Source organism: Macrobrachium nipponense, chromosome 39, assembly GCF_015104395.2.
Source record: "Macrobrachium nipponense isolate FS-2020 chromosome 39, ASM1510439v2, whole genome shotgun sequence".
In the NCBI taxonomy this organism is placed as follows: Eukaryota; Metazoa; Arthropoda; class Malacostraca; order Decapoda; family Palaemonidae; genus Macrobrachium; species Macrobrachium nipponense.
The window spans coordinates 234,023-306,111 of NC_061099.1; the positions used below are offsets into that span (position 1 = coordinate 234,023).

General features: G+C 37.7%; 3 protein-coding genes across 3 annotated transcripts in view; 2 read left to right on the forward strand and 1 right to left on the reverse strand.

The window, feature by feature from the left end:
• Window positions 1–3,306: 3,306 nt before the first annotated feature.
• LOC135209930 (uncharacterized) lies at window positions 3,307–25,322 on the reverse strand. Its single transcript, XM_064242664.1, has 24 exons — window positions 25,229–25,322; window positions 24,225–24,345; window positions 21,035–21,088; window positions 20,490–20,587; window positions 20,015–20,165; window positions 19,568–19,774; window positions 18,897–19,001; window positions 18,167–18,346; window positions 17,067–17,245; window positions 16,525–16,697; window positions 15,888–16,039; window positions 15,689–15,776; window positions 13,418–13,769; window positions 12,733–12,972; window positions 9,358–9,493; window positions 7,140–7,249; window positions 6,827–6,977; window positions 6,457–6,663; window positions 6,129–6,227; window positions 5,621–5,800; window positions 5,148–5,326; window positions 4,769–4,941; window positions 4,129–4,280; window positions 3,307–3,835 (listed from the first exon to the last, which is right to left on the reverse strand). The coding sequence occupies exons 2-24, from the start codon at window positions 24,252–24,254 to the stop codon at window positions 3,695–3,697; spliced, it is 3,537 nt and encodes a 1,178-aa protein (XP_064098734.1). The 5' UTR covers window positions 24,255–24,345; window positions 25,229–25,322; the 3' UTR covers window positions 3,307–3,694.
• Window positions 25,323–30,674: 5,352 nt separating this feature from the next.
• On the forward strand, window positions 30,675–37,880 carry LOC135210484 (uncharacterized). The gene is made up of 2 exons (XM_064243373.1): window positions 30,675–30,750; window positions 36,019–37,880. The coding sequence occupies exon 2, from the start codon at window positions 36,028–36,030 to the stop codon at window positions 37,369–37,371; it is 1,344 nt and encodes a 447-aa protein (XP_064099443.1). The 5' UTR covers window positions 30,675–30,750; window positions 36,019–36,027; the 3' UTR covers window positions 37,372–37,880.
• Window positions 37,881–65,276: 27,396 nt separating this feature from the next.
• LOC135209931 (uncharacterized) overlaps window positions 65,277–72,089 on the forward strand; it is a 48,048-nt gene continuing 41,235 nt past the window's right edge. Inside the window, exon 1 of the mRNA XM_064242665.1 lies at window positions 65,277–65,653. Coding sequence (XP_064098735.1) covers window positions 65,575–65,653 — 79 coding nt within the window. The 5' untranslated portion in view covers window positions 65,277–65,574. The remainder of the gene's footprint in view (window positions 65,654–72,089) is intronic.

A 72,089-nucleotide genomic window follows, 5' to 3' on the forward strand; every position in this document is an offset into this window, starting at 1 on the left:
GACAACGGACCTAAAACTAAATAAGTAAATAATTAAAGAATTGATACATATATGAATTATTTAACTTAATAATTATTATTTTTATAAAAAGTACAACATTTCCTCCAGAAACAGTACTTTTTCTATCTTAAATGAAAATGTGAGATAGAAAAATGTCGATAGAGCGAATGACCTTCGTCGAACGGACTTCTCACTCGGCTACCTGGAAATGTGAGTCACTAAAAATCCCATTACAAATGTGACGAAATATTTCATGAAATTTGGAAAAAATTGTATATACATCATTATCATTTTAAATAGTATTGGTCCAAAGGCACAGGTAATGAAGGGAAGATAACTATAAACACATAAAATAACTTATTGTTCCGTACAAATCACATAAATGTCACGTGAAATGACATGACGTCATAAACAATCTTGTCCTTTCTGGGTAGTCTAAGAACAATAACGCATTAGGAACTAAACAAAGTTCACAGAAGAAAAATTAAAATGTAGGGTACTTCAGAAGATATATGAACTAAGGGAAATGGATAATGAACTGTAATATACGGGCTTTTCAAAATTCAATCCTTGGTTGAAACATATGAAACAAACAAGAGAGCTCTCGGCTCCTTTTCAAAAGAAACTGAACCAGTGTATGTACGATATCGATAGAATTTTGATATTTGGAAGAAAGGGCACTTGAATCAAAATAAATGGTAAAGATGAAACCCTTGTGAAGAAAACTTCCACGGTGTCAGCAACTCCTTATACCAACAAAGGCGAATATATAATTACGGCAATAGTCTGTCATCTGTTAGTTAGAGATTAAAGTGTCCCTGAATAATTGGATCATGTGTCGTAACTTTTTAAAAAGCATATCCTTTCATCTCCTTTGTAAATACGGTTAGGTTGAACAACCTGTTTAAATCCCTGCAACAACTAATTGATAGATGCCACATGTGCGAGAGAGAGAGAGAGAGAGAGAGAGAGAGAGAGAGAGAGAGAGAGAGAGAGAGAGAGAGAGAGAGAGAGAGAGAGAGACCAGGGGGGATGGGTCAATGCCATCTTGAACTGTTCAAGAGGGCATTGGATGGGTTGCTAGAGGGGGAAGGGTTAACGGTTGAACCGTGGTTATGACCGCGAGTTCTCTATTAGACGATCTGGATTGATTACTGGAACCAAGGTATATATACCTTGACTGGAACAGTTTAAACACTTATTCTAAGATTTTTCTGAACCTCATTTTGCCTCTAGTGGCCCCAAGCTATGAATTATGTGCTAGCAGTTGATTGCACAAATGGCGGGAAAAGACTTTGGTCTAGCAACCCAATATAAAGATAAATTCTGAAAACCTGAATTGAAACCACTCCTGGAGCCCTGGGGTGTGAATGGGTGGGGTGGGGGGGGGTTGTGAATCTTTAGTCCTATAAATTCATCCCTGCCACGTATACACTGGCCGACTTCCTCAGGAACAGATAATTATTCCGGAGGTGGGTGAAGATTGTCTCCGTTATATTGTCGAGTAATAATAGGTGGATAATTCCGCAACACTTGGGAATTAGACTCAGAAGTGGTATATCACGATCGTAAGAAAGGTTAACTTAGAGATAAGAGAATGCAAGGCATCAGGACGCCTTGAAGCTTGCTTCGGGCAGGCGGGGTTTCACCTAAACCGTAATTACTATCACTAAACTTTTACATAATATATAAACTTAATACCTAACTGAAAACCATTAAAAGAAGCGAGGGCTCATGAAAGGGAATAAATATTTGTTCTAGTTAACTTATTACTAAATTACTTCGGGCAAAAGTTTTGATTAACTAAAACCAAAACCGGACCCAATGTGGGTCAGAGTTCAGGTGAAAGGAACAATGCGCACATGCAAGAGGAGACCCCGAGAAAACTAGACGGTGGGGTGCAGAGATAAGGCTTATAATAACTTTTGATTTATTAGTTGTACTTATTGCCCTTGAACAAGAGCCCGTGCCACCACGTAGTAGTACTATTACGCAAGTGCTGCTGGAGGTTAACTGTTAAGATGGCTGGGGAGGGTGTTTGTGCGTGCGTGTGTGTCCCCGTCTAGTGCTTCTGCCAGTCACGGTACTTATGATAAGATAGATATTAGGAGATTTATTCGTGGGAGAGACTTCTGGCCAAAGAAATAAGAAATATTACTAATTACTACTATACATGTTCCAGTAGAAATGATTGAAGCAGCATGCAGACTTCGAAAACAAAAGTGTCTGAAAAGATACAGCAACAGAGATCCATCAGACAATATATCCTGTCACTTCCCGAATTAGATAAAAGAATATAGGCGATATGTAACAAACTTTGTAACTAGAGGAAAACACTGGCTACTTCAAATTGGTTTTTAATGACCTCTTATCAGCGACGGAGATAAGTTTGAACATATCTCGGCACTTCAGTTTAAAAACACTTTTTATTGTGATATTTATTCCTCGAGGTCATAGTTTTTTTATTTTCAATACACCCAAAAACAATTCGCAAATCAACTTAGGTAAGCAGACATCTCCGCAAGGCTCGGCACATGCCTCATACTACCCTTAAACAAAGCATGCTTTATTATAGTAAAGTAGGTAATCTCTGTAGTCTCACAGAAAAGACTGAATATTTTTGTAATAAATTTTATTTTAGGAGAGAAACAGTACTTTGGCACGAACAAAGACTGCACTTGCAGTAATTTTAATTTTTTCATCTACATGACCGTAGTTTTAATTTTTTCCTCGTGTTTATATCGCTTTATTTCAATACTGCTTATCTTATCAACCGAGGGTAGACTTACTACATTATGGCAGTTGCCGTTTTTCCCAAAGCAGTTTTACCTCTTGAACAAGAATTTAGAGTAATATTTATTCAGTAACTAAACTGTTATTTACCTTTGAACTCTTATGTCTGTACATCGCACCCTTTGGTACCGGCGCTATTGAGTGTTTACAAAATTGCAGTTTCAGATTTATATACATTTTTAACAGTAAATTTCACATCGCAAGATAAACAGTTTCGTGCGTGCTCTAAGGCCGTTTTCTTTTAATCTCTTAGAGTCTTCACAGAAAACTAAAATAAAATCATAAGCTTCAGGAATAATTTTAGGAAAAACATGAGTTTGGAGTATAATTGTACTACAACATTAATATGAAGTAATTAAAAAAGGTTAACAGCGAGCTTCCTTCCAGTCAACTCTGCTCGGTTTGACGAAAGCACAACACTGCCAGGACATTAGAAGGTTGCGTGCATGCATTTGCAATGCGTATAATTAAGACCCTTTTTAAAACAAAAATAACTTCAGAGAAACAAGTGAGGACACCAAAACATTTTATTTTAATTAATCCATTATACGGCCAATAATTTACTGGATTCTTACTCTCATCGAACCATATTTACACACCAGAGGAAAAACGATCGACATTTTAATGCAGATCTTGCAAAATATCATAAAACCATAAAACATAAAAAATTACTAAAACCACTAAAATATAATTCGCAATTACATATTCTAAAGACATGACTAAGAGCTGAGAGTTTGGACTAAGATTCTAAAAAAATTTTTAAAAAGACCTTCTCTCAATTGGTCTAGGAAGCGTTCTACCGAATACAAAATCTAATAAAACCCACAACACCACACTCTTTCGAAGACTAAAAAGCTAAAAAGCAAATGGTTCGGCAAGACTTGTTCGACTCAAACTTTCGTCACCACGTTTTGTGCCAATTCCCGCTCATGAATTGGCGAACTTCTTCATCTCCGCCGGAGAAGAAAATGATGATTCCTTTGATACTAGTAGCTGTTCCCGCCAAGAATCCGAGCAGTCCAAAGAGGCAGATTAGGACGCACTGTGGAGTACATGAAAAAGATTTTAGAACTGTTTTAACACTAAGACGCACATATTGACAGTGGATTTAACGGTAAATTTTTTAAAACAAAGATTTAGAACTCTACACGAGTGAAGCATAAATTTCGTGAATTAAAATGTCAATGGAAGTGTAAATAAGTTCCATATTCGTAAACACAAACTAAATTTACATAATCAAAAACATTTCACCAAAACGATCAAGCACTTTTCCAATTTCATAAAAAACTATTTTCATCATCAACCTTATTTTCATTTTATCACTCATCCATTTACCTTGATTATCCTCCAATAATAGCGTCCCTTATCTTCCCAGAAGGTGAGTATCTCGATAATGGGAGGGAAGATGAGAGAGAGCGTGGAACTGCTCAACGCACCAACCAACGAAATGAATAGGCCTATGTTCGGAATGGCTGCTGCTAGGCCGACTGGAAAATGTGAATGTTTGTCTAAAAGTCTTTACGTAGTAACAATATTTCAAAATAAGAGTACCTGATTCCCATTCCAGTCACAGCAGCATTTGTAAATGCTTATTTATACAGGTTAGTACATTACAAAAAGGAATGCAGAAGGCGCTAAAAAATATCAAAACATGACTTTAGAGCAAATACAATACGATTCAACTCCCAAACTAAGTATACACAATACTGGAAGATATTTTGACAAATTTCCACCCCAAGTGGTTGCCGGCACGATCACCGATTGATATTTAAACCACCCTAGGCATATATATACTATAATCCATTCGGTTTGAATAACTAACAGGAAATTTGACTGTCTTACTACTAAACAGAAGAGAGTACTCTGTAAATAGGCGATTAAACACTTTGGTCAGGCAAAAGGTGTTAGCAAGTATTAAAAGATAACTTGCTCTAATGGGAGTAACCATTCCGAAACTTTGATAAAGTTTACTTACATGTAATCAAAATGATGACACTCCTAGCGCAATAGTCCACGATAATTTTGGAGGCGTAAGAAGAAAATCTATCGTCAATAATTGGCTGAAACATTTCAAAGACCACGTAGATCTGCAGTGGGTATGTCAGATAGACGGCGATGGCCATAGTTATCTTGACCGCTTGAGCCAGCCTGACGAAGAAGTTAGATTTTTACTATATTTCTCTGGTTCTCCTTCAGTCAATTAAAACTTCAGGATATACACTCAATTCTATTATCAGACGAGGAAAATCCTCCTATCACACAACACACAAACCAGATTAAAAAGATACAAAACTAAATTACTCGGGTATTACTTAAACATATTGCAAACAGGCGTGTCCATTAAACCCACATACCCTTCATCTTGAGGAAGATTCAAAGAAATCGATCCTAGGACACTGTTGCCGTAATACAGGTATCCATAAAACCCAATGGAAGCGTAGAGACAAATGACGATCAGCGTAGCCGTAGACAGAACTCCGCAGTATCCCAGCAGATGACTCGGGTTCTTCATCTTGTTCTCCAGTGGCAAGACCTGGAAAAGATTTTATTCTGTGTGAACACTCAAAGAGGCGTGGAAACATATGCACTATGTCTAGGATGCAAAATCTGGCTAACCTGATTATAGTTTTCTCTAGGGAAACTGTAGCACTGGGTATCGTATACAAACACCTTCCAACTAAAGTTTTGTTCTTAGAAATATTCGTGTAAGAATGGCCTCGGGAAAACTCAAAATTTATGCAATAATGCTAAAATACTCATTATTCTTATACACTAGTCACACTTTACTTCTGTCCTAGTTTGGAGCTTCAGTAATTTTTATACTTACTAGACCTATGCCTTCGAAAGCATAGATCGCCGATCCAAAATAGAGCGGCAATGTTTCCCAGCTGTTGAACCAAGGAACTTGCTCTGTGACTTCTGGCAAATATCTCACGGAATAATAGAGGATGATCACCAACCCAGCAGCCTGAACTATGCCCGCTATCAGGGAAAAGGGCGCCAAGTACTGAAAAATAAGAGATCAGGATACTGCAAAATATGAAGGTTCTAGATGATCTTACATTGCAAGGGCACTTGTGAGGGAATAATGGTACCTACGCATTAGATCATATGCCATCAAATTTCAGGGCAAAGACAATTAAATATTAATTATCATCTCAAGTAATGAATGCCACATTCAGGAACCTTGTAAAATAATGCTATTCAGTTATTAAACTTACAAAATATACGCTAGAATGGTCTTTTTTCCAATTATCTAAGCACCAACCAACTTAGCAGGCTTCTTTAAAATTGCAAATTAAATCACAGAACACTTTTCACAAACCACACTATACCTTGAGATTTGGGACAAAGCAAACTAGGAGGACTGGTATGATCGACGCTCCCATGAATCCCAACTCGCTGACGCCCGTGGTTATCATGCTATCAACTGCCTGAGAACAGATTATTTCTTTACTGTTGCACCATAAATTTAGACTTCGACAGTAAACAGCAACATTAACAATTTAAGATTAGTAAATATAAGCGATATTACTGAAATTCCACAAGCTAGATGCCATTTGTTAAGTTTGTCCACAAATTTAACAGCTGGTGGGCTAGACTTTTCAGTCAGTTCAAAAGTAATCTCTTAAGCGATGCATAAACAATAATAAGTTTACTTACCTGCTTCAAATTCTGGGCGATGAAGACGAAATAAACACAACAGAAACCTAGCTGAGTTAGGCATAGGAATGATCTGATGAGATAATACATAACATTGGCAAATTTCTTGGCTCCCTCTGGCCCGAACTCACAGGCGGCTCTGCCAGTCTCCTCGAAACTTAACGTAGGTACTCCCTTCCTCCTGCAGAGCTCCCTTGAACAATGTACCTGGTAGAAAGAAATCAGGAATTTTAACAGAACTAAATTCACGCTGGAGAGGAGGAATTGTACAGTACAGATTCTAGGTAAAAGACCTTAAGTTACAGAAAAATAGATTTTAAACAGAAAACTTAACATTTTAATGAAACTTTTTAGCTAAATTAGGTCTTACCAGTCTGAACATACAATGCACGCATATTGCACCCATTATGGGAATCCCCGCAAAGCCTACCCACAGGCCAGAATTCATGAAGGCCTCGGGCATGGCTAGGATACCAGTGCCAACGTTGCATTTCAGGAAGTGGATCAGCGTCTCGTTGTCCCTGACGAAAAAGTTAAAAAAAAAAAAAATTAAACTTGAAACAAAGTTGGAGTTAACTATCTTTACTACCGCAAAATTTTAACCAGAGGCTTACTGGTACTTGGTACAATAGCTATCTATCTCGGGCAAATCAGAACAACGAATAAACTGGGGGAATACTCACGTGGTTGGGTGTACAGTTTCCCTGACGATTACCTCCCAGTTTTCTGGGCCTTCCGGCAACTGTTCTGTGCTGCTGGTATCATCGCTTATCTCTGTAATCCCCCTTCTGGCCTGTGTTAGTATATACAGAGCAGTCAGAAGGTTATCCATCACTGAACAATGGGCATGTGAAAGTCATCACAATGTCAATGAGCTGAATAGCAATGACATGAGCATTTATTCATTCAGTGGGTCTTGTTAACACGTGAAAGTAGAAAATGTACTGATAAAATGTACAGGTTTTCTTGAACTCTCCTAATAACTGAAGGTACGATCTAAAGCTTCTGGTTGTCTTTGAAACCAAAGTAATACCTAAAAATTCAGTTCCTCTAGGGTAGGTGTTTTTGTCTAGGCCTATCTAAAAGGGCAGACGAGAGGGTGGAATTAGTGATGTCTGGAGTCAACGCCAAACCTTCATAGAGAGCACAGTGTGTTTGCCTCCAGCAAACTTCAGATTTACCCAACAATGAGGCTTCAATACAGTCCTGAGTGGAAACTTAGTTATTTTTGCAGGCTTCAACTATGTGGCCAAAAAGCTATTGACGATTGACTACTAAATTTTCAACTCTGTACCTGTCAGTATTTGTCAAGTAAACATCCATTCTTACTATGGCTTCAAAAGTTAAATTAAATGCTAATTCTAACGAAACTTCAGTTACGAACGAAAACTTAAAACTGATTTCACCCACAAACCACTCAATGGTTATAGTAGAGTCTTTTATCAACAAAAAAATAGGCCTAAGTACAAAAGTAACTTTGGCTACTTAAAACACAGCAGCTCATCATTCCAGAATACCACTGTCGTAAACATAGATGATAGGTAGTAGTACGAATTCACACATTTCGCTAAAAATCAGTGCTTAAAAATCATTAACTAGCGGACAAGCACAAAGAAGCACAAGTTTTCAAATCAAATTTCTGCAACATTAACCATAGAGGAAGAATAAATCATAAATTTTCAAAATAAAAGATAGCTATAAATGCTAAATATTAAAACTCTTTTCTTACCTTGTTTTCACTCTTCTTGGTAGTCATTTCACTAATTTATTTCAATCGGCTTAATTAATTTTATTTAGCCTCATAGCCGAAATCAAAGTCTTTATCGAAATAAATGTAAAATATAAGACACCAACAAATGCACCTATTAAGTTAATTTCACAAGCGCGTTTCTCGACAATTTCTATTTTTTCTTGTTATGCTCAATAAAATATTTAGTTTCTTTTTTTTAATTAGGTTCTAAACCTTATTGCTTAGTGAGCTAGTAACACTGAATTTTGCACTATAATCCTCTGGATCACGTTAGATTGACAAAAATTAATTCCATGCAACCAATTATATGAACACCTCATTTGAAAGTAAGAGTTCCAGATGAATTGTGAGCCTATTAGGGCTGTTCCAAGTTTCCGTCAGTATTGAAACCACTAACTTTGAATATAACTTCCAAATAATGTATCAAGACATTCTAATGAGCAGAAACTTGAGCACAGTAAAAGAAGATCCAGGTAGTACCCCGATGGCATCCAGCAATCTAAGCTTTCTGCAACACCTGGCACTAGTGGACGCAGTGAAGATTTAAACCACCGAGCCTGATATAATCGTGATGAATCTATAGATAATAGAAGCCCGAGATAATCTCGTATAACTAATACGATCGGCATTTGGAAAGACATATCATCGCCTGGCCCATTGACCTATGACCAACATAACAGGGATGACGTATGAGCTCGGTGGCTCAAACTCGAACTGGATTAGAAATTGCCGGCCGTTCAAATTAAACTCCATTCGTACCTTTGCTGCTTAATTGTATAGTAATATTTAGATGCTGTGATATTCCTCGGGCTGTACAGAAAGTAAATTCCATCGTTAAAAAAAAAAGCCATAAAAATGAAATGTAAGTTTACAAGACCACGTCAAATGAACAAAGTTTTGATAAGATACTTTCATACGTAGGCCTACGCATGAAATATTGCCAGTAAACCTGTGCAATTATAGGTCCAAAACGTTTACGGGATGGAAGTTTGGACCTATTTTCAAGGAGACAAATGTGCCCGCAAACATGTTTAGAAAAGCGTGCAAGCATTGGATAACAACAAATCTGTGCTAGATAAAGTATACGTCTCGCTAACATTAATATTCCATACAGACTGGTCTTATAGACAGAAACACACGAGATATACAACCTGACACACACGGCAAGTCCCGTCGTCGCAGCAAAACGCAGGTGATATTAAAGGTCTTCTCTCCTCATCCAAGTGGCTCGGACCAGGAAGAGGAAGAGCCTCCGCCATATCTACTGGCGGTATAAAGGACACCCAAATTCACAGTTAAAACTCTCGAGCTAAAAACATTAAAATAAAACTCCAACTAATAATCCTCTGGTAGCCTCATGTCCTTATCTTCTGGGCAGAGTTGGATAATGTAAGACTAAAGGTATTTTTCCCTTTACGTTAAATCTTCCGCATTGTACAGTGGTTGACATTTTCGCCAAACGAGTGAACCGGCAGTTTCAGTATTATTGATTGTCTCTGATTCTCTCTCTCTTGTTTCCTCAAAGCGGAAGAAAAGCTTTCACACAACAGAATGAGTGGGAGAAAGTGGAAAACAGAATGAAATGTAAATAGAGAAAAATAAAAATACTTATAAAGAGATGTTTATGACTGAAAAGCTGGCAGGGCAGTTTAAAGTATCGTTAGAACACAGCCCTTTCTTGCGTATACATCAGAAGCAACAATATTGTAGGCTGAACTGGCCTTATACCATCACGGGCTCTGACTCCTGGTGTAAACCGGAACGGCCTTCAACCAGCAAGTCTGTTCTCCAGTCTCACTGTGATGGAAACGAGTACTAGTATGAAATTATGCAGTTCATAGATCTATGTTGAGTGACCATTTTGTCCCTAGTGCTCTCTGGACATGGATAGTGTTAGCCTCAGTCCGCCTTTTGTAGTTTTCATTGTTTATCTCGAGCAATTTATTTAATATGACATAAGCTTTGTTCTCTTAGTATCTTTCGTGATACTGAACTCAGGGCCTAGAGCTCATCGTAACCGATGGACAAGTTATGTGTTCGAACCATAAGATTCAAGACATTGGTATGTTTTCAGCCTTCTGCGTCTAGCCTCCAAGTATGCCCTAATGTTCTTGCATGAAGAACAAATTCGCTCAGAAGTGACTTATGATACCCTGTACCAGGAGAGGAATGTCCAATGAGTCATTTAGTCATAGTAGATGTCATGGTCTGTATTAGACCTTGGTAGGTGTAGCCTGCTGGGTTGGGAGAGGGAGAATTTTCTTATCTTGTAGTTTTAACTCTGTAATATGGATAACATGATTTTGCTCGACGAATATATTTGTGTAAAAAATTAATTTCCTCCTGCCGACTTGCAGCTACATTTTGGTGATTTCCTAGAACTATCACATCTCCGTACATAGCAAAACTGTTCATCAAATTACCATGCGAGTTAATCATCAGTTCGATTTTAAAATTTTCCTAGGCTAACCTGCCGTAACATATTCTTTCCATACATGGGATAACTACGTTGGCAGTACAACTTTTATATTCGTCTCTACTAAATAAATCTATAAACTCGTGGCTTTCAAATAATAAAACGCAGGCTTTGACAGGAACGGGTACGGGCAATTTTTCCAGCCAAAAGTTTAATAGCTAAAGAGATGACGGTTGCGCTCTCACTCCCATGCAACATAGGCCTAACCACTTTCTTCTTTGCCATTTATCTTAGCAAAGACAATATGCTACAGAACAGCTTGTCAATAAAAAGGGCACAATACGTCAGTACCAGTTAATCATTATCAGTATCATTAGTCTTATAATTATGATCACCATTCTTGTGACAAACAACAGTCCGTCCAGTTATTGTCAGTTGCGAAAGACCTGACTGAATCTAACAAAAACAACACGAGACGAGGATCGATGACTGAATAAATCCATTTTCGAGGAACCGACTAGGCCACACTAAACCATTTGAATTTTCCTTTGTAAAGTCAAACAAAAACCAATCCACCGGATGTTTGGAGGAACCACAACACTGTAATTTTCATCCAGCACTGGTAAGTGGACACCAGAGAGAGAATCCTATGTACTACGTAATACAATAGTGAGGGATGGGCGGAAGTGGGCCCTGGGCAAATCAGTTTTGCGTTTACATTTGTTTAGGAGTCTTGTGCTGTCTTGCTTTAAATGCTTATGCCTAGATTAATTACTGTCCTAGATAGTTGTCACTTGTTATTGCTGGTCTTCATTTGCAATTCCGAATGCTGAGTATAACTTTTATATGTATATGGTGGTATCAATTTTGTTGAACCTATTAGCAAGAAGTACGACACTTCTATGTATATCATCTGGGTTGAATTAAGAGTTAAATTTCCCTGCCCCGTGGCTGAGAAATGTAGGATTAAACCATTAAACAGTGAATAAAATATCATCTTCCTTCGGTGTGAGTCACGATCTATGTTTTAGGCTTATCCATGGTAATCAGTTACGTAATCTATAGAATAGTGTTTGATTACGCGTTTAATTTCAATCTTTCATATCTACACTTTGCATTATCTAACCAGGTTATGGAGAATCGTTTTATTAATAGGTTACAGCTAGAGCCTATTACTGACATTTTTTTTTTTAAAGAATTCATGTCACAAAATTACATGGTTTTTGCAAGCATTCACTAGGTAAAACTAGGGTGGCCACTTGAAAATTCCCAAAAAGAAGGACAATGATTTTTTTTTTTTTTGCCAACACCAATTTTTTACCTAAATTTAACATGATTATTGAGGGGTTGAAATATAAAATGATATATATATATATATATATATATATATATATATATATATATATATATATATATATACTATATATATATATATATATATATATGTATATATAAATGAGCGTTTATTTGTCAAATAGTATAAGAATAAGGAACTGAAATTAATTAATGCTCAATTATTAATGAGGGACAATTTAGTACGTAATAATAATAAGAAAAATAAAAATAACTTGGGTAAAAAAATTAACATTATTTTAGAATCTAAATAAACGAGTTACTGAATTATCAATCTAACGTTTGTACTTTGCCCCTTTGATTGCCATATTTAAGAGGTTTCTATTTGCCAAAAAGTTTTTGTACATAGCAGGGCATTCTTCTGTAAAGTTGTTACAAATTTGGAGCTCTGCTTTGACCGAGTCCACTTGCAGACGATTTCTCTCATTTGTCCAAGCTGAAGTCATCATTGAGAAAACCCGTTCTGTGTGAGCATTGCTACATGGAAAAGAGAAAATATAAGCACTACCTTCTTCAGATTTGTTAAAGGGACCTCACATTTACTGAATCGCTTGAGATAACGTTCCTCACTGTTGCTATCTTTCATCTCAGGAGTATTGATAATAGCCTCCACAATCCCACACTCTTTATATAATTCATGTCTATTTCTTGAATGTTACAAGCCTTGACTGTGTCACAGAATTCTTCAAAAGGTATTGCTCTTGTTAGACTTAATTTTGACACTTTGTTATGAAAGTTGTCTTCAGAGAAGTCATACCTTTCACTTAAGTACTTTATAGCTCTTTCATAGAAAGCAATGAAGTCTGTTTTATATTTCGTCGACAAATCGGGTGTAAGTTGCCTAAGCTTGTTGTTTACTGCAAAGTGAAAAAAACGATCATTTGCTCTTCTATCAAGTTTGCTTTTCAGTTCAGACATTAACTTGAATACTGAAGTTATGCTGAATGTCTTGGCTTCTAGTCTTTCAATTGTGTCTGAGAACAATTTAAGAGTGTGCCTAAGGAAGAAATAGATCTCAGAGGATTCACAGGTATTTCCTTCATCTCCAAAGCACTTCCATAGTACTTTAGGGCACTCCTCTTCACCTATATGCTCTGGAAATAACTTTTTAGGACTTCCCAACACTTAAGTATTCTATCAATAGCTGGCAAGAGAGAACGCCATCTAGTCACAACATGCTGCAATAGATTGCAATTGGCAACCTCATCCTCCACAAATTCACAGAATTCCTTCAACTGTGCTGTTCTTTTAGCTGAAATGCTAAAATAGCTGTAAACTTTTAGCACAATATTTTCAACATCAATATCCATTTTGGCTGTAGCAAATTTTGTTGTATTGTGCAAAATATTAGCCAGACAGTTTGCAGCAATAACGTTCTTTTGAGCCATTTTAATTTTCTGATAAACACTGTTGTGTTTTCCATAGTTAACACTTGCATTTACTCCAAATGTGTTTCTACAGAATACGGTGCTAGAATATTTTCACACAAAGCTTTTGTTTTAGTTTTCCCACATGTTACTCCCTTCACTATCAATGAGTCACTATAAATTTCTTTGTCATCTTTTACTCCACAATCAACACTTCTGTATGATTGATGATGCTTCACAGCATGATACACTTTACACAATTCTGCAGCCATTATTTTATCATCTTGAGATGATCGAGATGACCAGAAATATGATAACACTGATGATGTGCCAGCACTACGAGTGTTAGTTTTATGTTCATCTGAGGCAGCATGTCGTTCAATTGCAATTTTTCCCGTGCCACCGATATCCATATCACAATGGCATACTGTGCAAAGTGCATAATAATCACCTTTTCTGCTTTTAGAAATAAATCCAAATTCCGTGGTCCATTTATGGTTAAATGTAGTCTTTCATTTTGGCATTTCTTTAGGGTATTCAATAAAGCGAGAAATAGTCAACCAAATCTCACTTCAACATTCAGCAGAATGACATCTCTGATTTTTTAGACAGACACAAAAAGCAGGACATTATTATTGTCCTTCTTAAGGCAAAGCAGGACAGAAGACAGAATGCTCAAAAACAGGACTGTCCTGCTTAAAGCAGGACGTCTGGCCACCCTAGGTAAAACGCAAAAAACTGTTGGATCCATTTCTGCAGAAGCTTCATGATTTCTTATAACTAACTCATATCATAGGGTGCCCACACATCCGGCCACTTTTAGTGGATAGTGCCCGGCAAGTAAGTGGCCAGCCCCTAAAATAAAATAAAAAATAAATAAATAGAACACACGTGTTAGCATGGAAGACTGCAGACTAGGCACTAAAAGTTGACGACACTTTCTTGGCCACACACACCACTCTACGCTGAAATTGTTCGCTGGCCACTCAGGGGCGAGCACAGACTTTCAGAAGGGCAGGAGCTCAAGAGGAACAAGGCATAATCCGACCTCCTGCTTACTCGGGATGCGAGCAAGATTTTCCCCTCGTACATAAGTTGTAAACATTATATTCCTAACTTAACGTGAAGTGGTCTTCGTAATTAATACTCATACTTAGTACTACTCTTACTAATGACAAGGATCAAATAAAAAGGACACACATTAAACACGTTCATATATTCTCAGTTATAAGTGGAAACACAAAATGACAGAACAGAAACAGCCTAAATTCAGTGTACACCAAAGAAATTAAAATGTGCTAAAATCTACGGTCAAATAGATCCTTGTTTCACCAATGGAAATTGAAATAAATACTCTACATTTTCTTTGAAATAGATTTTCTGTACTGTTTTACATGCACATTATTTCTTTCTTACATTTTCCTTCCAAGAAATAAATCATGAATATCCTACCCTAAAATTCCTGAGGCAAAACACCTTTTCCAGACCTTCTTAGGCTCTTCAATAGACCTCTCCTACCGCCCCATACAAGAAGAAGGAGAACAACTAAGTAGTTTGTAGGTTTACTCCCCGAGGAAGAGAAAAAGGGCAGTCCCTTAGTTTTTAAAAAATAAAATCTGTCAAGTTTTAAATGCTACAATTATGTAAAATATATATTTATTTATATTATATATTATATATATATATATATATTATATAATATAATATATATATATATATACTATATGTATATATATATAATATATAATATATATATATGATATATATATATATATATATATATATATATAAAGATAATGTTGAAATGATAATGTGACGGTCTTAAAGTCCATTAAATTCAATATACTTTATTACCGAGAGTAGATTTGTCAACATTAATTTCTTTAACATGGCCTGTTACTATTGTAAGATTTTCAAGATATTACTAATAATAATAAAAACCTAATCCTACTGAAAAAAATAATCTTTTTCTGAATCAACCATTAATGTATAGTATAAATTAATGTTTAATATAATACTATGTTGAATATGATATATTTGAATTATTATATCTGACAAAAAAGGGCACCTTGGCTATGAGGATTTAATTCTACTGATAGTTGATGCTGGAGAGGTTCTGTCAAATCAATTGCTTTTCAATTGTTGACTGGCTTATTTACCAATTCACCCGCATGCATATCCTTGTGCCGATATCTCATTAACTATGAGTCTAATAATTCATTGTTTCAATATGCCTATTCTATCTCTGTTATCGTCGTAGTCCGATAAGAGATTGGTGCTTCCAAAACATTGTTAGATAAGATAATTATGAACTCTTCAGCTCCCGTGGAGGAATCATTTATTGTTCGTTTTTGAAAAAATCGACGATAGACTGAACACTCGTGACAGTCCCCGTCGCGAAACCCGTTAGGCCGAACAGACAGATGAGTGCCCCCTGTAAAAGGAAAAATAAAGAAAATGCAAGATAGAGTAATTGATGTGGTAAAATTGTTAGTTTTCAAATATGATATTTATAAGCATTTCCCAGGAACCGCTGTTGGGTTACCTTGATAATCCTCCAGTTGTATTTGCCTGTATCCGGCCAGTAGGTCACGACGTCAATGATTGGAGGGAAGATCAGCGCCAGGGCTGAGCTGCTCACCGCCCCCACCAGGGAGATGAATAGACCGATGTTAGGGATGGCAGCAGCCAAGGAAACTGCAAGGTTAATTAATGTTAAGGTTAGATGTGTTTACCATATACATTCGTTGTTAATTATGTGTATTCAAAACTCCTGTATTTATTGCCTTTAAGTTTATACAGAGTTTTCCTATTTTACTAATCTGTCCGTTTCTCGCTTATCGCGTGTACGTGTTTGTCACACACATATATATATATATATATATATATATAATATATATGATAGAGAAGAGGAGAGAGAGAGAGGAGAGAGAGAGAGAGAGAGAGAGAGAGAGAGAGAGAGAGAGAGAGAGAGAGTTAAGTGGCTAGATAAAAAGCTATAAATAAGTTTGCACCGAGAACGAGTGAAGCCACAAGCCGGAACTCAGGATGACAAAACATTGCGCTAGACTCAGTCACAATTTAGATATGTCGATTGAAAAGCCTAAACGTTGTTTCCGTCTTGTTTTTCTATTATAATTTATTATTTTCGTCAGTGAAGACATAAAAACAGCAGTACTAACAAGTCAACAGAACCAGCAGACTCCTGCACACGTATTCTGCGATGGTCTTTTTCGTTTCTCCTTCGAAACGTCGGCGCACAACCGGAGCCATGATTTCATAAACAACATACATCTGCAGAGGGTATGAGAGGTACACTGCTACTGCCATGGCGATTTTCACAGACTGGGCCAACCTAAGAAACGGAAAATGTTATACTATGTCTATCGATTCTGAGCGTAGTATACCGCGTCATTTGTTATTTAATAACATGTAGTACTATACACGCCTGCAGTCACATCTATTCTATTATATAGTGATGAAAGTTATTGTTTTTTTTATGTATGAAAAGTTATAGTTACTAATATTACCATAACTGGCCATCCGCCAGTCTAGGGTATCAGAATGAAAAATCAAATAGAAAATTAACGTTGCTTTTGCTTTCTTGAAGTTACTCAGAGCCCCTGAAGACTAGGAACAAACATTTCTGCCCCTTAAGATGAAAGCAACGTAATATACTTGACTTAAATTTACCAGGACGCCAAATAGTTAGATATCTACGTACACTTGATCATTGGGTAGATTTAGAGTAATAGAACCCTGGACTTCGTTTCCAAATTCCAGATATCCGTAGAATCCTACGGCTGCATATAAGAAGACGACGATCATCATGGCCGTGTTCAATACGCCGTTGAACCCTCCGAAGTTCTGGGGCGTCTTCATCTTGTTCTCCAGAGGAAGTACCTGAAATGATCGTATCATTTGTGGAAGGGTAGTATCTTTTGTAGAACTGAGATGTTACGCATGTTGATAGTACGCTTCGCGCGTATGTACGTAGGTATTTACGTATATAATTCCCTAATTAGTACAAAATTCTGAGGTGATTTTCGGTGCGTTTGCCATTTTATTTCTCCGTTCTAAAAACTTAATGTGCCCGCAGTTATACGTGGGAAGTAAAATGTAACATGTGTGCTGGATTTATTTAGACTCAGTGGAGAAAAAAAAACACCATGGAATTAATCCCCCCCCCTCTCTCTCTCTCTCTCTCTCTACGCAGCATCCCAACTAGCTGTCTCTAATTTCTGAAAAAAAAAATCTGGGAAGAAAATAGTAGATGACTTCCTAACTAGTCTTATACCAGGCTCTGCTTCACCTTCAGAGCCTTAATATATCACTGGTTTACAATGAAATTAAGGCAAGCTCAAAAATACCCGTTTTTACCTAATTTGGGGGTGCTGAATTCAAATTTGAAATCCGTTTTTTAAAAAAAACTCATCACCTCTAGTTATCTATCCTGTTTTATCTGTTATAAGCTGCTGCAACTCTTGAAATGTGCACATATATTCTCTGTTTATACTAAAATGAGACTATTTAAAAGCCAGAAAACTAGAGGTGATAGAGCAAAACTATTCATAAATTTGAATTCAGCACACCCAAATTAGCAAAAAACACCCATCCCCATTCTTGCCTCAGACCAATTTTTTTTTTTTTTTTTTTTTTTTGTAAACCAGTGAATTATCTCACGTGATTCCCTGATATCTAATTATCAAAGTACTTTAATCAATTCGACGTCGCATTTGACGTCTAGTACAAGTGAACCAGTCATTACAAGTACAACGTTACGTACTAGGCTACTTCAACAAGCAACTGAAACTCCATACTTACGAGACCTATGCCTTCGAAAGCGTAAATGGCGGATCCGAAATAGAGTGGGAGAGTGGCCCAGCTGTTGAAGGCTGGAACGGCCTCTTCTACTTCCGGCAGATCCTTTACCATGTAGTAAAAGGTTATGGCTAGTCCTGTAGTCTGTATCACGGCAGCTATCAATGATATCGGTGCCAGGTACTGAAATTAGTTAGCGTTGTCATTAGTTTCTTTTTCGTGGAAATTACAAAGTTGACTCTTTGCTTGATACTGCATAGCTATGTCAGGTTTTGGGAGTCAAGTCCTTTTTAATATATATATATATATATATATATATATATATAGATACATATATATGTATACATTATATATATATAATATATATATATATATATATATATATATATATATATACATGCATACATATATCTTCTTCTTCTTCTTGTCAACTTTTTGCTCATTAGGCCGATTGAGCTATGAATACTTTATGGCCCAATGCATTGAGTTTTATTGGAGTGGCCGTCTTAACGAACAGGGAGGATATATGAATTAAATATATTATACATATATGTGGTTATACCAGAACTCGCATTTTAGCTTTGAGGTTGAAATAAAGCCAAGGAATTTTAAGAACATCCAGAATGTTATCTTATTCTTAACAAAAATGACCAAGATGATCATTGACCACAATGTGCACCTATTAGTCTAAGATTCGTTATTACTGTGAAGAGAGAAATACAGACTGACTTACTTTGAGATGTGGGACATAACAGACCAACAGCATAGGGACGATTAGGATCGCCATGAATTCCAGCTGGCTGATTCCCGTTCCCGATGGAATGATGTGGTCGAGAGCCTGTGTTGAGAACCAAGTGTTGAAATGACAGCTAGAATATTTTGTCATTATAAGAAAATGTATAAACTTTTAGCCTGAAATTCCTTTATTAACGGATGGAACAAAGTCTTGAGCAACGAAGCCTGAGTGATAATATTCAATTCCTAACATTATAGCTATACTTTCTTATAACAAATTATTCCTAGCTATTTCTGAACAGAAGCCTGAAGGAAAGGCTTTAGGCTGTTGTATTATTTGATCTTGCCAAGACTATAGCTAAACCCTCTCAGTCAATGTGGCCTAATACTTGAAGTCTTAGGAAAACAAAGACTTGTAGTGACCTCTCTGTACCCGAAATTTGAAAGGCCCAAATTGATCCAGTTTTGAATACGAAATCATCGTATTTTTTTCGACTTTTTACCAATTCTGAAAGTTGTATACTTATTGCCTTCGCAAGAAATTCAACCTGACCTGAAGCATACGACAACAACATCGCAAACCTCTAGACTAAACTGACCTGCTTACGAACATGACAACTTCTAGACCGAAGTGAACTTGCTTAAGACTTCTACGTAGACCGAACTGACCTGCTTCAGGTTCTGAGAGATAAACACGAAGTAGACGCAGCAGAATCCCAACTGCGTGATGATGAGGAAGGCCGTGATGATGTATCCTACGGCGTTGGCGTACTTCCGACATCCCTCAGGACCGTATTCGAATGCCGCCTTGGCCGAATCCTCGTAGCTCAAGGCAGTGACGCTTGCTCTCCTGCACAATGTTCTGGAACACCTGAGCTGTTGGAACGGAGGCGTTGAAGATATAAGTATCACATAGTTGTTGAATGTTTAAACTTGTTATTATCCGTAGAAATATTTCTATTTCTACGGAATCCTTTTATTCTACCAAAAATTTCATCTTACCTTTCAATATAGGTTCGCAGTTGTTTTACTCTTTCTCTTATTCGGTAATTCTATGTATATTATACAGAAAAGGGCAGAGAGAGAGAGAGAGAGAGAGAGAGCACTTTTACTCACCAACATGAACATACATTCGATGCAGACAATACCCATCACTGCCACACCGACGAAGCCTACCCAGAGTCCAGCGTTCATGAAGGCTTGTGGCATAGCCAGCACACCGGTGCCCACGTTCCCCTTCAGCACGTGTACAAGTGTTTCGTTGTCTCTGTTCGAGGAGGAGAGATAAATATCCATATTACAACGGGGAAAAGTGAGAATTCATTTCTATATTTTTCCTAATTCCCATTTTCTTTAATAGGCGCGAATTGATGACTGTACGTATTCTGCGCGGTGGAATGTCTCAAAACTAGTCTCACATGCTGAAAGCGAGATCCATTTTTACCTTTTCCTTGAAAAATAAATGTCGAAACTTGTCTTTAAAATAAGCATTACCCCTTTGAAAACTGAAAGATTTTTGTCCAACAACTTATATGTTTGTCTGTATATCTGAGATTTAGCAAATGGAAACGTAACAAAAAGTTAACCGTACGTTGTTGGGTTTTTAATGTCTCTTTTGATGAGCAAGATGTCTTCCGCAGGGTGTCCAGCATCGACATCGTCCACGTATTTGCAGTGTCCATTTTGTTCCTGAGTGAGAACATTCAACAGATGTATGAAGTCATCAGAATTCAAGTTGGAGTGAGAGGTCATAAGAAATGTATTACTGTAACTGACATTTAAAAGCGACAAAGATAGCGATGACATTTAGAACAAGCTACGTGCAACAATTACAGAGTTGTCCTGACATCCTGTGAAGAAATGTATTTGAAGAATTTAAGAATATAACAGAAACAGAAGAACAGAATTGCTGAAAATGTACAGACGCAGATATACCAAATGGAAGTCAGTCGAGTGGCTCAGTAAGAGGGTGACCGTGCGTCAGATGTACGGGAGGAAATTGATTAAATATTAATAATAATTATTCCTGAGAACTACAGCAGATACTGATTATATATGAAATCTAAAATCAAGTCTGCAGTCTTTAAGTAACTAAATAGCCAAGTTATAAAAGCCATATCAATCTTAGGACATTACCTCCACATCCACGGCAGCCGTGATTGTGGGAATTCGCTGGGTACGAGAGCCTGCCTGAAATAGAAAGTATAAACATGTATGCAAAACTGCCTCCAAAAGATAAGCGGGTGTGCTCACAGAAATTACAGAACACTAAGTAGTTAAGGTGGACTGAAAGTATTAACGTAAGGAAAAGAGACTCGGATTACCACAAAAAAAAGCATTTTTCTTTGACATAGTACGTGTAGCCTACATAGGACTTCTTTCTAGCGGCTGTAAACGTATCTGTTAGTTTTTTTTATTTGATCTTAATCCTATGTTATTTTCTTTGCTTGTTATTAATTTTCCATAGAAAACTACCTGTCAAATCAACGAGAAATTGTTTTGTTCCTCGATCATAAGGATAAAGATAGTCCAAGGTTGATAAATATTGCCCGCCGCCACAACACGTACTACTCGTCAGTTTCCCGCGTTTTTCTTCTTCGTTCTTTTTCTCTTCTCTTCACTATCTTCTTCTAGTTACATTTGAAGCGAAAGCACTTTGCTCGTCCCACGAAACAAACACTCGGCGCAGACGAGATAACCATAACCAGATTGTTAATCAGGAAGGATAACTGGAGATAATTCAGCGACGAAGCTTTCCTTAATCTGATCCAGTGACGGTTATCGCAAACGGTTGACGTTTTTGATGATAGATTTTTGAATTAGTCGGCCAAATGATTATAAATTGTGTTGATCTATTACTGTTTTCAGTTATAAGGGTTTGTTATTTAAGGTATGAAAGACGTGAATTCTCTGGTACTGGATAAATACGCAGATATACACATAAGTGTGTTTTGCACATATAGACAGCACACATAAACGCTAGTACGTACGCACATACATACATACATGTATGTGCAATATATATAGTTAATTTCGTTTATTTTTCTTTCGATACTTCCTTACTTCTTTCGTCAAGATTGTGAAACTTTTAAAGAAATAAAATTATCCTCAGGAGATACATTCATAAGTAAATTGCCACTATCAATGTTTGGCCACTGGCCACCGGGCCATGGCTACTGGCCAGTAACGGCCAACATTAACACCTTGCTTTGGGTGAGCTTGCAATGCAAATCATTACGGGATGATTATCATAATTATAGTGGTCTAGTTAATTGTGGAAGGATTTTGAAAGTAATGACGTCACGAGATTCAACACGCCTATTTAATTTATCAGTCATTATCTGAGTAATGACGAAAACATTCCAGGGAATGACAGCTAATCGCGGTTGACTTGCGAAACAATTAGATCTACGCTTATCCAACCGAGGGGAACGTTACCTCAGACTAGCAAATTTGTTTTAACGGCCGGGACAATGACCGTTATTTCGCAATTGCTTTGTGTGCAAGTTTAAATAAACAAGTAAAACAAGGCGCTGAAGATTTTTCGGTGCACCTCTGTATAATGTTGTATGAGCGGCGGCCCACGAAACTTTAACCACTACCCGGTAGTGGCCTATCCTATATCGCAGGCCCGTACCGAGGAGAGTGGGGGATCGAACGAACCCCTCAAATTTGTGGAAGTCCATATTTTCTGTGACTATCCCTTTCATTGATCAGTACTTACAAAGTAATAAATAATTATTGTTTTTTGCTAAGTCAAAGTATATAACATAACAACAAATAAAGTAATATGCACGTTATCGTTAACATAATAAATGAATCAATCGATAAAACCGAAAAAGTATTCTTGAATTTCAGTGAAAACCGTCAACATTATAAGTAAAATTCTGTTAACCAAAGTCAGTCCTTTGAATAACATCTAATCGGGTAGAAGGGCATAGGCTGCATACCCAATTTTTTTTCTTAATATAACTAAAATAAAATTTTCAAGTATTTGATCTTGTATATATCTATACATGCAATGACATTTAGAGAAGAAAAGGCCCAGTTTTGGGAAAAACGAACCCCCCCTCCCCCCATGAAAAACTCTAGGTACGGGCCTGTATCGTCGCTAGAGGCACGATCATGGCCAACTTTAACCTTAAATAAATAAAAACTGCAGAGGTTTAGAGAGCTGCATTTTGGTATGTTTGATGATTGGAGGGTGAATAATCAACACACCAATTTGCAGCCCTTTAGCCTCAGTAGTTTTAAACATCTGGGGGCGAACAGAAAAAGTGCGGGAAGGAAAGATGGCAGACGGACAGACAAAGCCGCCACAATATTTTTTTTTTTCAGAAAACTAAAAAGCATCTTGGGGACGTATCTTGTTATCATATTTATGTACGTAATTGTTTAATCCATTCATAGGTAACAATTAATGTATTCTCATTTTTCTATTTTTAACAGAGTTTATATAGATATATATATATATATATATATATCTATATATATATATATATATATATAGATATATATATATATATATATATATATATATATATATATATATCTATATATGTGTGTGTGTGTGTGCGCAGCGTTATTCATCATGACCTTTTTCAAGGCCTTTTGAAAACAGCACAAGCAAATTATATTATAATACTGTACAGAAGCCTTCATCAAGTACTATAGGATCTTAGTAATTTCCAGGTACCTCTTATTTCACACATTTAAGGTTAAATATTCGCCTGGCTAATTCGTTGCATAAGTCCCATGAAAAACAAGGCTTCTTTTTTTTTTCTTTTTTATTCGTCAAACCGTGACCAAGAAATCATAGTCTCTACGAATGTAGGCTTATAGTACACTCTTCAACCTCGAACATGTGGCAAAACGACCAACTTATATATAAAAAGAAAAAAAAAACCACACAATATCACATATGGATAAATCTTCAATAAGACAGCGCAAAATAAACATAAAAAATCAACATCCCTGAATGAAATATTACGCCGTTAACCGGCAAACTGGCAACCGACCGGCTTCGTCACCTGATGCAGACATTGTGTGATTAGCTAGGCACATTTTTTTTATAAACATCCTGCAAAGAGCAGGCAGCTCTCACTCAGTCTTCGCTCTCACTCACCCATTGGACTTCTTCACTACTTAGCAACGAAATCATTTGAAAAGTATCATAAAAGAATTTAATCAGTGTTATGGTTAGCAAGATTATTATGCGTATTGATACGTTCCATTATTACACATCGTGAAGCTGAGAGAGAGAGAGAGAGAGAGAGAGAGAGAGAGAGAGAGAGAGAGAGAGAGAGAGAGAGAGAGAGATTCATACCTTGGCTTCAGTATTCGCAATCACTGGCATCTTATAGTTGACAAATGGGTAGGACTACAAGGCAACAGATTTTGACGAAGTTTCGATAACTATTCTGCCTTTCATCTCATCGTGACTGTTGCTAAGAGAGAAAAAAAAAATCCATACAACATATGCTCATAGTAGCTTAGGTTGGTGCGTTTGTACACATATATCTGTTTGTACATATAATGTACATATGCAAATACGTGTATAATGTATATATGAACATAACACACAGTATATAAATAATTGAAAGATTTTAAAAAATTACACTGAAGCAAAATGCCCACATAAAAAAACAAGATCAAAAGTTACATTTCAAATGATATTCCCCACTCCTTTACAATCAACAATGGTTCTCATTATACAAAGGACTACTTCCTATATACAAGAAGTCTGAAAAAAAAAAAGTTGAGGGAAACCGTTGTCGTTTGACCCCAGCTAAGCCTAAGAGATAATGGGAAACAAAAAACGACCTGATTCGCTTTGTAAACCGGTTTTCAGCGGCATAATTTTGAATTTCGTATTCTCACATTCAGAGGAACAGACCCCGTGGAGTCAACGTCAATGTTTAAATAAAGTTCTCCTCTTTACTTAGGGCTACGCTCGAGCAAGAGCCCGTGCTGGCATAAGGCAAGCTTAAACTAAAACTTCAACGATCACCAGAACCATTATTGTTCGTAAAGGGATGGAGATACTATTCGAAAAATAGACCTAATGTTATCTCTGCTTCATTTATGTAGTAGTGTTCCTTCTTCAATATATATATAGATATATATAGAGATATATATTATATATAATTATATATATATATATACATATATTATATATATATATATACTAAACTGTTCTGTGTTCACCAAGTTTCGTTTAATGTTCTTTCACAAATATTAACACTGGCATATCACAATGCAAGGAGCAACCGATCACTTGTGTCACAGACGAGGGCAGAAAAAGTTATGGCGACACAGAGATCGAGTTACTATTCGAGTAATTTGTTTCTCGTGTTGTCGCTTAGGGCATGGACGCAGAGAGAGGAGGGGGCCCGATGTCTGTCGGTTTCAGGAGGAATGAGATTCACGAATAAAATTAGCATTATATACCTCATACGCTGTGACTAGACACATTATATCGTAACAATTATCAGTCTGAATGGCGTGCGGCTGTCATAATCGACAAGCCGCACTTTTTATCATGCTATACCGACTTTTTATCTTCAAAATGGGCAATGTTACACAATGTCGATATTTTGCGGTTTCCCTCGCCTGCATGACTAAATGCTGAAACATTCAGGAATGTTAGGAGATAAACTGGCGTCTATTACTGTTACCAATAGCCCAAAGGATAAGGTGTAGCATAAAGGTGACTCCGTTTCCGTTCAAGAAATCTTGTCGACAAACCTTTGAATACCGTTTTCAGACTAGCAAAAAGTGCAACTCCTTTTGCATAAACACTGCATTATTGGATACTGAAACTCAATCGTATTATTTGTTAATTATAGGAGTAGACGCATAAATTAGGAAGAGACTAAGCTGACAAGCATTTGTTTTGCCCATAATGCATCGGCTCACTTGCAGCCGTATCATGTAAACACATGTCAGCTGGGATCCTTGCAGTTTCTATGCATTGGCGTCCGTTAATTTTCGGCCATATATTTCACGTTATGGAACTGTGATTCGTTATCATAGTCAAATCTGAAATAGGACGAGACAAATCCACTTTCCCGTGAAAATAAGAAGGTTCAAAATAGTGCATGCGTGTGTCGTAGGTCGAATCAATTAGGCTAAATTGAAAAGGCACCTTTGCCTCGTGACTTTAGGCGACAAACTGCAGAGTAGGATTGATTCATCAAATTTTTGAATATACGAATGCTAAGCCTCAGCTCTGTACTAATTCAAGATTTCCAAGATCTGGAAATGATTTCAGGTAGGTAGTAAGTCCAGAAAAATAAGTCTAGCCTAGCTATTGTTTCACCTGGTGCCTGTGATGCTTGTGAGAGCTGATGACGTTCAAAGCATTTATTGGCTTGAGGAACACTATTTTTTGACCCCTTCAATTGTACCCTGCAATGAATCATTTGTTAGATCGAAAGTGTAGTTGACTTCCCAAACTTCCAGTGAAGTACTAAGAAAGCCGCCTGCTGCTTTTCATTTATTTTCCCGGTCCCAGATCAACCTCGAAGCTGCCTATCCACGTTTCCCATAATGTAGTCACCGATTTACGATCATCATCGACAGTCGACACTAAAGCTGTCTAGACCTTTGATACCCAGCGACGCGTTTGTAGTGAGGTATTTTAGATTCTGTTGAGTCTAAACTAGGTGAATCCCTAATTAAATACTATCCAGGCTAAGCCGGTTTTGATTTATATTGCACACTTTCGGTGCTTACATTCATAATACTTCCCTGAGATGCAGCAATTTTCGTCGCCAATTTGTGGCACTATCTGCTAGGTATTTAGCATAGCTAGGATGTTCACATTGAACGATTCTTTTACTCATGTCTGTGGAAAAGGAACGATGTCATTTTAATTCATATACGACATCCCATTTTCGTCGTTTTAAACTTTAGATATTTTCGGATAAATTAGACGATTTTCTCTGATCTGTACTTGATTAGCTGACACGACATGGTCTTAACTAAACAGCGAGTGTACTCAGTGTATAGAAAAACATAAAAGCGTAGTATATAGGTAATGATAGAATCCAATGAGCATCGGAGCTCAATCCACAAGAAGGAATCATATCCAACAAACATGAGGTAGAATTTACAGGATCGAAGCCTGTATTTGAAGATTCAGTACTTGATTATCCTTATACACTAGTATAACATGATGCAACATCGTGCAATCAGTTTGGGATTGAACGCGTCTACTGTCGACGTTACATAACACCTGTACTGAATTATATACACGCTTTTCTGCACTGCTCAGTCATAAGAATTTCATCAATAAGCAATATCTTCGTGTCGAGCTCCTCTGTAGAATTACTGTCGTGGTATTGCCTATTCTTTTTTAGTTGCAGTGTCGGGTATCTTTATTTAGGTTAGTCTTCCTTACTTATTAAAAGAAAACGGAGACTAGCTATAGAGAAAATTGTGGTAGCTGATATGGCTAACTCAAGTAAAATGCATATGAAATGAAACGAAAGGCCTCTGCTTATTACATTTAAACAGCATATAGCTAACGCAATGCATATTACATACATTTTCATTAAGTATTAACAATTTGTTGTGGTAATCCTACAGTTTAGAGGTCCAAATTCCCTGCATTACTATATGAAGTCAAGGTAAGCACACACATAAGTCAAATAGGTACCTATTTCTTTACTCACGAAAAACAATGGAAAAATGATTAGAAGCAGAAATTGCGGCCCCCACCCCTACCAACCCCAGTACTTGTAGGGCTTGCTTTGCTTGCCACCCCACCCTTACGATAAGTTTTAATCCTTTGCCACCTCCCATTCCCCACAAAGAAAAATCTGAAATGCCTCCACTGTTCCCTTGTGTGGGTTTTATTTATTTATTTATATCTTTTTTGTCTCTGCAATACACCATAAATCCTTTACAAATTCATTCCTGTTTTCAATTTATAAATTATTTATTGCAAAGACAAGTCAATTGAATAAACACAATGGAACGACTAAACCTATATAACAAGGGCAATTATTTATTTTATCTTTTAATATTTCTTTCTGTCAGTTCTGGTTCTGCTTCTATAATTAAATAAATATTTGATAAATCTGTGCGCTTATCTTGACTTCCGGTAATGCAGGGAATTCGGACCATTAAACTGTAGAGGATAACCTTTATCGTGATTTTTTTTTTTTTTTTTTTTTTGAACTGCTGACGAAAGACACTCTATAACAAAAAGGCATTAGCCTGTATTTTTTGCGTGCTAATTAGAGAAAGCAAATAGTAAAGGACTGTAGTTGACAGTAATGTATCAGTACTGTTCATTCTATTAGAATTTCGTGTAAAAGGTGACCATACAGGGAAATTACATAAAATCTAGGAGATATTTAAGCCGCATAATCGAACCAATTTTAGGTACTATTATTGTAATAGTGTTATAGTAGTGGTATGAAAGATTTGTGGTGATAGTAATACTATAGGGAATATCAAAGTCCTCAAAGAGGAAGTGATTTAGGAATTAGTAATTCCCTCTTGTACTGCCGAATTGAGAATCTTTTGTTGTTATTGTAACAAATGTTTATAACACATATATATATATATATATCATATATATTATATATATATTATATATATTTATATATATTAAAATATATATATATACATATGTATATTATATATATATATACATATATATACATGTATATATGTATATATGTGTGTTGTGTTAATGTATTTGTGTGCGCACGTGTGTGTATGTGCGTGTCCGTGTAAACGAATTATGTTAGAGTTCTGTAATAATTAGTGTGATATTGTCCATTGACGCAGACTTCTGGAACACCTTGAAGTGATTGAATGTGGCAGGTGTAACGGTCACACCTGGTTTAACATAGGTGTACAGTCAGTTCACATAGAAAATTAAGCCATAGGAACAAAACTGAATACGACGGTAATCAGCGTAGAAACTAATAACCTATTTAAGCTAGTTTTCTTCTTTAGATGATATTTAGAAATAGGGGGGGGGGGGGGGGTTAGCTTGTGAAAAGCTGTGTATTTATGTATTTTAAGATAACCGAATATTCTGGTTTGATAACATATTCAGTTGGGTTTTGGGGACTCGGTATGGCAAGAGATTTCGAATAACGATTACCAATTTACATGTATGAAGCCGTAGATTACAAATCTATAGATACGCTTATATATTCTGAGATGTTTTGATTTCATAAGCAGTATCAACGGGAAAATAATGGGTTGTATATTGTAGATAATGTGAATGTGTTATACACATTAAATTCATAAAAACGCAAGATTGTTCTGGTCTTCCTCTCAAATGTCTGTGTAGATTTGTACCTTTTCTTGTGCACTGGGATCGTTACTCCCAACTGACTGTCATTCGTGACTATTTACCATTAAACTGATTGGAAACGTATTCGTAGGTTTGAGGATTACCGAGATTATATATAAACCTTTTTCCTTTCTAGGAAAAAGGTTTATGAATTGGGCAAAACACTTTTTTTTTTTTTATTTGCTTGTGAACTCAGAGTTGATGCGATAGATACTTACATTTCTCAGTGAATTGTTATTTGCAATTTTGTAATCAGTGGTTGTTTATATTTTTGTTAATATGATTTAGAGTAGGTATAATTATGTATAATGTATATGTGTATATACATATGTAATATATTGCATTTTGTATACAGATAAATTCCATATCTGTAAATAAACCCATGACCCAAGGGGTTATTGGCAAATTAGGAGTGTAATCGAAGAGCCATAACAGGACGTGAAACTAGACCATACTATGCAATGCTTGCAGTAGCCTGGTTTGCATTTGCCTGAATAAACATTTAGTGTGTCTTGTAAACAGGTCACAACACCTTCCATGGGAAGCGGTTGACCTATTCACCTGTAGCGGAAACACATGACTTCCGAGCCGTATGACTACGTGTTCATTTATTCTTGTTATTTTATAAAACGCTGAGATAGCTAGTGTTACGCTATCGACGCGATCCTTTTGTAGTGCAGTTCAACTTAGATTTCCCAACTGAGCGGTCATCCGACCAACCCTGCCTATACTCCAGTGATGGAGCTAAGAAATAAAGTTGTTAATAAGTTAACAAAGTCCGTTTGAGTCATCTCCCTTATTCTAAAGAAGAACCAAAATCTACTAGATATCACTCAGACGAGGAGGGGAAAAAGAACCACAATGCTTACGTATAACAGTCGTAAGAAAAGACATACAAACTGTCGCCGTCCTATACCATTGTAAGAGGTGGACAGCGGACAGTAAGAAATGGTGGCAGCAAACAGCAAGAAATGGTGGCAGCAAACAGCAAGAAATGGTAGCAGCCCTAAATCTACAGTTACAAAAGAACTATCTACGTCTACTGAAGCAATGGAATCATCGAAAATCAGCTATAAATCAGAAGTAAACTGAGGAAACAGGATCTTCAATCAACAAGCAACTGTAAACATCCTACGAATACGAAGAAATGTCCTTCATCGAGACGAACTCAAGCATCCAAATCAACGTTTAGTGAACGACTTTCATCACATATCTTCAAGAATCAAACCGGACGTGAATGCAGCATCGGATCTTCAATGGGAAGTGAAACATTCATCAAATAAGCAACGCACGACCAGAAGCCAAGGCGAAGAGATTGGGTCAAGTGCAGAGCAACTCGAGAGAGAGAGAGAGAGAGGCTGTGACGTCATCACGACAACAACAGTCTTCCTGCAACGCGAGAGAGGCTGTGACGTCATCGTAACACAACAACCTTCCAGCATATATACTAAAGCTAAGTACATCCTTTATCCATTCAGGTTTTATCAGTGAAGTGTTTTACATCACGAGTCGATCGTCCATTATTCCTGGGGTGAGTTATATGTAATCTTCATCTTCCTTCATTACAGGAATCTGTCTTCAACTACGAATTCTCGCCTGCAGAAATTTTTTTTTTCTCTTTGTTGCTAATTCCTTTTTCTTCCAGAAGTTCTCCGGAAATATCTTTATCATATTATCTGTCTTTAATATTATCATTTTGGGGGACTATTTTAATCCGCAACACATCTTTATTTTATATTGCATATGCGTTTACGCAGTGGACGTGTGTACTCATATAGATACTTTGATAGGATCGCAAGGAATCGTAGTGATAAGAAAAAAGTAAAAGTTGACATGGCAACCACTGTGGCTGGCTCTTCCGCACCTGGTAACCCCAATCCCGTGGTTACTCTAGTGAGTGCTAGGTCAGCTATAGTACCTTTTCAAGGTCGGGTAAATGGGTTCCTGCCTCAAAACGTCGAGTCATGGATCTCATCAGTAGATGCTCATTTAAACGCAAAATGCATCACAGACCCATCTGTACAATTACAGGAAGCTAAAAGCTTCATAGACTTTGCTAAAGGAGATGCAAGCGCATATCTTAGAGGAGTCTCTTTCCAAGAGGCGGTTACATGGGACGATTTAAAAGTTAGGCTACGTGCTATATATGGCGGTGAAGAAGCCTTAGACGTAGTTTTGGCTTTAAGGAACATCCTTAATCAAGCCTCTATGACTCAGCTTAATGTTGTAGAACGGGGGGCAGTAATTGCCGACCGGCTAAATGAATATCAAGATAACTTACGTAACTCCACTTGGGTTACAAGAACCAATATCGCCGTTAAAGATTTCATACGGCTAATATATTTGACTTGCATGACAGTTATGTTGCCTGAAGCTTTAGTGCGGTGTTTTGACAAAAAGCTAACGCCCGACAGTACGGAACTAGATGTGTATAAACAGATAAAAAAGCACATGTCTAAGTGTACTGACCTTGATCCCTTGCTTACTCAAGTTTTTGCAAAAAATGAAAATAAGCCACAACAAGTAAACGTGGTTAATAATAATTAAGCTGCAGGGATGACTTGTTACAATTGCAAACGGCCAGGACACATGATTTCAGACTGTAGGACGCGTTTTTGTTCAATTCATAACAGTTCCACTCATTCGTATAATCGATGCTTCTTGCGGAATCAACAGCAGAATCCTAGAAACACGCAAACTGTTGCTAATGAAAACAAGAAGAAGAATCCTCAGTACTATAAGAAGAAGCAGGCGAACAGCAATGCTGTTCAACATCAGAAACAAACAGATCGTGCTTCAAGTAACTCTGTTCCCGGGCCGTCTAGCCAAAACTCGCAAGGTCAGACGAATTTTCCGAATGTGCAAAGCAAAGCAAATACAACGTAGTCAACTTCAATGGGGGAGAGGATGATGTTGGGTCATTCATATCAACATCTTTTGTATCAAATAATCAATTTAATCATTTACCAGATCATTGTGAGACAATCAATTTCCTATGAAACACACGGCCGAATCCAATAAATCAGTGCAGGTTCCCGTAGATTTGCAACAAATTCACTCAATAATAAGCCAAAATGAATTACGCCCCAAATTACACGCAGTAAATTTAGAGCACCGATCCTTCACATTATTTTTTTATTCTGGTAGTCCACGTAATATCATGGATTTGCGGACTCACCACTTGTTATTTTCGAACTTCCCTATAGAGAAGTCCGGAGTAAGGCTCTCGGGTATAGGAAATAATGAATTAAATGTGGTAGGAGTAACTCATGTTCAGTACAAGGTCGGTAAGTTCACGTTTACCGATACCTTTATCGTTATACAAAACATTGATATGTATCCAGCTGTAATTATAGGATACCCGTCTATGGGTACTCAAAACATTACCTTAGCCCCTGCCAAACATGACGTGTATATCAAAGAAAAATTCTATAAGTCATCTAACACCTTAAAATCAGTTTTGGATAAAAAGGAGACAACAAATAAAACAGTAACGTACATTGAGGAACCAATTACTTGTCTCATGAATCAAGAAATAATCCATGCGACCCAACAGAATTCTCTCTCACCCGTAATATCAGCTTGCACGCAAACTCTCGAGCCGAACGTAACTTCGAATATATTAGTGCGTGTAAAGAAAACATTGCCGGGATCTGAAATGTTAATCCTTTCCGACACTGAAAACTAACGGATTGTCCGTCACTCAAGCCATTTATACAGTCGGCTCACAACAACAATGTAACATTGAAGTCTGTAATAATTTGAATACCACTTTAGTAATTCACAAAAATCAACATATCTTGGATGTGGAAGTTTATAAACATCGCATTCTTACCGTCGCTGAGATCAATCATGCTCAATCAGTTGTGGATGAATCCCTTTTGCAATCTATTAAAAGTAAAATCAATAAAGACATTCAAGAAGAGGAAATTCAGCAGAAATTTCTTGATCTTTTAACTGAATATCATGATGTTTTCTCCACTACGGATGGATCCTTAGGAAAAACGGATGTCATAGAACACCAAATAAGGTTAAAAGACTAGCAGAAAGTTATCTATGCACCTTCGTACAGACTCCCTATGAAATTCCAGAATGAGATAAATGATGAAGTAGGTAAAATGCTAGAAGAAGGAGTCATTAGGAAATCGAACAGCCCTTATAATTTTCTGTTAATAGTCGTACCGAAAAAAGATCGAACTTGGCGTATCTGCGTAGACTTCCGTCGCTTAAATGAGGAAACGATCCCTGATCGATTCCCAGTGCCATGTACTGACGATATTTTATCTTTGCTAGGTCAGAACAAATATTTTACCAGTTTGGACTTACTTACAGGCTTTCACCAGATACCATTAGAAGAAGAGAGTATCCCATACACTGCCTTCAGCACAGCCAGGGGACATTATGAATTTTTGCGGATGCCTTTTGGTTTACGTTGTGCTCCCATAACATTTACTAGAATGATCAACATAGTGTTTGGAGACTTGTTAGGGGATATCCTACATGCCTATATGGACGACCTTGTAATCTTTTCTAATACCTTAGAAGAAGATCTACGTAAACTGGAGCTAGTGCTACAGAGACTAAGACAGCATAATTTAAGGGTAAAAATAAGTAAGTGTGAATTTTTCAAAACAGAACTAGTCTATTTAGGTTTTACGGTGTCTAGTCAAGGTCTTAAAGTAGTCCACGATAAGGTGTCGGCTATCCGTAACTTTCCGATACCTACTAACGTCAAGGGAATACAGCAATTTCTGGGGTGTAGTGGGTATTACAGGCGGTTTATACGCAACTACTCAATAATAGCCGCTCCCCTAACTGATCTTACGAAGAAGGGCGTAGATTTCATATGGTCTGAGAAACATCAACAGGCGTTTGATACCTTGAAAGATGAACTGTGTAGTTCTCCTATATTAAAATTTCCTGACTTCGGTAAGGAATTCTTTATTGCAACAGACGCCTCAGACCTAGGAGTAGGTGGGGTATTGCTTCAGCAATATGACAAACAGTTTTTCCCTATAGCTTTTTATTCACGTAAACTCAGAACTTCCGAAAGTAAATATGCAGTAATAGATAAGGAAGGGCTAGCTATTGTTAATTCACTAGTGCATTTTAAGTTCATAATATACGGTTATCCCGTCAAGGTTCTCACTGATCATAAGCCCCTAACCGACTTCTTTAAAGGCTTTAGTCACAGTCCCAAACGAACTCGGTGGCATATGATCATCCAAGACTTTGACGCAAGGATCGGGTATTTACCTGGGAAAGCAAATATCATTGCTGACGCACTATCACGCAACCCCGCGTCATCTTGTACGGAGCCATTAGCTGAATTAATAGCTATATCAACATCCATGCCTATTGTTAAAACTGTATCTGAACAGGAAGATCTGGGCTGGAGCGCTGAACTAATACAGACTGAACAAAGAAAAGATCAGCAATTAGAAAAAATCATAAATGCTTTGAACGGAAATCCTAAGGAAAAGGAATATATAAAGTATTTGCAGCAGAATTACATAATCAAAGATAATATTCTGTGTAAATCCGTGACAAAGAAAACCCGCAACACACCACAGGTGACTAACGACCAGGTAGTGGTACCAATCTCACTTATACCCACTGTCTTAAATTAGTTGCATGCAAATCCATTGCATGGCCACCTGGGGTTCTCCATCATGTCACAGAAAGCCAAATCATTATTTTATTGGCATACGATGCTTACAGATAGAAAAGAGCACATAGCTAATTGTCGCACTTGTCAGGAAAACAAAGGGCACACGAAGACACCTGTCAGCCTAAGGGCTTATCCCGTGCCCAATCAACCCTTTGAAAGAGTACACTTAGATTTATTAACAGGGTTTTACGAGTCAGACAGAGGAAATAAGCACCTCTTAGTAATCATAGATGCCTTGACTCGATATACAGAACTGATAGCGCTTAAAACTAAAACCGCGATCGAATGCGCTAGGAAGTTTTACGAGTGCTACATTTGTAAACATGGAATTCCACACATGATAATCTCTGACTCTGGTGGAGAATTCAATAATCATTTCCTTAACTCATTGTGTGAATTCCTTTGTATAAAGAAAATCAATACCATGATTACCACTCAGAGTCGAATGGGCTAGTGGAAAGAGCAAATCGAAAGGTTTTAAACATATTAAGAGTCACACTAGGGGGATTGGACCCCTGGGATATTGCCATACCTGCGGTACTAAGCACTCTTAATCTCTCATATCATGTATCTATTAAAATGTCGCCGCACGAGGCACTGTACGGTACCCCAGCTAGAACGCCTTTCCATGTATTAATGCCTGCAACCAATTTATCAAATCCTCTAAAGGATGTTATGGATGCAAGCATAAGTCGATATAATATACTTCGTAAGAATCTAGAAGAATCACAAATGAAAAAGAATCATGATAAAATAGCTAAACCAACTAAAACATATACCGTGGGCGATAAGGTATACATACAAGTATATGTACGCAAAGGACTCAATTACAAACTGACACCTAAGTTTGAAGGCCCGTTTAACATTTTAGAAATATTAACGGCCAATAGATTTAGAGTTCAAAACGTATCCCAACCCACTGATAAGAGAATCGTACCATTGGCTCACATAAGAAATTAAAAGAAGGGTAGAAGGAAGTGAGGGAAATTTTTGTATCAATGAAACTTGTATAATAACATATATAATATATATATAGATATTAATATATATTATTTATATATATATATATATTTGTATGTACATTTTTCCCTTTAACATGAGTAATTAAATATATTTTACTCATTGCAGGTTTCCCAAATGAAGCTTTTATTGTTAGGAGTGATACTGTTCCTTCAGACATCTTTATCGTGTGGGAAGAGCTCTAAAACAAAAAATATAGATTTTACACATGGCACCATTGTAGAAAGAATAGAAGACGTTTTCATTACAGCAAGCAATATAGTTATAGAAGTAGATATGCAAGCGATTTTCCTCCCGGAGGATGTCATTAACCTAAAGAGTGACCTGTTGAGGTTCGCTGTTTCGTTGAATGAAATGCACCAATGCCATTTTCCTGTTAATCCAGAGAGTTCGCTAGCACAAACACTAAGCATCGCGGAAATGTTATCATACGACTTGCAAAACAAAACTGCCGAGGCAGAAGCTCTGGCTCGAGATCTGCTGATGTGGACTGTGCGGCACAATAACCTCGAAAGACGCAACCCGTTTATCTTTGCTGCACTAAACATCTTTGGATCTGTTGCAAGTTTAGGCTTAGGAATTTCAAATCGTCTTAAAATTAATTATCAGAATAAGAGAATTGAGTTTTTGCAACATGAAAACGAACTAGTTTTGTCAGAACGGCGTCACCAATTATCATCAATTAATCAAATAATGAGTTTGGTGAACGAACATTCTAGTAATATCGATCAGATTATGGAAGTGCAACACTTGCTGGCAACGTTAGCGTATTATAGTTCGAAAATAGATCATATCCGTACCAAAATTTCACATTTTATTGAGAAATCAAAAGATTATATAGAAGCTATTACGCTAGCAACAAAGGCTGTTTTATCACACCAACTTTTGTCTATTAAAGATCTGACTTTAACTTTGGAGAACGGACGGGAGAAACTGGGTTATGTTCCTTTGTTAGACGCCCATAAGATAGAATTTTATTATAGTTTAATATCAGTAAACGTTGAAAATTACAGGATCATGATTACAATTCCCTTTGATTCTTCTGATGCCTGGCAAGCATACAAAATCGCACCATTCCCAACTTTCATGACGAATAACTCAAGTCCAGTAATATCCAATTTGACGGGACACGTATTGATTTCCCCTGATAGGGAAACTTATACAGTCATTAAGGACTTAGATAGATTCACTCACTGTTCAGGAGCCTTGAATAATAAAGTTTGTGCAACTGACTCCTTTGAATTCCATCATATATCAATGGATTCATGCGAGTTAGGTATAGTTCTAAACGGTTCTCTCTCCCATTCACACGAAGGTTGTCTGAAAAAACGGCCCACTCCCAGATATTCGTTGCAGCTGATGGTTGCATCGGGACGTCCACAAACTACACGGTCCGAGGAGTTAACACTATCATCAGGGAACGGGCCAATTTCGCGAATTTCACGTGGACCAGTATTGTAATCCCATCCTTACCTCTCCCATACAACGCGAAGGTGGCTCATCGTTTGACGCAACTAGCTGAGATGGACCACACGTCACCGACTTATGCAGGGGGGAATCTTCATTTCTACGTGTTGCTGGCTGTGATTTGCGTTACGGTGGTGATTCTTATCGCCGTTAACATCTTTGCTTGGCGTAGGTTGAGGCGAACACAGATGGATCTTCAGAGGAACGTTTTGCAACGTCCAGACAACACTCCTATCGCGGTGAAAGCATTTACCGTAAGAGCCATTTGAAATTGGGCATTTCACTTGACTCGGAGGAAAATTGTCTGGAATTGAGTTGTGTGTGAAAAGTGGTCCGTACGCTGGCAATATGTAGGACAAGAAACTCCGAGACTTTACATTTCATTATATATATGAACAGTTACAAGTATCTTTCGGGCACCTAATAAAATATTGAAGCCCTATATATTAAAATATTGGTGCGTGTACGTACCTGGAATCTATATCTTGTGCACAATCATATCAATTATATATATATATATATATATATATATATATATATATATATATATATATATATATATATATCTATCTTTACCAAGAGTAACAAATATTCTTAAACAGTTACCCATGATCATGTATAAATTATGTATCTCCACGGGGTAACAACTATTCTTAAACAAGTTACCTATTACTATAACCATTCATGTATACATGCTAACCTTTTATTTTTTGGTACCTCCTAATCATTTACTAACATTATGCCATACATAGCATACATGGATCTGTATTTTCCATGCATTTTTCTTTATTTATGAATATGTCTATTAGATATGTATTTTTTTTTTTACATATAATTTTTTGCATATTTTCCCTTAATCACTTGTTTATGGCTATGACTAAATATATATACGATCACACTCCTAGAAAGCATATTTAATTAATGTTCAGTGCTTGGATGGTAGCTGTCCGAGCTAATGTAATATATTACATTTTGTATACAGATAAATCCCATATCTGTAAATAAACCCATGACCCAAGGGGTCATTGGCGAATTAGGAGTGTAATCGAAGAGCCATAACAGGACGTGAAACTAGACCATGCTATGCAATGCTTGCTTGCAGTAGCCTGGTTTGCATTTGCCTTAATAAACATTTAGTGTGTCTTGTAAACAGGTCACAACACCTTCCATGGGAAGCGGTTGACCTATTCACCTGTAGCGGAAACACATGACTTCCGAGCCGTATGGCTACGTGTTCATTTATTCTTGTTATTTTATAAAACGCTGAGATAGCTAGTGTTACGCTATCGACGCGATCCTCTTGTAGTGCAGTTCAACTTAGTTTTCCCAACTGAGCGGTCATCCGACCAACCCTGCCTATACTCCAGTGATGGAGCTAAGAAATAAAGTTGTTAATAAGTTAACTCAGTCCGTTTGAGTCATCTCCCTTATTCTAAAGAAGAACCAAAATCTACTAGATATCACTCAGACGAGAAGGGGAAAAAGAACCACAATGCTGACGTATAACAGTCGTAAGAAAAGACATACAAACTGTCGCCGTCCTATACCATTGTAAGAGGTGGACAGCGGACAGTAAGACATATACACTTGCTATATTATTACACACACACACACATATATTATATATATATATATATATATATATATATATATATATATATATATATATATATATCCTTAAATGGACGGTAGCGCAAACTTGAAAATGTAGAATAATCTACGAAAGTACTTGTTTCAAGTCCTCAGTTTTACTCGCCTTTCTACCGTGGATTTAAGGTATACTCAAGCACGTGTTCCTTCGTGCTACATTGAATAATATATATAGTATGTATATATTATAATATATATATAAATGAGGGCCTCAGAACCACAGAGTTGTAAACGCCACCCCCACTAATATTGAGTTAGGCGTACCAGTAGATTTGGCAACGTTTCCTCTGTCTATTTGTTGCATTTCTATGCTATTCAGGAGTTTCAAAAAGGTCGAAATCCCTACTTGAGCATTAGGAATTATCGATTTTATCTACATGAATGAACGTTGTGTTGCGCGGAGGTTACAGCCTCATAAGGGCTCAGATAGAACCACAAGGAAGTACGTGCGCAGCTCAAGAGTGACCAATGAGAGCGCGCGTCACTAAGCGGGTAGTCAGCTCTAAGCAAATCAGCATTTTCCCCCGTAAGGCGGCCGTAAGTGTCGGCCAATCACCGCACAGTTTACATTCCCCACCTCCCCTTATTTTCAAGTTCTTTAGCGGATGTACAGTATTTTCATGGTAAGTACAGATTAAAATATTTGCTTTTTTTAGAGAAGTAGTAGTGAGTGTAGTAGTATTATTTTTCTATAGTTTTTTGTTTGATTATTATTATGATATTGGTGATGATTATTTTAATGGCTAAACATTATGATGATGGAATGTTATCATGGTCAACATCATCAATACTAATATTACTGTATTATCATTATTATTTGCTATTATCATTAATAATATTGTAAATTTCTCCTATTATTATTATTATTATTATTAGTAGTAGTAGTAGTAGTAGTATAACATCCGTGATTGTTAACCACGAAAGTATTTTCATGGTGAGTACACATTTTATTATAATTATTATTATTATCAATATTATTAACCAATATTACTGTATTACCATTGTTATTGATATTATTTTTATATTATATATTATTATTATTATTATTATTATTATTATTATTATTATTATTATTATTATTATTATCATTTCTATTATTATTGCTATATTACTATTATTATTATTATTATTATTATTATTATTATTATTATTTTGCTCTATCACAGTCCTCCAATTCGACTGGGTGGTATTTATAGTGTGGGGTTCAGGGTTGCATCCTGCTTCCTTAGGAGTCCATCACTTTTCTTACTATGTGTGCCGTTTCTAGGATCACACTCTTCTGCATGAGTCCTGGAGCTACTTCAGCATCTAGTTTTTCTAGATTCCTTTTCAGGGATCTTGGGATCGTGCCTAGTGCTCTTATGATTATGGGTACGATTTCCACTGGCATATCCCATATCCTTCTTATTTCTATTTTCAGATCTTGATACTTATTCATTTTACCCTCTCTTTCTCTTCAACTCTGGTGTCCCATGGTATTGCGACATCAATGAGTGATACTTTCTTCTTGACTTTGTCAATCAACGTCACGTCTGGTCTGTTTGCACGTATCACCCTATCCGTTCTGATACCATAGTCCCAGAGGATCTTTGCCTGATCGTTTTCTATCACTCCCTCAGGTTGGTGCTCGTACCACTTATTACTGCAAGGTAGCTGATGTTTCTTGCACAGGCTCCAGTGGAGGGCTTTTGCCACTGAATCATGCCTCTTTTTGTACTGGTTCTGTGCAAGTGCCGGGCATTCGCTTGCTATGTGGTTTATGGTTTCATTTTTCGTATTGCACTTCCTGCATATGGGAGAGATGTTATTTCCGTCTATCATTCTTTGAATATATCTGGTTCTTAGGGCCTGATCTTGTGCCGCTGTTATCATTCCTTCAGTTTCCTTCTTTAGCTCTCCCCTCTGTAGCCATTGCCAATTGTCATCGCTGGCTAGTTCTTTAGTCTGTCTCATGTATTGTCCGTGCATTGGTTTGTTGTGCCAGTCCTCTGTTCTGTCTGTCTTTCTCCTGTCTCTGTATATTTCTGGGTCTTCGTCTACTTTTTTTAGCCCTTCTTCCCATGCACTCTTTAGCCACTCGTCTTCACTGGTTTTCAGATATTGCCCCAGTGCTCTGTTTTCGATGTTGACGCAGTCCTCTATACTTAGTAGTCCTCTCCCTCCTTCCTTTCGTGTTATGTATAGTCTGTCCGTATTTGCTCTTGGGTGTAGTGCTTTGTGTATTGTCATATGTTTCCTGGTTTTCCGATCTATGCTGCGGAGTTCTGCCTTCGTCCATTCCACTATTCCTGCGCTGTATCTGATTACTGGCACTGCCCATGTGTTTATGGCTTTTATCATATTTCCGGCGTTGAGTTTTGACTTAAGTATCGCCTTGAGTTTCTGCATATATTCTTTCCTGATCGTGTCCTTCATCTCTTGGTGTTTTATATCTCCTCCTTCCATTATTCCCAGGTATTTGTATCCTGTCTCATCTATGTGTTTGATGTTGCTCCCATCTGGTAGCTTTATCCCTTCAGTTCTCGTTACTTTGCCTTTTTGTATGTTGACTAAGGCGCATTTTTCTATTCCAAACTCCATCCTGATGTCCCCAGATACAATCCTTACAGTCTGGATTAGGGTATCTATTTCCTTGATGCTCTTACCATACAGCTTGATGTCGTCCATGAACATCAGATGGTTGATTCTGTTGCCTCTTTTCTTGAGTTGGTACCGGCATCCATCTTCTGTAGTACTTTTGTCATGGGAATCATGGCTACTACGAAGAGTAGTGGGGACAGTGAGTCGCCCTGGAAGATCCCTCTCCTGATATTAACCTCTGCTAGTCTTATTCCAGAGCTTGTAAGTATTGTATTCTAGTTGCGCATTGTATTTTTGAGGAAGCTGATGGTGTTTTCCTCTGCCCCATATATTTTCAGGCATTCTATTAGCCATGTGTGTGGTATCATGTCGAAGGCTTTCTTATAGTCTATCCATGCCATGCTTAGGTTGGTTTTCCTTCTTCTACTGTTCTTCATTACCATTTTGTCTATCAGGAGCTGGTCTTTTGTGCCCCTACACTTCCTTCTGCAGCCTTTCTGTTGGTGGGGGATGGTGTTTGTCTCCTCTAGGTAGTTGATAGCCTTTCACTGATGATACCTGTTAGTAACTTCCACATTATTGGTAGGCAGGTGATAGGCCTGTAGTTACTGGCTATATTTCCCTTACTCTTGTCTTTTTGTACTAAGGATGTTCTTCCTGTGGTCATCCATTTGGGTGCTTGGTGATTTGAGATACAATGCTGGAGTTGTTCTGCTATTCGTGGGTGTAGGGCCTTGAAGTTTTTGAGCCAGTATCCATGGACTTCATTATTGGACTTCATTATTACTTATTATTATTATTATTATTATTATTATTATTATTATTATTATTATTATTATTATTATTATTATTATTATTATTATTATTATTATTATTACATCTATTGCTGTTATAACACGAATATAATAACACTTTATTATCCTTTTACACATTTAATTATGGTTTAAATGCTGGTTATGAATAAAATATACACAAATGTGGGGGGTTAGGCGTACATTTTGAATGCTAGCTCACAAGCGCACCCCACAATTTTTTTTAATTTTCACCAAAAATTTATAAAGGGTAGGGCTTTCATATGAAACTTAGTTTAAATCAATATCTTTCTTAGAAGCAGAGTAATGAATGCTAGACTTTGAGGGCAATTTACTCATTTTTTAAAAAGTGGCGTTTACCACCTTGTGGTTCTGAGGCCCTCTCATATATATATATATATATATATATATATATATATATATATATATATATACACATATATATCAAGCATAAAAGGCCCATTAAAACACTCTGGTTTAAAGTTAAAGACTATATTTCGGTGGACTGACTTCCACCCTTATGAAATATAATCGCCTATGTAACTTCTTGTGTCATCCACTACTTGGTAAGGGTGAGGGTCAGTCCACCGAAAGATAGTCCTTTGCTTTAAACCAGAGTGTTTTAATGGACCTTTTATACTTGAGACGTATCCTGTTTTAACAGATGAGTTTATTTACACACACACTTTATATATATATATATATATATATATATATATATATATATATATATATATATATAAAGGTTCTTTGCCACGAAGGAAAAAATGAAAAAGCGAGATAGCCAAGTACTTTCGGTCCTGTTCAGGACCGAAAGTACTTGGCTATCTCGCTTTCTCATTTTTTCCTTCGTGGCTAAAAACCTTTATTTATACATAGCATCAAGTTTTATATACTTCGTGATCAAGCTATTCATATAAATATATATATATATATATATATATATATATATAGTGTGTGTGTTCGTTTCTTCATCTGGTCGTGTACACAAGCTTAACGAAAGAGTGGAGGCGATCGCTGCCCATGACTCACAGACATTTCAATCTGATGTTAAACCGAAAGTTTAAACTGTTATAGAAACTCGGCTAAACAGCCGTGCCTCGAAAGGCCGCCTTATCGATAAACAGTCGAAGGGAAATAGTAGCAATTAGGTAGCAATGATACTGACAGATCGATGGGTCTATGGGTCTATACCCCTTCTAGAAGTGCGTGTTTGTACATAATGACCGTTACAATAAATTGCCGAGAGCTGTTGGCAATGATATCTTAGTATATATTCATGTCATAAGATGCGATGTTGGTCTCTCTGAACAAAATTAAAATTTTTATGGCGTGTAGTAAGAAATTTTATGTCTGGCGATAGTTATGGTACTAATGAAACAGATGTCCAAGTTTCTTAGGGCGACCCCTCCCTCTCTCTGTCTCTCTATCTCTCTCTCTCTCGCTCTCTCTCTTTTTTCTCTCTCTCAACATCTTGTTTTCATCTTCACTGCTACTATGGATAATATTTCACTCTCTGTTGTATAATATTGTCTTGTACTAGGCTACATGTCCCGATAATGTTCAGTACTTTGAAATATATCCTGTCCGACTTAATTTTCGGATGAAATAATTCAATTCAATTTATTGTTGCAGTAAAGTTAACTGGAGTTACTATTCTGTACTATTATATATATATATATATATATATATATATATAGATATAATATATATTATAATTATAATTATATAGTGATAATATTAATATAATATATATATATAATTAATTCCTGTCGCTTACAGTATGAGGTTAGACATAAAAAAAAAAAAAAATAGCCACCGTTGCTAAGGGCTCAGCTGTCAAATAATCCAAAGGAAGCATTGTTTTAGCAGAAACACGATCATCTTCCTCATTTCCATAAACTAACTTTCCTTGGACAACCATCCACAACAAGAAACGTTCTAGATAAAAGAGGAAAAAGCCAAGAAAATAGCGAGATAGATGGAGGGAAAGTGGCATCGGTCTAAGTGAACCAGCCGCCCCTACGTATGCGCATGACACAAGGCAACTTGCCAGTGCGCAGTGAAGCCTGCGCTCTTATCTGGCCTGGCGTTTTCTTCATTGGCGTGCTAGTGGTGTACCCTGCAGTGCAGTGCCAGTGACAGTCAGTCACAGTCAGTCAGTCTAGCCATGGCAGTCGTCGCCTGTATGGACTGCCATTATTAGCTGCGTCGCATTTCAAAAAGGGGGCGAATCCCGTTTTCTGTGTCACGATTAAGAAATGGTTTGAACCCTTTCCGTCATGCGGGGTAAGTGGTCGAGTTGACTTGTCTTCGTTTGATGTTATAGTATTTTTTCATATATTATTTTGATCGCTTTTATTTCATCTTGCCCTGGTTTGAACTTTGCACTTAAACTTCATTAATGTGGCACACCACCTCTCTTGGTATTACGCTAAGAGTATTCTTCTCCCATTAGGGAATCGAGTTCATGGTAAGGCTGCCTTTTGTGCTGCTTCGATTGTTACTTGTGTTTTCTTCACCCATTTTAAATATTATCGAAAATACCATAACAACTGCAAGAAGAATGACAACAATAGCATTACTTCAAGCTATACTATTACTTTCTTAATTAAACATAGACGCTGGCTCCTATCTTCACGCGTGTGACAAAAGGTATACATATCATTTTCAGATGTCGTCGATTAAATATTGAAAAAATCGTACGTGCTTTGCTTAATACTTTCATCAGCTTAGAGACGTGACTTGACATTTCCTTTTGTCCTGATCGCACAGCCAATTCTGTGACACGAACGGAATGAATGACGGCTGATTTCAGTGTCTGCGCAAAAGAGGGAATTAAGTTTTATGGTAATTGTCTCGCATTCACAGTATGTAAGGCATAAGATAGACTGAATTCCGCTGATAATATTTTTGGGCGGATAGGTCTACACACTTAAATCGTCAACAGCAAATATTAAAATATTGTTTAGGGATTTTTGGGCGGATAGGTCTACACTCCTCGTCAACAAGTTACTGTAACATATTGTTTGTGGATAGGTCTACAGAGTGACGTCGTCAACACGTTATGATATTTTTGGGCGTATAGGCCTGCGTGGTTACTTCAAGAGCACATTAATGTTGCAAGATAATTAAAACGTCCTTTCCTCAATATTAAATGATAGTCATTAAGACTGACCTCAAAATGAGCTGAGAAGATGAGCCAACATAATTCACCATCAGTGAGAGGTGCTTCGGAGTGCTGGAGTGACTGTGAGTGTAAGTGTGGGACCTAGTCTCATGTGAAGTGCAAGACTCGTACATTGATTAGTATGATACGTGTCCGGGTTCGGGAAAACGGAAGGAAATAGGAAAGAACCTAGTATCATGATTGCAATAATATGCTACAGACGTAATACCCCAGAAATATTATTTTAACAAGATGAATGTGGCGATCTTTTGAGTTAGAAAAAAACGTCGAGGAGAAAGAATTTTAACAGTGTCCCCTGAAAAAAAAAAAAAATCTTAACACAGCAGTATTTGAACGCAGAAACAACAACGCTCTCAAACAACCAGCTATATATGAAATGTACCAGCATAGAAATAGATTAATTTTCTCATTTTTTCGTATCTAATGACTGATGTCGTTTCGTTGAAATGAACACCATAATATTCTTTGGAAGCTTGAAATTCAAGTCAGTGGCCCCTGTGGTGGGCTTGTTCCAATATTAATAATAATGATAATTATGATAATAATAACGATCAAGTGTAATGGTGAAATGCTTAGAGGAACTTCAGCGTTAAAACAAACCTTAACATTTTCTTCTCTCCTTTATTTTACAATATTTTGTTAACAACGTTTAAAATCCTTAAAAATAAAAATAAAATGAATCTAAAATAATGCAATCAATACACAGATGATTATAAAAGTGGATTTATATTAAAACACTTTCCTGCTGAAGGTAGAGTTATCTATATTCAAGTTAGGTTTTAATGTTTCCATATGAAAGGTTTCCAACAGTCTTAGCTAAGTTTCAAACCGAGCTTTGCATCAAATATACTGAAATCCGAAAAATAGAATGGAGGACTGTGTTCAAAAGCTCTGGTAACAATTTTGTTGAACTACCCACTTTTCTTGTAAACAGTCATTGAACACAGTTCAATTGTTTGAGATTAAGCTGGCCTTAATGCCAACACGGGCTCTTGCTCCTAGAGCAGCCCATAGACGCAGTTCACTGGTCAGCGACTGCTTTTGACTTGAACAGATGGCCAATTTTAAAATAAAAAAAAAGAAAATAGCACTCGAATCTTGACTCTTGTCTCTTTTACCCCGTTACTGTTTGTGATGTTATTGAGAATTTTTAATTTTTATCTATTTTTTAATTTATTTACTTATTTTTTTTAAGTTGAGAGGGAAGGTGAGTGAAATGAGGACGAGGGCATTTAGCTAGCTAACATGGTAGGGAATGGTTTAGAAAGTTGGGTATTAGTGAGAGTAATGTAAATTGTGGAGTAGCTACAATTATATTTGGATAAAAGTATAATTTTTCTTACTATGGCCTTAATATTAACATATTACAATAATTATTTTACACTATATTAACATGGTGAATTATACTGATAACGTATTGCAAATTTGGTTTGTTAATAGCATAATTATATTTAGATAAAGTTGCAATTTTGCTTATTTTAACCTTATTATATTAACTTATAATAATGATTTTGCAATATTATATTAACTTATAATGATGATTTTGCAATATTTTTACACATTAAACTCTACAAATTACGTTTTTCTTTAGATATTTCTTAGTCGTATAATGGTTGAGGTATACCACCTGTAAAATAGCCTCTCTGGGTTACCGTATTTGCTAAAAACAAAAACAAAAAATAAATAGATAAATGAATAAAAGTAACATTCAAAAACGTTCGTTGCTTATGAAAAAGGAAGTAGGCGCAGAAAAGTAGGCCTATGCAAACTTCATTTAAATTTTTCGGATTTCAGTATCTTATGTCGAGACCGGTTTGAAACGGAGCTAAGACTGTTAGAAACCTTTTCCGCAGAAACGTTAAAACCTAACTCGAATATATAGATAATTCTGCCTTCAGTAGGAAAGTATTTTAATTTAGATCTATTTTTTGTCGTTATCTGTGTATTGATTGTATAATTTTATGGTCATTTTATTAATTTTTTTTTTTGGGGGGGTTGGTATATATGTGTTGGTTTTTTTTTTTTTATCTTTGACAAAACCTGAAAATGGACAGTTGTCTGAAACGTTGTTAGCAAAATATTGTAAATAAATAAGAGAAGAAAATGAGGTTTGTTTTGACGTTGGAGTTCCTCACCCAATTAAGTTTTCCTTCATATAATAATAATAATAATAATAATAATAATAATAATAATAATCTATTGACGCTGCAGTTCCAATTAAAATTTCCTTAATCTAATAATAATAATAATAATAATAATAATAATAATAATAATAATAATTATATTATTATTATTATTATTATTATTAATTATAATAATAAGGGATCGGTGGTAACACGTAATGCTTTAGTAGTAGTCCACGAATCCTTGTTAAATAAGGAGATTAACTTCATTTTATCATATAGGGAAGTTTCTCAATGGCATGAAGTGCAGCTGCGTTTTTTCCTTGAACTTCGCTCGTCTTCCAATATTAAGTTAAGCGTATCTTAGTTGAACCAGACCACTGAGCTGATTAACAGCTCTCCTAGGGCTGGCCAGAAGGATTAGATTTTTAGTGACGTGGCTATAGTAGATTCACATCAGCCGTGCATTTGATGTCCAGGCCCGTCCCTTACGACGCTCCTGATTGGCTGTTGATAAGCCAATGACAGGGCTGGAAACTCTCAGTCTCTTGAGAGAGTTCATATAGGCAGGATGTATGTTCCTCCTCTCCTGAGGGATACGTCTTTCAAACGTATACCTCGAGAGGTGGAACACATATCCTGCCCGTGTGAACTATCGAGAGAGGCTGAGAGTTTCCAGTCCTGTGACTGGCTTATCAACAGCCAATCAGGAGCGCCGTGAGGGACGGGCCTAGACATCAAATGCACGGTTGATGTGAATCTACTGTAGGAGCCAGCTGGTTACTTAGCAACTGGACCTACAGCTTATTGTGGGATACGAACCACATTATATCCAGAAATGAATTTGTTATCACCAGAAATAAATTCCTCTGGTTCCGCATTGGCGGCAGCGGGGAGTGAACTCGGACACACAGATTGATAGGCGAGTACGCAACCCAAAGATACCGCCTGAAGTGAAGATTATACAAGAAAAAGGCAAATTAGAAAAAAAAAAAGAACTGAAGTTTCTCCTGCAGGAGCTACGATACTGATGAGAAAACACTAAAAGATAATTATTATTGTAATGAAATACAAGAAGCTACTTAATTAGAACACAAACAAGGGCCCGCCAGAGAGGGAATCAATTTTAATAATTTATGTTTAGGGCAAACCACAACATTTGAAAAAATACTTTCTTAATAGTCGCGAATATATTTAAAATTCTTTTACAGTGAATGTTGATTATTCTCTTCCATTCTTCAGTATTCTTTGTAAGATTCAGCAGAATTTTCCATTCCTCATGATATTCTTAGGACCTTTGAATTCCAAGTCATTCGAATAATAATAATAATAATAATAATAATAATAATAATAATAATAATGATAATAATAATAATAACCCATTATCGGAATCTGTCACTGTCTACTTGTCATTCCTTCTTTAAGACTTATTTTTCTTCTTTTTTTATTAGCATCTGTTTTTCCTGTAGTAATTTGAAGGGGCATACGTCAATTGCAAGCTTAACATTTTTGTATGTTTTTACTCGACGTAAATCTTCTAATAATTACAAATTCGACGCCCTTCAGATATTTGGTCGTTTCCAGTAAGATTTTGGCAACTGATTCAAACTACTATCTTTCTTTTACTATAAGTAAATGTAGGTATTAATGAAAGTCCAATCCTCAAGTTCGTGACCTTTTGCCGACGTCGTAGATTTTCTCCGTGAATATTTAGTGGATGTCTGTTTGAGTCAGTGCGTCTCGGCAACTCGGTCGAGGATTCGTGGGAAACGGGTTGTTTTTTTATATTTTTTTTATTTGGGGGGGGGGGGGGGGGGGATGGGGGGGGGGGGGGGGGACTCTGTGGGAATTTATAGATAAGCGTGGGAAATATTCAACAGGCACATTTAGAGGGCATCCATGAATCATAGTACCTGTTTTATAGCACTCTGGTGTCTCTTTGTTATAACCTTTGTTCTAGGAAATATTTATTAAAAAAAAAACTTTGCATTTTTTTTTTTTACAAATATTTACATTTATGGTGAAAGATAATTTACGATCATTTTGAAATATTTATAAATTTGTCATGTGTTTGTCCGTGAAATTTTGTTTAGAGGAATCTCCTATATTGTGAATTTAAAAGCAACCTGGATCTCTGCGTCCTTCTCTGAACCATACAGTGTTTTCCACAGTCTTGTGACCTTCCCACAGGCCAATATTCAAAATTTTCCCAGTGGACCAAGTTTTTTTTTTTTTTTCTTTTTGAAAGACTTATCAGGTCATCAGCGGACAAAGTTTTTTTTAAGGTCTTATCAGGTCACCAGTGGACTAAGTTTTTTTTTTTTATCAGGTGAGATTATTCCGATAACAAACGCGTGTTTAAATGTCCTTTGTCTAGGATAACTTGAAAAAAAAGAAGCATGTCTTTTACAGAGGAATGTCGCCTGCCTGCTTCTCTCTCTCTCTCTCTCTCTCACACACACACACACACGCGCGCGCGCGTCTAATCTGAATATCAGCTCGATTGTCCTGACACTAAACAGAGTAATGGGAAACTCCTTATACCTCATTCATGTTTTGTTGGAGCTAATTATATTTCACCTTTTCCTGTGGAGATGAAAAAGCCCAGTGGTATTTTTCCTTTTTTATTTGTAAAGACTTCTCATATCACTAAATCCTAAGTTACCTGTTACTTCTCGTTCATTACCCAGAAGTGGGCTCATGTTGGAAAATTGGTCTTGTAATTAGCTCAGTATTGGAGTGTATTTCTTGTCCTGTAGATTACAACCCACTTTCTGTCATGCCTGCTTTTTTTTTTTTTTTTTTTTTTTTTTTTGACATATTTGGGCGTCTGAATGCCCATGTTCCCAAGTTAAGAGAGTGCCTTACCAAGGGCATGGGTGCCTTTGGTTAATTTGTCCCAATTTCCAGAGTTGTGCAGAATCCAGTCTTGAATTCAGCTTATGTGACTGGTAGTGCTGTTTTTTGGCAGTTAATAACGAAAACTCAGTTTCCAGACAAAGGGATGTTAGAGAGCATCAAACTTTCTTAAATGAGTGAATTTTTAACCGCAGACAACAAAGGTTATTGCTGATGGGTTCTGTAAAAAGTTAAGATGGGTTCTGTAAAAAGTTAAGTATATATCATATTAGTTTAACCAGACCACTGAGCTGATTAACAGCTCTCCTAGGGCTGGCCCGAAATGTTAATGTTTTTTACGTGGCTAGCAACCAATTGGTTACCTAGCAACGGAACCTACAACTTATGTGGGATCCGAACAACATTATATAGAGAAATGCATTTCTAATCACCAAAAATAAATTCCTCTGATTCCAAGTTGTCAGAGCGGGGAGTCGAACTCGTGACTACCGAATCGGTAGGCGAGCACGTAACTATGGAATCCCATTTGCTGATGGCATTGCTTCATCCCACCACGTAAAAAAAAAAAATGACGTAAATTGTTTTCAGGTTGCCATAACCTGTAGGAACCATTAATATTAATATATATACTTTGTCACTATTTGAATTAAGATACTAATAGACGTTTAGATTCTTGCTAATGTTTTAATAAGAAACATAACAAAGACGACCCAAAATGAATTTCGACATTTAATAAAATTGGGTTTAACCCGCAAACACAACTCTCACATGTTGGGGAATTACTTTAAAGTAACTTAATGGCAAACATACATTCACCTAAAACACTTAACCAGGAAACATCAAGGAGTCAAAATCAAATTGTTGGACTTGATACATCATGATTTTATGTACAATGGTTTTGTCTAGACTCTAGACTGACAGATTTTAATAAATAAAAAAAAGCGCAGCCTGTTTACAACAGAATATTCTTGGATTAAATTTTGCACCCACTGCCTATTTATTTATGAAATCCCTAACAATGTATCCGTATACTGCACAGCGTCAAATCATTCAAATTGTCACAACGGCACTATGTAACTTTTCTTGCATTAAACTTCAACGATTATTTGGTAGAGCATGTACTTTCACATCAACATAATTTGTTATCGTAGCCAAATTTCAATTTCCACCGCTGTTGCTAGAAGTAGTAGTAGTAGTATAGTAGGTGGGATATGCCTTTGAAACGGTCCCGTAAAAGAAGCTAGATCTCTTACTAAAATAAAGAAGAAGATGGGACGGGATCTCCCATCTTCGGCCACTGCGTGGCGCCCACTGTACCACCTCACTCATATTTACTCAGTAGATGAACAGGCCTTGGATTGCAGCCAGCGATGTGGACTGGCTTCATAAATTGGCCCTGACATGTAGTGACAGCACCGGTCCACATGAATCATGAAGATTCGTTTGAAATCAATAAGCAATCACCGTTAATTTTGAATATATATTCCGTCACTGATACGTAAAGACAAGCGTGCAATTAAGACGTAAACTTTGTTGTCTCTCCTGTTGGAGTTACACTTCACGGAGCCAGGTTTTACGTAAGTGATTGCGTTTGAGGAATGAAGTATGATGTGCTTCAAAGATGGCATGCATCAGAGTTGTTATGACAGTCCTTTACTGAAGGAGTTGCTTGAATTTATGGGTGAAAGGGGTTAAGACTAATGAGGTGGATGGTCTATAAGATCTGTAGCCCTAATTAGCTAAAAATGCACCACTTCACGTAGGTGGAATGTTTACACGTTTTATTTCATTATACAAAGTTTTACAACAAGCAAGCTTGTATTAGGCACTGGTTTTCAAGTAAAAAGTTTTTTTTTGTAATTGAAAATGGAGATTGGAGTGTATCATATTTTCAGAATAAATAATCAAGGCTCCCTATCTTGGCTTGGTGGTTGTCAACTCATCATTTCAATGATGTCACCAAATTCAGTAATCACAAAACTTAATTGCTAACTTGTTTCCTAGCTAACCGCAAAAATACTTTGATGATACACAATCAAGAGACAGGGCCTATATATATATATATATATATAAGATATATATATATATATATATATATATATATGTGTGTGTGTGTGTGTGTGTGTGTGTGTGTGTGTATAGGGCCTAATACTTTAGACCAATTCAGCTTGTTGATCTGGGATGTCTAAGACTAGAGACCAATTAAGAAACTGTTGTTACTTGTTAGCCTGGAGGCGAGTTCATCCGTTTGGTGGCAGTGAAGAATAATTGCCTCTGTCGTTTCTGTTATCTTAAAACATGCCTCTCTTTATCAACGGAAGTCACAGCCATCAAGAGAAACATGTAAGCCTGCGTCGCTGTGAAGAGTATACATATGTATATATTTATGTTTCTCTGAAATTGAAAGGAAAGTTTCATAGGATGGTCGTCAGACCAGCAATACTATATGGAACAGAAACAGTAAGTATGAGGAAAACAGAGGAGGAGGAGAAGATGGATGTAGCAGATATGAGAATGTTGAGATGGATGTCGTGAGTAACAAGGGAGGATACGATTAGAAATGAGTATATAAGAGGATCGACAAAGGTAGTTAAAATATCAAAGAAAATACAAGAGAGGAACACCATGCTGGAAGACATACGATGGAAATGGAAGTGAGGGTAAGAGGAAGAAAGGAAGACCAAGAAAGATGGCGTGATTGTGTAGGGGAAGATATGTTATGGAAAAGTATTAACGAGAACGATGCACAGGACAGATATCGATGGAGACGACTCATTCACAACGGTGACCCCATTTAAAAATGGTTAAAGCTGGGAAGAAGAAGAAGAATATATTTATGCATTAGTAAGAACCATTCTTGCTTTGGGAGTGACACGTGTAAAAAGACTATACTCTGTTTTTTTCCATCTGTCCATCCGCCTGTGGTGTTTTCGCATGGTAACACTGCGTCACGGGCATTAGATAGTTACATTCAGCTCACATTCAACAATTATAATAATATCCTATTTCGAATATTAACGGTGTAATTCGCATACAGTAAATTATTAAAACAGTTTTCAGTTGCAAATGTACACCCAGATATCCTTTTATTTAACCTAACACTTACACACAGCGTAACTATTTACCGGGATGCAGTGTTACCATACACAAACACCATAGGCGGATGGACAGATGAAAAAAAACAGAGTATAGGTCTAGAAGAACTAGGCTCTGGCGCATAGACTCACTTTCAGGTTGTCTGTTGGAAATTTAGATTTTGTGTGTGTGCGTTAAATGATATTAACGAGCTTAGCAATCTCTGGGAATAAATAAAACTTGAAAAGAATAGATATTCCACTGGGTTATCTTTTAATTGCCCCATTAAATATCATCAGCAGTGCTAAAGAAATTGTAAATGGCATAAGAAAATGACGGAAAAAACAGCAAGCGTAACTAAAAAAAAAAAATAATAATAATAATTGTGTCTGAAATTCATTGCCATTTTCAGCGTTTTTGGATATCGGCGTTTATGAGGGTGAAGAGGAAAGGCTATAATAACGAAGTTATTAATACAATGAGGTTTTTATTTGTTTTTCTTTGCGATTTTTATCCAGATGTTTTTAAGCCGATATTCTTTACGTACCCTTGTTTGGACTTCGGAACTGAGGATCTGGAGTACCTGTCCATGCAGTGGTCCCCCTCAGAGTAAACCATCTCTCTCTCTCTCTCTCTATACACACACACACACACACAAATGTATATATATATATATATATATATATATATATATATATATATATGTATACACACACGTCTCTGTAGTACGCACTATACATACATCATAGTAGCTCTTAGTCTTATGCGATATAGAACTTATCTACGACAGATATGTAAGAAATTCAGTATGGATAATGTTTAAAGCGACGCTTGTAACATAAGTGATAACAGTCTTTTGTATATATATATATATATATATGTATGTATGTATGTTTGCGTGTGTGTGTGTGGGTGAAACAACTGTGAAAGTGGCTGTAAAAAAAGGCAGAGGCATACTCTACGTACTCATTTCTTCAATATAAAAAAAAAACAGCAACAACAACACCGAATTGGGGCATTATCTTGTTCATAAGCATAACACACTGTTGCATAGCTAACACAATGGGCTGTTAACATACTCTCCCTGGGCTGATACGTTTCTTGTAGATAAAGCGAAAATATGCTACATCTTTTAGATTGAACTTTATTTATGGCGTTATTGTGAAAACCTGTAAGTAGCACCCTACCTAAATCCATTTGCAATGGGGACCTAGGAATACACAAACAACTATATAGTTTTGCCAGCATGTTAATACATTCTACCACGTGATACAGAAAATATGGGAGCCGGGCGGCTGTAACCGATGTTCTAGACTGAGATTTCTTTATTTGATATTGTTTTTTTTTATATATATATATATATATATATATATATAATTTATATATAATATATATATTATATATATTGTTACATTTATTGATCTCCTCGTCTACCCAGCATTTAGTTAAATATTCTGATTGCTAGAAAAGCAGCCATTTACCCAAATATCAGCTGATTTTTAGGCGGGAAACCAAAACACCCCAGCCAGAGATAGGAATTTCCTGCTAGAGAGGGGGAATATAGGCTCTTGTCAGCTTTAGGGACGTATCCCCAAGGGAAGGGTGTAGGTAGCCTGGTACTTATTAGGCCTACGTCTTAAGCTCTTTTTCCTGTGAACCCTCTGCTGGCTGTATGTTTTGTTTCCAGGATGCCCTGCTCTTGGGGGGGTTAAGCTGACCCCCAACACCCAGGTAACACACCTGCCGTCGCTCTCAGTCTCCTCCAGTCGTGACCTCGGACGGATGTCCCCGCCACGAGCCTTCCAACCTAAGCCTAACAAGGCGTTACTGGCGCGCCCAGAGCCCCAGACCTGAGACAAAGCCGACACCACATTTCTACAAAGGTCCACTGATCATGGCATCCAGGTATGTCTTGTGAAACAGCATATTGCCAGTTCCCTACCTCCTAGTGTCTATTTACTCCCCATTTTCACAATTCAAACTTCTAATTCAAGGGAATATCCCTTTGTTTCTCTCACTGCCTTGTGGCCGCATGCTTCCCTTGTGCGATCGTCCCGGACAAATGAAGTCATTGCATACCTCAGTTAAACACTAGAGTGCCTTTTCCCCAGTGTTAGAGAAACTGAATAATCGTAACTTGTGCAAGAAGTCCTTTTTTTTTTTTATCTTGTCTAATCTGGGATCTTTTCCAGATTCCCTGAGTCACGTGTCCAAGTCTTCGCTCCCTCAAGTGTTGCATTAACGCAAGATTTCGAAAACCAGCTTTTACGTGAATCTCGTTTTAAGCCAACTATCATCTCCTTGTGAGAGAAATATTAGTCCCCGTGTGGACCAGTTGCATTTACTCTTTCTTCAGGCCAGTAAACGGCCCCTTGTAAATAAATAGATGTAAAGTAGTTAGCTGAGTTTTCTGGCGACCTTTTCCTCTAGAGTAAATTAACCCTGTAAATCCTTTTAGGTAAGTTCAAGTAATTTATTCTGCATTTTCCCCTCAACTCTTTCGTTTACGTATTTAAGCCCCTTGAGGCCAGGCTTTAATACGTAACAATCTCGACCTCGCCGAGATTCGAACCTAGCTTGCTTAAAAAGCTTGTAAATCGCATTATCCCTTGTAAAACATAAAATGTAAATGTTTTTACAAAGCGCAACTCAAAGCACACTTGCAGCGGAAGACACACACTGACTCACAGTAAGGTATGATTTATTGTATAACCAATGTTAGCTTAAGGTACGTTTAAGTATTTTTATTAGAAGTGTTTAAAAGGGCTAAGTACAAATATTATTATTGTAACGGCAAAAGCGCCGAGTGAATTCTCTGTTATTTTGTATTGTTCTCGCTTGACGAGACACGAGCACGTGTCTTAGATAGATGCCAGAAAGTACTAGATCAAACTAGGAAGTGCTTTGCCAGGGTTTTTTTGCTGTGTTAGAAAGCCTAGCTAGTTAGGAGTGTTCTACTAATAGTTACGACAAAAGAAGTGTACAATTCTTTTGTCTGTGATATGTTAGGGGAATTCATTTTAACTTAGTTTTCATTCCAAGTGTTGGTAACTGCTTAGCCAGCCAGCTCTCGTCAGCTGAGCGCAAACGCTCTCTCAAGCCTGCCAGCTTCGTCAGCTTAGCGGCGCATGCGCTTTCCCAGCCAACCTTTTGTTTCAGCACGAGCCAGCCATGTCTTTTATCCCCTTAAGCAATTATCTCAACGATTTAAGCAAAGTAACGATAAGTCTTGAAAGTTTAACGTAAATTAAATCCAATATTGATACTAGTATCTATCCATTCTGCCAGAGAAATTAACGTAATTCATCTTGAATAAGAAATTAGAATTTCGTGTTGTAAATCGCCTCCGCGTTTACAGAAAATCAGCTGATTCGCCATCGCTGATAGCACCCCGCTCTCCTAGCCTCACCACGTGTTTCACTTAGCATCGCTCACTGAGTGAAGGTTTCATTTCCTTTCATACTTAACGTAACCTCATTTACAAATGTTTGCTAACATTCCATCTTCAAATCCTACCGTCATTTCACTTGTCACAGGGACCTAGTATCCTTTACATTAAAGTTAACGTTAAATCTTCAAAGTAGAGTAAATTACAAGAATTGTTAACGCAAAACGCATCGTTGTAAATTTCATATGAAAACGCAAATCATTTCATATAAGCGCAAGCCGCTACCAGTAACGTAAATGTCGTTCATCGCTAGCGCGGTATCGTTTTCATAAACCTTATCCAAAGCAATTCTTTCATTACACGTTAACGTAAGGAAATCATTTAACGCAAGTGCGTCATATTAAAACTAAAAGTATTAGTTCAATTACATACAAGGGAGTTCATCATATATCATTTTCACCCTCTCAGAGAGAGAGAGAGAGAGAACTTATTATTCACGAAGCCAAGAGTACTACGTCCATTACTTATACGCATGCAGAATTAACATTATTTTAGTCTCTTGTGTCTCATTTACACTGAGCGTGATACGTACGCTCCTGCGTCCATTGCAGTTTGCAAGTATTTATTTCATTTATCGAGTACTTCAGCAAAGGACTGAGCATTTTCAAATTACCATTACCTGTCGTTGCCCGAGTGGTCTTTTCCATTTTTATCACAAAAGACTTGCGCATACCGCAAGCACAAACCGCACAGTGTGCCACCGCAACATTCATTACTTCCAGACAAGGAAGCCTACCAGTCTAGGACTGGCCACCACCAGTGCACCACAGGTCGTATCATTTTACAGTGCCACTAATTCTTGACACTGTCCATCGTCTGGCTGCTGCAGTACTCCCACCTTTTACTTTCTCTCCTCCACCATTACACTCTGCCACGAACAGAGTGCCATTTCTCTTCAGTATACTTGAGTATACTGCATTTAGTGTCGTCACGGGACACACCAGCACGCTGCCAGTGCAAAAAGGGAACGCCTCCTGAAGTGCTGTGCACCTGTACAGACGTACAGGTAGCCTTTTACCTGCGTGTCCGTCCTTACGGAACGCCCAATTAATTAGTGTGTCCATGTACAAGGGTCAGTGATCCTTCGGAACACTCCCCAAGGGAACGCCTCCCAAAGTGCCGCAATACCAGCCCTAAGTGCTGTCCAAGGAACGCCTCCATAAGTGCCATTGCACCTGTACAGACGTACAGGTAGCCCTTTACCTGCGTGTCCGTCTTACGGAACGCCCTATTCATTAGTGTGTCCATGTACAAGGATCAGTGATCCTTCGGAACACTCCAAGGGAACACCTCCCAAAGTGCCGCAATACCAGCCCTAAGTGCCGTCCAAAAGGAACGCCTCCTGAAGTGCCGTGCACCTGTACAGACGTACATGTAGCCCTATACCTGCGTGTCCGTCCTACGGAACGCCCATTCCATTAGTGTATCCGCTATCCCGGATCACCCAATCAAGGAACGCCTCCATAAGTGCCGTGCACCTGTATTGGACCTACAGGTTGCCCATTCCAGCGTCTCCCAAGTTGGGAACGCCCTTAAGTGTGACGTACACTGCACACTCCATTTGATTGTCTCACCTGATTAGAAGGTGCCATTCCAGAAGTGCCACCAACTTACGGGACACTTCCCAAGTGCCACAGAGCACCCAGTCTTTTCAGACTTTTTCTCTACCACGTCGCAGAACACATTTCCAAGTGAGTGCCACTTTACACAGTAGGCACTCCCATTCCATAAAGTACTATTCCTGGCCACCCTTATTTCTAACCATATCCGAGCATCTGCTGCAGCCTAAGGGAAATGTCTTCCCCTGCTTCCCGCGACTTCTTTGCCATAGAGCTAGAGAAGCTCCGAACTCTTATAACTCTGGGCAAGGAGGCCGGTTACACTGGACCAGCACTTGACCAGTGGATGAAGGCGCAGCAGGATGCCATGCGCCTGCAAGAAAAGGAAGAAAGGGAAAACCAGAGAAAGGCCAGAGAAGCAGAGAGAAAGGAAAGAGAAGCAGAAAGAAAGGCAAGTGAAGAAGAGAGAAAGCATGAGCTAGCTCTCAAGGAGAAGGAACTCGAAATCAAGCGGGAGAAGGCCCGTAAGGAGAGTATCTTAGCTCAAGCCACTCTGCCAGCTTCCAGCCCTGCACCCACTGTGTCTCACAGTCCCGCCGTCTCTGGCCAGCCTCTTACCATTTCACCGCCTACCTCCTCCCTTTTGGAAGAGGTAAGCCCACCAGTTAACCCCGAACTTGTTTTCGAGGGTGATTCAACGGAGGACTCATTCACCGCCCCACATCAAATCCTTGCTAGGGAGGACTCTTCACCTGTGCCAGAGCACACTGCCAGCCTTGGTGACTCCACAGATTCGCAACCTGTGGGGCCATCTCGGCCTTACCGTCCAGTGCCACGGAAGAGGTTTTGGAACAAGTTCTGCCGAGACTGTGGCTGCAAGGGTCACATGTCTGCCAACTATGGAGGGTGCGCAAATTTTAATATTCCTGCCATCGAAATGGCCGTTACCAATCCTTTGCTAGGACCCCCGGCTAAGGGCCCTATAACTGTCACACCCCTCCAAAGTCATTATCCGCCAAGCCACGTCAGAGCCTAAGACGACTCTGGCGCTCAAATCTCCCTGATACGGGAAGACCGAATCCCCCAAGGGGCTAACGTCGATAGACGTCAATTAATCTCTATTGAAGGTATCAACCATATCAAGCTGATCCTTCCGACCGTCCAATTGAGGGTCACCAGACCTCACTCCTCCAAAGTTTGTACCCTTGCAGTTGCAAGCTACATTCCAGGAGGTTACGACCTCCTCCTAGGGCAAGACATGAAGTCTCCCTCACATTTCAAAAAGCCTAGGGGTCCTAACCCCATGTCAAATAACTCCAAAGCAAGGAGTCATCGGAATTCTACGTCCTCCAGGAAGTGCGTCCACCAACAGTCTCCCCCGTTACCAAGGAGGGAGATTGATCATTCACAGTTCCGTTGCAAAACCTGCAACGTACTAGGGCACTCCACAAATTGGCCTAGGTGCCCTAGCAGACTACCAGCAGCGGACACTGTCCATTTTCCACAAGGCTTAGCCTTCCAAAAGAGACAAGAGCCTCTGTCTCCCATTACCAAGGACCCGCTGAGAGGTATTGCACCTCCGGTACTCGTCACAGGTCCAGCTGACCTCAACCCTCTGCCAGTGCCACTTGGCAGCACTGAGCAGTGCCAAGCTCTGTCCAGCCTTGACGTAAAGCCACCACAGAACTTGACCCCTGCACCTGGCCCCGAGCTAGCGCCTAACCTAATCAAGGATCCTAATACAGGAGATCCTCCAACAGGCATGGAGCTTACAGCAGCCCATGGCCAATCCCAAGTCCATGAGTCTTCTTCACCCTCACCACTGTTGCCCGAGGATGAACCTCCGGCAGACCTCACATTCTCACCTCCTCTGGACGACCAGGAACTGCCCGACCAGGAGTCAGCCTGGAGTCTTACCCTTACGACGGCTGTCGCAGCAGCCGAAGTGAGGGCCGTCCCCTGCAGTAGGTTCCACCTCTACGACGGTTGCTGCAGATACTGAAGTAGGGTGTTCTCCTGCAATCCCTCAGGCTACCACTGCCTTTGCTCCTGACAGCATTTCTGGCCTTACCCCAGAGTCGGTGCCTCCGTTTACTCCTAGGACTGGTATAGCCAGGTCCTGGAGGAATAAGAAGAAGAAGAAGGGACGTCATTAACCCACTAACAAAAGAGCCACATGCTCTCCTTGACACCTGTGCCCGAGGTACAGTTCATTTGCAGAGTGATCCTGGCACCTACCCAGAGAAGGTAGCCAGCCTGATCTCTGCCAGTAAACTAACCCTCTAACCCCTAGAAATTGTAATACTAACCCTCATGTAAATGTCATAATTACCTCATTACATTTCCATCCTGGTACTCAACTAATCACTCATCATCCTCACGCATCATTACCTCACATCATGTATTTTAACAATTCAGTCGATAAATCACTACTGTGCGGACCACACTCTGGAATGATTGCGTCTCTAATTAACTGTATTGAGTAGGTTAGGCTAATGATTTAGTACCAGGGCATTAGGGTAGTAGCAAAGAGAATTTTCAAGTAACCTTACCTAGGGGTAGAGTAGATTGTCGTCACAGACAACCAGTAGTTCTTACTTAGGCTAGACTACATTAATCCAATAAGTTAGTACACTTAGCATCTCCACCTATAAGTTAGGTAGGCCACTGTAGTTAGCCGTATCGCTGCTCTAAAAACTTCAGTTAGAGTAGGAGAACTGGGTAGTCGAGACGATCAACTTATTTAGCCAAGGCCTTCATGCCAGAAAGGGAGTGAATGCCTTCTTAACAGGGGGAGCTGTTACATTTATTGATCTCCTCATCTACCCAGCATTTACTTAAATATTTTGATTGCTAGAAAAGCAGCCATTTACCCTAATATCAGCTGATTTTTAGGCGGGAAACCAAAACACCCCAGTCAGAGATAGGAATTTCCTGCTAGAGAGGGGGAATATAGGCTCTTGTCAGCTTTAGGGACGTATCCCCAAGGGAAGGGTGTAGGTAGCCTGGTACTTATTAGGCCTACATCTTAAGCTCTTTTTCCTGTGAACCCTCTGCTGGCTGTATGTTTTGTTTCCAGGATGCCCTGCTCTTGGGGGTAGGGTTGCCACCTTGAGCTCAGAAAAATACAGAACATATACCGAGAGTTGTATAAGGAGGAAAAGTTATGGCGAATGGAGCAAGTCTTTTCAGTTGGTTTTCGGGTCGTGCTGTGAGCTCCCAAGAAAATTTTTTAAATGTGTCCTATTTCTGGAGCATTCTAAGCCTTTGTGCAGCTAACATGAGGGTGAGGAAGACATGTTTCATATTTGATGAGGACTAGAAGCTTGCTTCTGAGGTTGTCAATTATTACTGCAGTGACAACTGACAAGTCTACAGAAATTCAAAACAAAATGACATTCTGTGACACAACGAAAAAATATTATACTATATTATATACCTTCAAGTTTATTTTATTCTTTCAGTAATATACAAAAGAAAATACAGGATTCATTCCCACTGCTGAACTACAATACAAATAGCCATTTAAAAGTAACATCATACAAATTTTCAGGAATCAAGGAAATACACCAAGCATGTTGGTCATTCCCAGGATTCCTACTTTTTCCATGAATATTTTGTGTTGCTCCTGGCTGCAGCAAGAAGCCTTTTATCCTGCTCAATGGTTGTGAGAAAGTCAGCACAACTCTGTTCGAAATTAAGGGTTACAAGGAGTTCGGATTTAATGAGCTCAATGGAGCACCTATTCCTGGTGTCAGTCCACTTGTTTTGCATAATTGAGAATATCCTTTCAACATAACTCGTTGAAGCTGGCACACTCAGTATGTAAGAGAGGACACACAGCATGTTTGGGAGGGGAGTCTGGTCAGAGGTTTGGAAGACAGCCATCCACTTGGCAGCTGTGCCTTTGGACTTCCAGTCTTCTCCCTCCTTTAGCCTTTCCACAATTACATTAATGACTGTTAATTCATCATACAGATCATCCATGTTGACACTGAGTCTGCTGATCAATTCGAGTTTCTCAACTAGTTTCTCCATGTCAGAAAAGTGTATCTCAGTTTTGAGTAAGAGAGGATGGAGGAAGGACAGCCAATTTTCCTCTGAAAAGTCAAACCGCTTATCTACATATGTAATGGCAGTACTAAGGAATGCTTGAAAATCTGCTTTTGCAGTGTTTGCTTCTGATGAAGAAAGCTGCTGCAGCTTTACTTTTGTCAGGTAGCCATAGAAACTATCCTTTCTTCTTTGCATGAGCTTGTTCCTGAAAGCCTTCATAATGGGGCAGAGGTCAATGACAGTTGTTTCGTTTTTTTCAAGTTTCTTGACGACATCTTCAAAGATGGACAATATGTTGTTACAGAAAAGAAGGTATACTTGAATGTCGTCTGCTTCTTGTTCATTCACCTCATCTGCATCCTTTGGATGCAGATGTTCTGACAGCCAAATACAGAACAAATGGTGTTCTGTATTGGTTCAATACAGAACGCAGCATCTCGCTCTTAAATACAGAACGAATCTGTATTTTACAAAACGGGTGGCAACCCTACTTGGGGGGGTTAAGCTGACCCCCAACACCCAGGAAACACACCTGCCGTCGCTCTCAGTCTCCTCCAGTTGTGACCTCGGACGGATGTCCCTGCCACGAGCCTTCCAACTGAAGCCTAACGAGGCGTTACTGGCGCGCCCCTTGGAGGCGCGCCCAGAGCCCCAGACCTGAGACAAAGCCGACACCGCATTTCTACAAAGGTCCACTGATCATGGCATCCAGGTACGTCTTGTGAAACAGCATATTGCCAGTTCCCTACCTCCTAGTGTCTATTTACTCCCCATTTTCACAATTCAAACTTCTAATTCAAGGGAATATCCCTTTGTTCCTCTCACTGCCAGGGTGACCAGATGTCCCGTATTTGACGGGATTGTCCCGTATTTATGATATTTGTCCCGTATCGACCCTCCCCGGGACGTCTTTTGTCCCGTATTTTCAATATCTAAAAAAAAAATACAATAAACTAGCGAAATTTGTACTGAACGCTCAAGTGGAGCGAGTGTCCTCTCTGATGGGCCAACGATGGGGTGGGTGTAGGAACCGGTGCAGTGTAGAGCAGAGCTGATCAAGTCAGAACTACAGATAAAGTGCAATTTCACACTGTCCTGTTCGGAGTTCATCACATATGCTCAAACCAAACACCATCTCTTGAGAGCAGTTGGATCTAGTGCAAAATATGACAAATGAAAAATAACTTAACAACATTGAGGAAAATAATTTTAAAAGGATTATTGAAAGTTTTTCATCATATGTATTTTATTGTCTACAATTTATTCAATATATTATGGCAAGTCACTTTTGTTATTAATATCCTTCAAAGCTGCAAAACATGCTTGATTGCAATATTCTAATGCTTTGACAAATGTAATGAACACCTGTTTGTAACAAAATCTACAACGAATGCACTTTAAAACAAAAAAGTCAATAAAGAAGGCTGAGAAGGACTTTGCCTGCGTCACTGCGTGCATAACTTCGCATAAGTTGTCTATATTGTTCAACTACCTCTTCAATTTAAGTGTCCCGTATTTCAATTATCAAAATCTGGTCACCCTGCTCACTGCCTTGTGGCCGCATGCTTCCCTTGTGCGATCGTCCCGGACAAATGAAGTCATTGCATACCTCAGTTAAACACTAGAGTGCCTTTTCCCCAGTGTTAGAGAAACTGAATAATCGTAACTTGTGCAAGAAGTCCTTTTTTTTTTTATCTTGTCTAATCTGGGATCTTTTCCAGATTCCCTGAGTCACGTGTCCAAGTCTTCGCTCCCTCAAGTGTTGCATTAACGCAAGATTTCGAAAACCAGCTTTTACGTGAATCTCGTTTTAAGCCAACTATCATCTCCTTGTGAGAGAAATATTAGTCCCCGTGTGGACCAGTTGCATTTACTCTTTCTTCAGGTCAGTAAACGGCCTCTTGTAAATAAATAGATGTAAAGTAATTAGCTGAGTTTTCTGGCGACCTTTTCCTCTAGAGTAAATTAACCCTGTAAATCCTTTTAGGTAAGTTCAAGTAATTTATTCTGCATTTTCCCCTCAACTCTTTCGTTTACGTATTTGAGCTTCTTGAGGCCAGGCTTAATACGTAACAATATATATATTTCCATGAATAGTGGCTTTCTTTCAGAATCGGTTGATATATGACCCTTATGGCTATGCAAGAGCAAGGTTCTATTACAAAAAATGCACAAATTATTTTACTGAATATTGTGAAATGAAGATACAAGGTACTAAAGTTATTCAACACACGATCTGCTTTAGGCCTATGACGAAATGCCATTGAAAGACGTGAATAGAGAGGTTTGGAGACGCTTGAGACATGTCAAAAAGATAGATAAAATGGTGTAGCAAGCGGACAGGAAACGGAGCTTGATAAAACACACACGAGAGGGGAAGGATACAACTTGACTGTATAAGTGGAGTATTATCAGAACAGACGCTTCGTTATACCAGCTACTCAGGGCCGTTTCTAGGCACAGGCGACACAGGCGGTCGCATGGGGCGCCATTTGCTTGGGGGACGCCAAATTGCCATCCAAAATTAATATATAAGTAAATGAGAGAAGTATTATTTCTACGTGAATAATTCAAATAAATAAATACAAGTGTAAACGCGAAAATACATGAATAATGGAAGTGTTAATACTTGATGCAACGGTGTTTAATGTTTCGGAAAAGTTGGCAACGCTAGATAGGTAGATGTCGTCAGACAGTATCAACTTCAAGGAGCTTTAAAACTAAGACAGCCGCCTGCTCGCGACGCCACCTTAGTTAAGTTATAAGCATCGTGTTTACTCCAATCTTTACTTCTTTTTTTAAGTCTTCTTAATTTGTCAACGCAGCTGTCAAGCTTTTATCAATCATGAAGAGGCAGTCCAAGCTGTCAGGTGCAGCAAACAAAAGAAAAAAGGAGGAAGAGGAAAAACTAGCCCAAAGTAGAGGTAAGTGTGCAGCTGTGTTGTGTGTGCATAATATAGTTTTTATAAGAAACAAAGTTCACTTTTTGGAGATATTTCTGAGTTGAAAATTCGAATGAAATCCAGGAGTTATATACCGTATAAACCAATGATCTATAGTAATGGATAGGACATCCATCACTTTTTCGCGGTCAAAACCGGAGGCGCTATTTTGCGTCGATTCCTGTCATAAATGAGGTTAAAATAATCCATAATTATGACGTCATTTATTTCCACGTTTGGGCACCCCCTGGCTATTTATTTAAAACCGGGCGACCCCGAATAAATAGGGATAAAGCTAAGAAGAAGGTTATTATTAATTTTTATTATTATTTTAAATGTTAAGTTTTCCTGGATTACTCTAATATCGAATTTTGTGCTATACTAGTTAATATTGACCGGTTTTAAATATGAAAAATCAGTGAAGAAAACTTGTATATAATAGTTTTAGCATAGCCCTCAACATATATGCATTGAGTTCTATGGTTTTAGATTGGCAAGATTACCTTTTTCAATTTATCTTAGGTAGGATTTGCAATGAAAATGTATAATGGTGGTATTTATTAAAATTTACAAAAATAGTTTGTATACTTTTGAGTCTATACTTTTCCTTGTTGTGTACACATATAAGTGAAGATGCTTTATTAATAAAGTATGTTGTTTTGTTGTTTAACTTGAGATGCTAGTTGTGTTCGAAATTGTTTATGTTATTATTTCCAGCCTGGAGGGAAGTGGGGCGCCTAATGAACTAGAAACGGCACTGCAGCTACTCATTGATACTCATGAAAGTTTAATGTTGTTATTGGTTCGAGCGCACAACAACCTTTTATTACCATAATATCAATTAATAATGATACACATCCCTTATCTACGGAGATTTAACATTCGTGTCCACAACAAATATTCTACAGAACAGTGGGTGGAACAATATCTCTCCAATTTCAATATTCGTCGTTATTTTAACAATAACCTATCCTGTTTCCTCAACCTTAGAGTTCTTCCAGTGGCTCTCATTTTTCTGACAGCAATAGCCGTAAACGTTAATATTCGCTAAATCACTCATAAATAATAATATATCCTTCAGTTTATACAAACGCATAAATAATACTGGTCTCTACGTTGGTCAACGAATGTTGTCGTTTGCCAGCACCGGACTCACTGATAAGAGAAAGTTAATGGTAATTTTTTCCTCGTTTTATCGTTACATGTCCTATAATTCTATATGTATGTATGCATGTAACACTCTTCGTCGTGTAAGTGTACATGAAACCGTACTTTATCGTGTAGGTAAATTTCCAAACCGATGGATGGAGAATATGTGGGTATATGCCATGTATACCCTTTCAGCATCCAGTGGTATACATTGCTCCTCATATATTTAGTTAAGCTAACATAATTTTGTATGAGTTTATATTGACATTTTTTTTTTATACAGTTTCTCTAATAGCACCCCACACATGTAATTCTGTCGAAGGATTGTTCTGTGCTATTCACATAAAAAAAAAAAAAAACAAAAAAAAAAAAAAAGCAGAACACCTGTCGAAGGATTGTTCTGTGCTATTCACATAAAAAAAAAAAAAAAGCAGAACTCCGCCCCCTCGCATTATGTTAATCCTGTTTCATTTGGGTATGCCACTCATTGCAATACGTTTGTAAATTTTAAGGCAGAATGCCAAAGTGAATTTTACATTTCACATTAATATAATGCATATGTAAAGGAACAGCAAGTAGACTACCGGTATCTTACTTTTACTTTATATTTTTCCTGTATTCAGCTACTATCAGTATACTCTGTTTTTTTCATCTGTCCATCCGCCTGTGGTGTTTTTGTATGGTAACACTGCGTCCGGGCTTTAAATAGTTACGCTGTGTGTAAGTTTTAGGTAAATAAAAGGATATCTGGGTGTACATTTGCAACTGAAAAGTGTTTTAATAATTTACTATATGCGAATTATACCGTTCATATTCGAAATAGGATATTATTATAATCGTTGAATGTAAGCTAATGTAACTATCTAAAGCCCGGGACGCAGTGTTACCATACAAAAACACCACAGGCGGATGGACAGATGAAAAAAAACAGTATAGTCATTCATGGCTAAATCTAATAGGATATATTTTGTCTTCATAATCCAGCTAAGCTAGGTATTTGTTAACTCGGTGGTCTGGATATACAATATATATATATATACTACTATATATATATATATATATATATATATATATATATATATATATATATATATATATGTGTATACTTGATATTAATAAATAATCCTATTGCAATAAAATGCATAGTTGGAAACTGTCACAGAACAGCATGACCAACATGAATATATGAATATCCGTTATGACCGTCAGAGTGTGTTTCGTAATATACTCTGTTCTGTTTAATGTTGAATGTATGTGAAAACTGACTGTTGTATAGTTTTGCTTTATAAGGTTTGAAATGAAAATGAATATGAAAAATGAAATTTATCTAATCTCTGTCAAAGGTGCCAACCGTAGTGGAATAAGTAAACATTTCCGTTTCTGTAGTGACATATTATTCACTGGTAGTTTAACTAGAGTTTGTATTTACTTTCTTTTGGTTTCATATTATTTGCAATTTTTGTGTAGAAAAAGGAGGAAAATTTTTTTTTTTATCCGACAAGAAACTGGATAGGCCTAAGCTCTAGTGCTCTACAATGATGAAGCAAGGATCGTATTGTAGACCAGGCAAGTAGCTAGTACCTAGGCTAGTAGTACTACTAATATTGTTATTTCATTCTGTGAATACTACCAATTTTGTATTTTGTAGTCATGCCAGTCAGAAATGCTTCCTTTAATGCTAACAGATTTTCACGTAAGTTATGTAGCCTAGTAATGAGTTATTGGCTAAAATATTAACGAACTGGATATTGGTACGGCAGCCGTACCCGATTCTCGGTAGATATTGTACGGCAGTGAATTGCGCATGCGCTAACCCTTGTTTACCGCCTCACGCATATCCAAAGACTATATACTGAAGTATATACACGTCTTTGGGCATATCAGTGACAGCAAGAAAAATGGTGACGGCAACAGCATGAACCGCGGAATAATACATTAGTTTTCGCCGAAAAAACAGATGTTTTCAGGCTTTAACGAGCTGAAGAAAGCCATAGACATCTATGAAGACTCAAAACTTTTCCACAAAATTGGTATTCATGGCATATACGTAGGTCACGAACGATCGAATTCGGCCCTGAAAAGAATTCCGCGAAGAGGAGATTCAAAGAGGATTATATATAAATATTTACACTACCATCGTACCTTTGGTGATTTTCTCGGCCCTTTATTCTGCCCGACATCGGCAGTTGCAAGGGCCGTTATACACTTTACAATATTCTTTTAATTCACTTCATTGGGTATTTTGCAGCTGTCGGAGAAGACGATAGAATTTACCAGGTAGTGAAATGGCAAAGTTAAACCAAATTATAGATTATTCCATTAAAATCGGTGGGATAGTGTTGTGCTTGTAGTACAAAAAAGCGGGACAAAATTCACAAAGCCAAACAAACAAAAAAGGGGGGAGGGACATTTTTGCTAACCGAAAAAAAAAGGGGGACAGGTTCAAAAAGCGTGACTGTCCCACGTAAAAGCCGAACTCTGGTTTACATAATACAGTATGATTAGCAAACTGGTAAACGGATACAGCCAACTGCCGTATCTACAGCAAGTCAAGAGCGCAAATACGGCAACCAATTGACAGAATCTGCCGTACCCTCACCGCATATATTATTTGTACGGCAGGAAGTCTGAAATTGACGCATGCGCAATTCACTGCCGTACCAATATCTACCACGATCGGGATACGGCTGCCGTACCTATATCCTGTGCCAAATATTAAATGTATTGGGCGTACGATATTTAAGATAGGCTTATGAGTAGGCTAGAATTTTTTTTATGTACGACAAAGTTTAGATTAATCGGAAATGCAGGGTTAACTAATTCCAAGCCTCCTTTATATTGAAAAAGAGTGATCCACAGTGAGCAACATGTTTTTTTGTACAGGAAATACGAAATACCCAGATGTACAAAATACCCTAACTTCACCTTAGGCCTAGAACATTGACTCATTCAGTACTTAGGCCTAATTTGACCTTGAAAGTGTTTCCTCGCTGTGGTTCCCCTCACTTTGTTAGACCAGCGGTTATGTAACAGTCCAGACCTAACCTAATATTTACGATAGAAATCATATCAAATCTGTCAAAATCTCACAAAATAAGCTACTAGGTACTAGGCTACTTGCCGAAATACCACATTTCAACAGTCTAAGAATGAATGATGTTGGGATGTTGGTACCGATTGAAGAACTTGCTTCATGACAGTCGATAGGCAATGCCGTTTCATATCTGTGTGGGTGACATCTTAGCTTAGCCCACTAGGCGGTAATATATGTTTACAGTCGTAACTGAAGAGTAACTGTCAAAATGAAATGGAAGTTTATGACTCACAAAAGAACAAGCTCAATTTTATTGTTGTCTAAGTACACACTAACAAAAAAAGATATGTTCTTTGGTTGTTATTGCTATGCTGCATGATCTTATAGTGAAGTATACTTCTTCCCTTTTTAATTATTTTTTTTTACATGGATGTGGGTATTAGATTTGCATGGGTGAAAAACTGAGGCTGGGAATTGACATAGCCTAGTGGGTCCATTTTATTAGAAACTTTGTCTGGTTAGGTAGCTTATTAATTCACTTGGTTACATACTATTTGGTTATTACAACTTTCTTTGTAAAGTGCACCGTGTCATTACAAACTAGTGGACAATTTTAAAGACAAGGGCACTTCATTCATCATTGTTGCATATGTACCATAATTACTGTGTGAAACTATCTTGAAGACATTCTTAGTAGATAGGGGAAACAACCGACTGAACTAGCTGATCCAGTTTTCACTGCGTGTGGATCCACCTTTCAAAAAAGTACTTTAACACGTCCTGACACCAGAGATGGGCACCAGTCACGAGTCCATCGGTGGTGAGAGCAACAGCTTTAGACCTTTACTATCCTTTTGAAGTAAGTATTTTCTCCAAAGTTAGAAATTAAGGTTATATTTTAAGATTAAACAGAGGTTAAGGAAAGTCTAGCCATGCGCAGTGCAAATATACCTCCATGACGCTTTCAAAATTTTTACTTATAACACCTACAGTTTAAAAGATTAATGCCATCTCAATGTTGGTGTCAATAAACTTTCCATTCCATGTGCTAAATCTGCACACCACTTTTACCCATAGACGCTGGGGCACTTTCTTCACAACAATCATAAGAACAACACCAACCACGGCTTATCCAAGGAAACTATGATGTTTTAGTAGAAGAAGAAGAAGAAGAAGAAGAAGCATGCACTAGATAATTATTTAAATAAATATTTAAACAGTAGTATAAGGTCATGAATTGCATAAATTTTTTACTTAGTCATGATTATTAATTTGAAAATATTCGTTGTTGAAAAAGTAACTAGATTCCTTACTCAAATATCAACAGTTTTACTGTGAACAGTACCTACGGCGTTGTTCGCGTTCTTCTATTGTTTATCAGTGTTGCCAATTGGTGTGTGTTTACCCACCAAACTGGGGATAAGACTTACACACAACCGGGGAAATAAGTGAAATTAGAGTATCTATTTGTAGCATATATACATATTAGAGCAATTTTATCGTTATTGCATTACTATGACAACTAGAATTCATGGAAACAGTTTGTAAATGCATTGGCGTATGTGTGAAGCTCCACTAAATTGGCAACGATGATGTCATTTTGCCGTCGTCTGCTCGTATCTACTTTAGAAATATCTGTAATTTTTCTGGGTTAATTTGGTTGCAAAAAAAGGATAATAGACATGAATTAAATAAATATTTTGAAGTAACAAATTAATGTTAATTAAATAATGAGTAAAGTAAACAATTAAGGGAATAAAACTTTGTACCTCATAAACCGTGTACTACTCATGTGCTGCCCGCAACTGTGTTTTTGGAGTGAGTGCTTAGGAACCAGGAACCGCAACATAGTTCAAGTGCAATTTGGAGTCAATTAAGACCAAAACATGTATAATTACAATCAAATAAGCCCTTTGGAGTTTTAGTTGTGATGGCAGTAAGGATAAAACCGCTGATTTTCAGTTCAAACCATGACCCTGGGAATAAGAAGTTTCATACTTTCACTAATATAGGCAACAAAATGTTGTTTTGTACATACTTACCTGGCAGATATAATACTTAGCTATAGTCTCCGACGTTCCTGACAGAATTTCAAATCTCGCGGCACACGCGACAGGTAGGTCAGGTGGTTTACCTTACCCGCCGCTGGGTGGCGGGAGTATGAACCAATCCCATCTTCTATTCAGATTTTCTCTGTCACCGGGAACGACAACAACTGTTGTGGTTTCCTCTCGA

Bases quoted from the DNA above. Each gene is read 5' to 3' on its own strand.
- LOC135209930 (XM_064242664.1), bottom strand. From the start codon at position 24,254: ATGCCAGTGATTGCGAATACTGAAGCCAAG. The intron at 19,775-20,014 runs GTGAGTAAAAGT...CCGTTCCAACAG, and splicing joins TCGAATGTATGTTCATGTTG to CTCAGGTGTTCCAGAACATT. The intron at 5,801-6,128 runs GTATAGTGTGGT...CTTATTTTTCAG, and splicing joins GCTTTGTCCCAAATCTCAAG to TACTTGGCGCCCTTTTCCCT.
- LOC135210484 (XM_064243373.1), top strand. From the start codon at position 36,028: ATGAAGCTTTTATTGTTAGGAGTGATACTGTTCCTTCAGACATCTTTA.